We start from the raw sequence: 54,281 nt of genomic DNA, 5'->3' as shown, positions 1-54,281 counted from the left end.
AATCATCTCCTGAGAGTGCAGAGTCCATGTGTGAGAGCAGACAGCTCCAGGGCCAGTCCCTCCTGAAAACACTGAAACCACAGGAACAGCCCTAAAATGAATGCTTCCCTCAGGCATAACTCCTTAAAACTCTTGTTTTCTGTAATTTTCAGTGAGTCCTATTCTGACAGGGGAAGCTGGAGCACAAACTGAACCTTTAGTTCTAGTGAAGCAGGGAATATATGGAAATTACATGAGAATAAGAATTATATAATGAGAGTATATTATTCATTTTGTGAAATACTATGACAAAAATCCAATCCTCAAGCCCTGCCCCTCCTTTCACCTGCAGCCCCTGGCAATGCACCCAGATCTTCCCAAGGACTTTATGGGTGCTTTCAAGCCAATGATTTTGTCCCCAGAAGCTGCATGCTTGGAGGCCCTGTAGCAGATATATCCCAAAGTCCTTTCCCTTTGTGGTAGGTCTGAGTCAGACTGGGGGAAGAAAGAGAGGGTCTCTAGTCATGTTGCTACCATTCCAGGGAGGTTTTCTGGCTTGTAACCATTCGGTCCCAGGACGTGGAGCAGTACCTCCTCTGGCTCTTGGGGCTTTACCTTCCCCTGGGCAGATCACAAGAGATGCAGCTCACCTCTGCCAGGAGATTTGCAAAGGTGACACAAGCAAGCCATGCCCCATAAGTGATTTATGCTGTCTGATTTCTCTCTGATTTGGGTTCCTTGGGATGGAGCAGTTGTGAGACTCAGCCTGGCTCTCTGGAAAGGCCCACATGCCCTGCAGCAAGATGGAAGGAGAACTGAAAGTGGGGTGTCATCATCTTTGCAGTTGCTGGCCTGTAGCATTTCTGCCCCCCCAGTGTTGTGCAGCAGGGGCTGGGATTGCTTCTGCTGTGCTGCTGCTTTGTGACGGGCGGGAGGTCAGTGCCACCCAGGAGGCCAATGTGCCAGCAGGGATTTGTGAGGGACCATCTCTCCCTCAAGAAAACTCTGGGAGTTGGCACTAGAGAGCAATGAGCGGGGAGGGAGGGGAGTGCTTTTAGTGGAAAGAGCAGACTGCTCCCAGAGCAGTGGGCCATGGGAAATCAGAGGCCAGCCCACATGCAGGTCACTAGGAAATTCAGCTTGGTTATCACTAAAGTCTCAGAGCTGTGGTCTCCGCTGTGCCTGCCAGAAGCCCTGCTGTCTCCTGCCCTTCCAGGAGCTGTGCCTGGCTGCTGCCAGAGCTGCTCACTGTGAGGACACCAGCAAAACTGCCCAGGGGATTTCTAGCAAACATGAATTAAGCAGCCTCAGGCAAGGTGTTTGTAAAAATTCTTGCTGGGCTTAAAAGCCTGCAGCTTAAAAGCTGCACATCCCAGCCCCTGAGAAAATGCTTAGTCACGAGATGGGAGATGAATGGTTAAAAACAACAGAAAGTTATTGAGGGGTCAGTGTTTCCATGCGGAACAGGGAAGTGAGGAATTTTCTCCTCTTTGCACATTAACAGCCTGTTTTGCCAGTAGATTTATGGCCAGAGATGTCTAGTTACACAGGCAGTCACGGGATGCCGAGTCAGCTCTCGAGTCCTTCGTGGGCAGCACTGTTCCGTGCTGGGCTCTGGCAGCGGCTCCCAGCGGCTCAGCTCGGCTTCCCTGGGGACAAACCGGCCCTGGCCAGCTCCGAGGGGCTCACGGGCTCTCTCACACCGTGACACAGCAAAACGCAGCTGCCTCGGAATGCTGAGTGCAAACCAGGCAGCTGAATCAGCACTCCGGACCAGGATTTGCTGCGTAATGCTAGGGGGAAAAGGAGTTACAGTAACTGCTTAAAATGGCTTGCTGGAGAAAGGAGTCTCTGCTGGAGTGTGCAGGGATATCCTGTGTGTTAGTCTGTGTTTATCAAAGGAAGATTTCCTCTCCCAGCCCCACCTTGGCAGAACTGACTGTGCTCCCTGCTCTCTCAGCATCTAAAAATCCCAGTCTAGATCAAAGATACAGGTGGAGAAAAAGGAGGTCGAGAGTCCAGTGCACTGGAAATCCCTATGGAGAGCCCAGGCACTGCAGCTGTCCATGGGGCTGGCACTGCTGGTACCTTTGGAGGTTGTATAGACAGGCATGGCTGTGCTAGGCAACCACCCACACAGGAACCCTGGAAAACAGTGGGGTGGGAGATGGAGGCACAGGCAAATTTCCCAGGATTAATGAACCAGCATGACAAAAATGGGACATGCAGAATACAATAAATATTTTCATAGATGTATGGGGATATGTGTGCTGCAGGACACTGGTGTTTCCAGCACATAGCTGTGAGCAAGGAGAGAGCCTGGGCTGTCTGGAAATAGAGCAGGGAGAAGGAGGGAGAACAGAGCAAGTGCCCTGCAAGGCATGGGCCTGGCCAGAGTCAGGCAGTGACCTTAAGCACACAGCAGGTGATGGGTTGAAATTTTGGGAGAGGGTGCATAGAGCCCAACATGCTTCCTGGAGTCTTGGTGGTCATGGGAATCAATCCTGTGTCCAGCTAGGAGCTGCTTTGGCAGCCAAAGGGAGGTGTGGAAGGGAATGGGGCAGAGTTTGCAAATAAAAATCCCATTTGTGCAAATGTTTCGGTAGGTGCTGCTCCCTCCTTTGTTTCAGTGCCACAACCGTGGAAAACAAAGTGTGCCCTGACTGTGAGACGGAACAAACCGTGAAACTTTGGATTTGAAAAATCACACATATGCAACAAAGAGGACCTTGTACCACACTGCTCACACCCTTTTCTCATGAGGAGGAGGAGGAGGAACGGGAAGCCAAGTTTCGCACAGAAAGTGAGACCCAAGTCCTCCCTCCCCACAAGGTTTCCAAAACACCTCTGCGTGGTTCCCTAGCCCAGGGTCCAGGGAAGCGCTGGCCCGCAGGAAGGGGCTGTTTCTGGAGATTTCTCCGGCGTTCCGGACGCTGGAGCGGGGCCAGGAGCAGCAGCTGCAATCTCAGCGCAGGGAGGCGCCGCCCGGCACGAACAGCCCGAGCGCAGCGCTCCGTGACTCAGCAGAGCCCCTCGCTCAGCTGACTCAGCACCCGCCCGGCCTGACCGTGACTCAGCAGCACGCCCAGCTGGGAAAAGGTGACTCAGCACCGGCGGGAGCCGGGTTTGGGGGCTCATGCCCCGGCGGAACGTGCGGCATCGCTTGCAGCCACCGAGAGTTCCCCTTTCAGCTGTCCTTCCCAGAGGCGCCCCGGGCGAGGCAGGAGGGCAGGAAAAGCTGCTGTTCCAGGCTGGGAAAGCTGCTGTTCCAGGCTGGGAAAGCTGCTGTTCCAGGCTGGGAAAGCTGCAGCCCTCTCTGACCTGGGGATGCATGGGATTGCCGTGTCCGTCTGCTGTGGGACCGGGACAGTCTCTGCTCCGTACGGGGGAATCAAGGCATGGGAACTCCGGAGTGCCGCATGGGCACCCGGCTTTCACCTGTGCTGGTGCAAAACAGCAAACCCAGGAACCATGTATGGGAATGAATCCATTCTAGAGACTGGCATTCGGGATGTGCCAAATTTAAGTGACTCAAGACACACACAGAGTGTCTGTGGCACAGACTGTGCTCCCTCCTTCACTCATTACCAAATATCGCTCCAGGACAGGCAGGCAGGACCTTATTTACTCCACCGAGCTGCTCTCTGTCTTGGGAGGGTGACAGATACATGCTGACGAAGAGAAATATGCCAAAGAAGGGTTAGAAAGGGCAGATATGACTTCAAAGACCTTAGTTTAGGGCAGACTGGGCTCAGCATTGGAGAGCCCTGTGCACTATGGAGCTTACAGACTGCAGCTGGTACAGCAAAAGAGGCAGAACACCCTTTGGGGGTTCTGAACCATCCTTTTGGGGGGATGCATTCCCCAGCATGCCAGGCACCGAGGAATCAGGGCTTTGGGCTCAGCCCTTCCCCTGAGCAGTGCTGGGCACAGCAGAACCTCGGGGCGGTGGCGGCAGCGGCAGCTCTTTAGCTAAATAATCATTAACAAGGCGACGTGGGATTTGAATTGAAGTGTTCGATTGCCGGGTGTGGTCTGGCAGAGGCCGAGAGGAACCAAAGGTACTCGGCAAGTTGTGAGACTGAAGGTGCCTGGTGTGGGGTGAGCCACCCCCTGATTGCCCGGCTGCAGCTGGTTGTTCATGGTGTGCATGCCAGCACTAAACGTGTCCCTGCCCAGGGGCAGCGGGGCACTGCTGGCAGATCACCCACACCTCGACTTTTTAAATTTTCTTTTTTTTTTTTTCTTTTTTTTTTTTCTTCTTATTTGGACTATGACTGCTAAAGTGCTGAGAGAAATTGCCACCTCCTTCTCACTGAGACTGATCTGGCATTTAAGCTTTTTTTTTTTTTTTTTTTTTTTTTTTTTTTTTTTTTTTTTTGGTCAAGCAGCTAAAAATACCAGTGAAGTGCCTCGCAGCAACCTTTCTAAACACAGATTTTCCTACCACTCTGTGCTGGTGAAAGAAACTCTCAACTCTCCCCATAAGCCACAGGAAAGCCGTGTCCTTGCCTCACCCTGCTGTCAAATGTGCTGCGTGCCTGATCCACGCTTTTCTGCCGAGATTGGCCAGGAAAACAAGCGCCTGGATACAGGCACACGCAGCTTTTCTGTGCTGCGAGGGAATTCCTGATCCCCCAAGAAAATCCCTGCTGCAGAGCCCCCAGGACTCTCCCTGGCAGGGCTGAGCCCCCAGCCTCTCTGCTGCACAGTGTAACAACCCCTGCAGCCCCATCCAAGACTGCCTGGCAAGAGCCATGTCCAGCCTTGCAGGAATGCTGCTGGAGACAGCCCTGCAGCGCGCTTGGACTCATGGGGAGTGATCCTGTCAGTGGCCATCACTCTTCCCTTGCTCCTGAGCACTGCAGCACCTACTTTTCCTCTCATTTGTTTGTATCGTCTTCATTCACCCTTAGCAGCACCAACAGTAATCTAAAGGAAAGGGGAAGTGGCTTTATTCTCATTTTGTGAAGGGAGGGAGATTTTGTTATTCAGAATAAGCTTTGAGGAAGTTTTGACACGGCAAAGCAACATGAAAGTCCTGTGAAATGGAGAACAGCCTTCCCAGTAAACTGGCTTGGGACACTTCTATGCTGACTTTGTGAGACAATGCTGTGGGAAATCAGGACATATTTTTGTTATCCCCCTTTAAATAAAATTCATGTACTATTTGGAGGGGTAAAAGAGAAACATGTAATTTTTTGCCTGTATGAATGTGATGCTGGCATGCCCAATATCATGCTACCCAAACATCATGGAAATTCTCATTAACTTTTAGTGTATATTTAGTTTTTAGAGATGTCAAGCAACTCTGACCCAGTACAAGGAAGTTATGTCTTTCTTCTTCTGGCATAGCAACAGCTGTTCTGGGTCATGCAAAATATCTGTCCAGGTCAGGATCCTGTTCCCAGAGTGGTTATTAATGGATGCCTAGGCAGAGCACAAACACCCCCTCCCGTCCTCCGTGCAGTCACAACGTGTGGATGAATCCATGTTCTGGAGTGGTCGCTGTGCGGGGCCGCACAGGGCTGATGGCTGCAGCATGGTATTAGACTACGGAAAAACTTTGTTTTGTTTCTGTCCCCGGAGGTGGCAGAGCCTTAAGCAGGTCACTGCCAAGGGAGGGGCTGTTCTCTGTAATCGGGAAGCCCGGGCTGGGTGTGCGAGGGACCACAGCCATCTGGTGGTCAGAGCGAGCAGCGCTGTTCTTTCTAAAACAACATCAGAAAACTTAAAAAGGGAAAGGCATTTAAAAGAATTCCTTAGAGTGCTGTCATTTTTTTTTCTTTTTCGCAATCATGAAGCAGTTTTTGCCAATGAGAAGTGCCCAGCCTCTAATTAAAATGACCCCTTGCAGAACTAGCAGGTTTTTGGGTTTTTCCCCCAAGTTCCTTCTCAAAAGAAACCTTGCAAAATTATTCAAGCTATTACTGGTATAATCTATAACAAGTATGACAGTACTAATTTGGAATCTTTCCATGCCTTCATCCTTGAAAAAGAGCTACCTTGTCACTGTTGGGTAAATCTCAGTGGAAAGCACTGTGACCATGGCTGGCTGCACAGTCGAGAGGGGACAGGCTCACCCCAGGAGCCACAAGCAGCACTCTGAATTTTCACCTGTTGGCCATCGCTTCTAACTGACCTTACTTGGCAGACACCAAAAATGCTTTCCGTCTGTTTGTCCCTTGACAAAAATAGCAGCTACCCCTTTCTGCTGCACTCAAGTCTTCCTTGGGGACAGCTCCCTCTTGCCTTTGCCAGGTCCTGTGCTGGCTGCTTGGGGAATTAAAAACAAGGTGAGGGTGAAGATGGGGTCTTTGTCTTGACCTGGGCTCAGGGCCTCCCAGAGGCAGTAAGGAGGAGTTGGGACTCCCCATACTCAGGATATTCATTCACTCAGGATGTCTTTGTTTCTCCTTTCAGGGAATTTGCAGGGAGTGCTCTGAGGGAGCTGGAGGCACTGAGAGGCACAAACCAGTGTTAAAGCATCACCAGTGGAACAGGCTGGTATGGTGCACAAATGCTGATGGGGCACCAGGAGTCCTTCCTTCCCAGCTGAGGCAGCCAGCCCAAGGCCAGGAACTGGCCAGAGGGCTGGGCCTTGCTTCTTCTGGAGGCCTTTCTGGCCCCACAGTTACAGAACCAGCCTGTGTTCCATCATGACCCTCCTCTTGCTTCCTCTCCTGCACGTGCTCCAGCAGGGGAAGCTCAGCCCTTTTGCCTTTTTTCAGATGACATTTTCAAATCTACTCAGCTTCCTTTAAAGGATCCCTCCCACAGCTCCCACTCAGCTGGACACTGGAGAGGTGGTATAGGAACAACTGAGGATGACACTGGAGAGATGGTATAGGGACAACTAAGGATGTCCTGTGGATACCAGAGGGCCCTTTAGTAGCAAATGTATTTCTTGCATGTCTTTATAAGTGACTTATGGGCTCCAAGGTGGGTATTCAGATGTGGTCACATGACACAGAGGGAAAGGAGAGGACGTAGCTCACCCTCTTGCTATTTTGAGACAGCCTGTAATCACCTCTCCACAAGACTGTAGTAAAAAGCAGGGAGCACTCTCAGCCCCCATGCTGTTCTCCTCTCAGCACCAGTGCCCTTGCCTTTTCATGGAAAGCAAATGTGGCTGCATGGTTTCATCCCTCTTCTCCCCACAGCAGCACTGACAGTACACACCATGCCTTCAAGGGAGGCTCAAGTCTTTGCTCCTTTAATGTGCAGTAAAAAAAGACAACTCTCCCACGCTCAACAAGAAATCCCACGAGCAGGAGCCCTGAGCTTGGCACCCTCCTCCCTGCCTTTCATTTACAAGGGGGCAGCATGTGCAGTTTGCTCTGAAGGGTTTTTCTCCCCGTGTGCAGATGAACTTCTGGCTGCTGCAGGGCTGTTTTACTGACATGAGATGACTGATGTCACTAGCTGAACAAGCTTCTGCAGCAACAGCACGTTCCCACTGGTGTAACAGTGCTGATGGAAGGGCCTCCTGCTTTAGGGGGACGCAGCTCTGTGACCCTGGCACACACAGCCATCCCAAGGGAGTTGGTAGCATTGGCCTGCCTCAGAGGGACTCTCCACACCAAAGCACAATGTGGTGGAAGGCATCAGTGAAAGGGAGAGAGGGAGGTAGGTGGGATAAAAGTAGGATAATGGAGAATTAAATTAACTGCAAATAGTTTGCTGAAGGCACATCCTGCCCCATGGGAGAGAGCCCCTTCAGCCTAGGGTACCGCTTGCAGTCCTGTGTGCTGCCAAGGGCTTGGACGACTGGCTGCTGTGCAATGGAAACATCTGGGCTGTGGGCAGGATTCTGGATAAACTGATGGGGAAAGGGAGGCGAGGAAGAGGAAGAGAAGGGGTTGTGAGTGGGAAGGTGTTGCATACCACAAGCACTTGTGCAAGAGAGGTTAGAGCAACAGGGTCCCTCTACCATTATTAGTGTTCCTCCTCGGCCACCAGTAATGCTTCACATCCCCTTGCTTTCCAGTCTAACACTGGCAGGCAGAGGGCTGGAGATACATTCTAGGGGAGGGGTGAGGAAAGAGGCAGGCAGGAATGATTTCAGCAGCAGACTGCAGCCTCTCCTGTTTCTTGGGCAAGATCTCTTAACTACCTCACTGGAGAGTAGGATGGGGGAGCTTCTTCCGGAGCTTCTTCTGCTTTGCCCACTCTGTACCATAAAAAGAAAAGCCCACTGAACTCCCACATTCTCTAGCAGCTTTGAAACCCCCTTTACAAGTCTACTGTATGATATCCCTAAACACAACAAAGATTATCTGAAGTCTGAAAGCAGCTTAAAAATAAAAACAACTCAAAGGTAAAACAGGAAGAGAATGGAGGAAGGGGACAGAGTCCTTCCTCTGCTGGCCCCTGGTTGGAAGCAAGCAAAACAGCACACACAGCCTCTTGCTCCACAGCACACCAGTCCTTAGCATTCACAAGGCAAACATAGCATCATCTTCCTTTGCTTGCTTCTGATGATGGCTGGCAGCAGGAGGGGAGAGGGATGTCCCTGCTGAGGAGCTGGACAAAGTGGGGAGGCGGTCTGCAACCTTCGCTCGCTCTTCCAGAAATTTGTCAAACTCTGAGGGCAAGAGAAGAGCAGAGCATTAGCAAAGAGGGAGGTTTGTGGAAAAGCCAATGTGCTGCCAGGAACAATTAAGACAAGGGCTGGCTGGCACATCTCACCTTCACTGGTGACACCTTTTGGATCCTCTGATTCTCCCTAGCAGAGAAGGAGAAGGGCACGGTTAGAAAGAAGGTAGGTAAAGGCATTTCACAGATGTGATTCTTTGCTCACAGAGAGACAGGACAGCGTTTCCCCCACTTCCACAGTACAGACATGTTGGAGGGGCCCTCAGTTCATTAGCTGTGGCTCCCAGAAGGCTGATGATGCTGTTGTGGTATCCCAAAGCCTGTGTCCCTGGCTTTTCTTTCCCTGGTCCCTCCCAGCAGTCTGTGCCACACATTCAGGGATGACAGTGCTGTTATACACTGCCTGAAGTCCAGCCCCACAGGAAACTCCAGCAGGACTGCTGGCTCCAAGAAGGCAGCCCCTTACTTACCACGTCAGTGGAGAGCCACTTTTCTATGTCTTCCATGAAATTGGCTTGAGGAACTGGTACCTGGGACAGAAAGAAAAAGGGCAGTGAGGCCAAGAAAATAGAGGATGTTCCAGTAAATCCACTGGAATGGATTTGCAATGCAAAAAGAAAGCCCAACTCAGAAGCTCAGCCTCTCACTCCACTGTTCAGTCAGGTCAGGCCCATCCAAATCCAGCTGGTGCCAGCTATCAGTGCCATTGCTTACCTGCTTCCTCTGTGCCATCCATGCCCAGACACGCAGTTTCCAGGATACATGCCATTAAAAGCATCTGTGGTTTGGTGGATGGCTTTGGGATTCTAGGACTGGACCAGACTTTGCTTTTTGGTGAGGACCCACTAGGTGGAAGCTGTCTGCTTGTGTAGGCAGCCAGAGAACAAGAGACATGCATTCCTCTACACCTTCTCCCTCTAGAAACCAGTGACAGTCTGATGTCAAAGTCTGCAATGCTGAAGATATTGGAGGTGCCAGATCTGAGAGCACACAAAGGGGGAAAGACACCTGCCAAGAACTGATTCCCTGGTGTGATCATGGAGCACAGCAGGATTTGATATCACACCAAACTACTGAAAAGGACCCATCAAAGAGGAAGTCATCTACAATTAAATTTTACTTCCAGTAGGGATGAGGCTAGCTCAGAAGAATTCATAGCCCTGGTCAATTTAAACAGCAAAGAGACATATTCCTAGTGGACAGAGGTAACCTTGAAAGAAACAAAGTCTGATTCAAAACCCCAGATCCTTTTCTCCAGCCATGAGCTCCTGAACAAAACTGAGCAAGAAGCAGTCCTTGCTAGAGGCTCCTCAAGCAGAAGAATGAGAGAGTATTTGTGGGAACTTATTTATTAGTTTTCTAATATATATAGCTCCCTTGCCCTCAGGAAACACCAAGACCAAGAAAAAGAGCAACACCTTCGTACCAAAGACAGATTTCCTCAAACCAGGGAACAAGCACAGATAGTTATCACAGCTGCCAGATGGATGAATGGGAACGGAAGAGGATGTGTGAGATTAGGGAAGTTTCAAAGCAAACTGGCTTTGCCTGCCCAGAGAGGATCTCTTTGGGGTACAAGTGCATTCAAGCCAACTGTACAGCATGTGGGGAAACTTCCTAGAGCAGACATCAGCCTGGGCTGTGCCCATTACAGGAAGACAGGCTAACAAGCTTCAGAACCAGGAGCTGTCAAAGCCTCTGCGTGCCTGAGGAAATGTAATTGCAGGAATTCCTGCTGCCAAAAGACCAAATTCAAATGCCTGAAAGCTCAATCATTAATTACAGGAGGAGGCCTTCAACAGGGTTAAAGTCAGAATGTGTTTTCCTTCAAACAAGGCACCTTGTGTTAAGAAGGAGAGGCTGTAAGGAGAATGAATGGTAGCAGCCACCCTGGTGATGCCACCAGCTATTGCCTCTGCCTCAGACACCCACCCCAAAACAGGCCATCCTCTAGCTCAAAGTGGCACATGCTCTCTTGGCCACAGAGCTCCTAGCATTTTTTCCTATGCATATGTTTACTTGAGGAAGGACTGGCACACTGCCTGCTTCCTTCCCAAGCCTAGTCTCCACTACTGGCCCAGCCCAGGGTTGCTCCATTTCAGTTAGCAGTATCTGCTGATGTCTGCTGTGCATCCTCATGTGCTGTGCCAGTGATGCTTCTGTTTCAGCAGCCCCAGCCTCCTCCCTCCCTGCTGGCCCTCCACCACCTCAGATCTCACCATTCCTTGACGCATCATCCACTTTGTCAGCTGGGCTCCATCACTAGAGGCACCAGACTCCCCCTGGATGACAGAGAGTCTGCATTGCAGTGTGAGGGAGAGGGGAGGCAATGGGGTTAAGGTGGGGGAAAGAATTTACTAATTCTCTGATTGCGGAGAGAAGGTGACTGGACATAGAAATCTACTGAAGAGGAATAAAATATGCATTTCCAGGTGGAAGTTTCCCTGAGGAGGGACATCCTTCAATTGCCTGAGGCAACCCCAGACTTTTCACAGTTCCTCACCTCAGGGCTTTAAAGAATGAGGTATGCAGCCCAGCTAGGAAATGCAGGTTGGTGGAGACTGGGAGTCATCATCACTTGACTTTTTCCCAACAGACAGCACCCTTACTTCCTTGGTGAGCCAGGAGGTTACTCCCATTCCTGGTGATGCAGTAAAAGCTGTGGCCACTTACCGCTCCCGTGTTCTGCTGCCGGGCATCCAGGGCACCAGCAAGGCCTTTGGTGGCTTGGGGGTCTTCATACTTTACCCTGGAATCAGAGAGGGAGACAACAGGCTGATGAGATGCCTGAGAGTGAAGAGGAGGAACTCCTAAATTGACCGCACAACTTTTCATGCCTTGTCATTCTGCTACCAAGAGCTTCTAGAAAGGTATGCAAAGCCCTGGTTATAGGTGTAGCCCACCACAAAACAGACCAATCTACTCCCTGGAACATTGTGGGATACAACAGCACAGCCCTGGCACAGTGACAGAAGGATGACAAGGACTTGTATGAAAATCAAGACACAGACTTACAGAGCTAGGTGCATTACCCACAACACTCACCTTCTTTGGGGTGGAATATAAAGAGAAAAAACTAACACAGACTGAACAGAATATTACAGATATTTCAGAAAGGATTTGAGCAACAGGCCCTCACCTACATACTCACCTATCTTCACAGACATAAACAGCTCAAAACCAGCTCTTTAACTAATACCATGTAAGAAGTGGTGGTGGCAGAGGTTCACTGGCTATTCTGGCCATAAGTGAGACTGGATGATCAGAAGAGCTTAGTGCTGCTTCCAAGTCTCCAAACGCACCACTACAGAAACCTCTTTCCACACACAGACATGTCTCACCCATAATTTCCCTCATCCCAATCCTGTGTCCCCTCTAGGCTGCTACTGCACATGACAATGCCACACGTCACCGTTTGATCCATGCCGAGTGGGGAAAACTCTCCATGCTAGGAAAATGAAGCCTTTCACAGAAACTCTCCACAAGTTTCCCCTCCAGCTGCTCCCAGGCCCCATCCCACAGATCCAGCAGACCATCAAGTGGAGCTGTTTTTGTTGGGGGCCAGGGGCTTGGGCCACCGCCGCTCAAACTTCTCAAAGAAGTGCTCATCGGTGAAGGGGCCGCTGTGGACAATGGCATCCAGGATGAAGTACAGCGCTGCTATCATGCCACTGATGAGGAAGAATGGCAGGAAAGGCTTGAAGTGCCTTAAGCACTCCCTCACTGAGACACACATGAAGCATGGGGGGTCAAGAACAAACCCCAGAGGCTCTGCCAGCACGTCCTGTTTGGGAGCTGTAGAGCAATGGGTCTGTTCAAGTGGAGGGAGACACTGAGAGCAGAGGCTCTCAGTGAAATGTGAAGCCAGAGCCACTAGAGGTTACCTGGCAGGAGTGCAAGTGCAGGCAGGAATAAATAGAAGATGTCTTGTTACTTGTGCAGAGATCATAAGCCTCGGACTGTGCTACAGCAGAGAGGATACAATTCCACCTCTGTCCAGAACTCCAGCACTGAGCACATACCAGTGGCTCTGGTTTCAGCCCCAGACTGGGTGCTGTGTTGTTTTTGTGCTGGACTGCCTCTGTCCTCAGGCAGCACAACCCACAGTAAAAGCAGTGGGGAAACCCAGGGACAAAACACATGAAGTCATGTGTGGGCCTTGGGTTTCCCCACCACATTTACCAGAAGCAGTCTGAGGCAGAGGAATGGAAGCAAACATCATTAGCAGACCTTAACTTGCCACGTGTAAGAGACCTTAACTTGCTACTGGCCAGCTGCAGAACAAGGCACTCCAGTGGCTGCAGGAGTGCAGGAGCACAGGCCTTGGAGGGCTGGAGGCAGTGATGGGCCTGTGAGCTCTGCTGCTTGGTACTCTATGGAGAGCAGTGAATGGCTCTGCCAGGCAAAGCAGCGTGAGATCAGCCAGTCTATAAACCCAGCGGATCTGGTCAGCACAGCTCTTGCCAGCTCCTCCAGAACAAGGATTCAGGAATCCACTCTGCAGTGGAGAAGGCCTCTTTAGTTCAGCCAGCACTATGGAGAGTAAAGCACCAGCTCTTAGTGCTTTACACCAGGAGCTCTCAAATCCACCATGGAAGAAGAATCATCAGTCCCCACTTGCCAACAGGGAAGCCGAGGCACAGAACAGTGCCCTCTTGCAAGCCACAACTGACTGCACTCTTCCTGCACTCCAGCTCAATACTCTATTAGGTTGAATCAGTACTCAGCAATTCCCAAATTCAACATCACCCCAGTCAGGACAGATGACTTCAGAGGCAAACAAGAAAACTGAGCCAGTCCCACTTCACACCTTCATTCCCAGACACTGAATCTCCCAGAACATGTGGGAGACCAATTCCTTCTCCCCATACCCAGAGGACGCCATGAAGGGGAGATGATGGAAGCAGGAAAAAGGACTGGGAGCACAGAGGTCGTGCTACAAACACTGTGTGTGTGAAGAGCATTTCTGTTTCATCCTGCTGTCTCCCAGGAGCTGCTGCTGGTCAGGGTGTAGCCCCATTTTCCCTGAGCCCTTGTCCTTTGCAAGAAGGCAGAAAGGACAGAGCAAGCTGTCCTACTCACCCTTTGCGCTGCTCAGCCAGCGAGCTGCCACGGGTCAGGGCAAACATGTCAAAGTCTTCCTCCAGCTTGCCAGAAGTGTCGAGGGAGTGCAGCCCTGCACTCACACTGCTTGAGCCCAGGTCTGTGGGAGACAGAGCAGGGTGAGCAGGCAGTGCAGGACAGTAAAGGGAGGACTGTGGGCTTGGAGAGTGTTGGATGGAAAACTGTCATCAGAATGGGCTAAACTACTCTAGGCCCACTCCTCCATCCTGCTCCTTAGCTGCAGCACAGTCTATGCATGTGTGCAGTCGTGGGTGAAGTAACAGAAGCTATTTCTTTGCCCACTCAGTAGATATTTTTGGCTCAGTTTCAGACAGAAGCAGCAGCATCAATTTACCGATGCTGGAGGCTAGATGTTCCTGACCATCTTAGAAAACTCTGGAGGGAATTGCTCCATAACCTCTGGAAGAAAATAACCTGTGCTTCTGGGCAAGCACCTCTGAGACAGATGAGTGGATTTTCATGACTCAGGCATCATCTGAAAAACACTTGACTTGAAAAATATCTCAGCTGGCTTGTCTGTAAAAACAGTCTGGTGCCAATTTTCTGCAACTGCATCCAGGCAGTGCTATGTAGGCTGTTGGTAGGTCTTGAAGAACCCCCAGGACCCCTCAGGTTTTTTGAGTAAACAACCTGTCAAATCCTGGGTCCTGGGCCCAATATGCTCATGGCTGCCTTTGCAGCATAGCTTCAGCTGCTCTGCTTCTCCCAGACCTCAGTGGTGAACCTGACACCACACAGCAAGAGAGGCAAGTAGGCAACGCTGCCAGGCATTGCAGAAGGAGCAACTTTATCCCCAGTCTTGCCAAAGGCCGGATCCTTAGCCAGACTAATGCTGACATCCTTCTTAAGTCATGGCCACCTCCTGCACTATGTGAGGTGAGGATGCCAAGACAAATGCTTGAGCGCCTTGGGGCATATATAAGTTTCTTCATGAGTTTGTTAGTTGAAAACACACGGCATTTCTCTAGGTTACACTAGGAATCTGACTAAATAATTTTGGGAGATGATTCAAGGGCAGGAAAGGATTTTCAAAGCAGCACAGGATAAAGACTGAGGGAAAAACCGCATAGCAACACACTCATTCCAGCCAGCTGAGAGGAAAGGTTGCTGGTGACTTCAGGCTGTTTCAGTGCTGAAGGAGTATTGGGTCCCAGGTCAATCAAGCTGTTCTCTGCCTCATTTGGTGCCTTTGGAAGAAGAAAAAAGAAGATGGTGGAGAGTTTCTGAAGCTTGGATACCCTGACTCTACAATCCTAGCTCATTGATACTGGAGAGGAAAGCCCTTCTGCACCCATTGAAACATATCAGCTGTGAAGAGGGAGAAGAGGGACAGTGATCAGAGAACTGGCTAGGAATAGTGTCCCAGGGCAGCATATGCCTGGGTAGCCAGCCTCCCAGCTCTGCTGGATGCCAGTAAGTAGGGTGAATGCTGGTTCAGAGGACAGGGTAGTGCTCAGAGTAGGCTCATAGGGGAATTGGAATCTCATTATTCAATAACTATATAACTATAACTGCTACTGCTCCGCTCTTGCTCTTTGGGCAGGGCAGGAGAGGTTTGCAGTGGGAAATGAAGTGTCCCATGTACCAGGTGCTTTGGTGCAGCTTGGCTGGGAAAGCAAAGCCCACCATTTCTAAATGGGGCAGACTGAACCTCCCTGCAAGTCAGCAGGGCACTGCTGGACCTGCAGGATGCAAACCAAGCTGCAGAGAGGGACAGTTGCTCTGAGTTACCTTAACAGGCTGTCCTGTCCGAAGTCGCTCGAACCTGCAGGAAGGGTGACAGCATGCATTTCAGTAGTGTGGGCTCATTCACCCACAGCCCAAGAGATTTTTTGTAAGACTTGGCACAGTCTGCCCTTTCCTACCCACTAGGAAAGGGGAACTATGGCTCAGTGCCCAATTTCCCCTCAAGATACCATAGCAAGACCCATAGAATTGATGTCTCCTGAGAGGTGGTGTGAGAAAGCTTCTTAGGATCTTCCACAGTTACTTGTAAGTAACAGCTCTCCTTTACAGTTCATCTGGGGATGAATTAGCAAAGATGTGTTTGTTGAAATGGAAGAAAAAAAAAAGCAGTGCTGATCCCATCTGGGCAATTTCTTTCTGTCTCCACCTGTCTCAGAGCTAGAAAACCAGCTCTTTCCATGCAGTTGCCTCCTTCTTTTGGGTTATGCCACAGGGACATCTTTATACCCCATCAAGAACTTACACAGCAGTTTTGAAGGGGCAGGACTCAGTCAGCAAAAATTGAGGACATTTGGCTTTGTTCTCAAAGATGGACGATACAGACTGATACATCTCAAGTACTACACTCTTGGGCAGATCAAAAGGGTGGGATAGGCAGCCTTCAAGGGCAGTAAAGTCTTGTGGGAGAGCAGGGAAGAGAGGGGAGGAGAGAGGTACCTTTCATGGCGCAGAAACACGTTATTGAGGTTGTCATTGATGAGGAGCAGCTCCTCAGTGAGTTGCTCATGGAGGACACGGGGAATCAGCTCCAGGACTCGCTGCTGCATGGCTCTGCATGTCCGATTCAGCTCCTGTTCAAAGCAGGGCAAGTCACCACCCACAAAGGTCACACTACGGCTAAGCACTCACAAATTTGGAATTCTGACTGGAACACAGATTCCAGAGGCTACTGGGATCTATCAGGAACTGCTGATGGGCAACAAATATTTGGTGTGAGAGGTAAATTGAGTCTAAGCTTTACATGGAATAATTGTATGCTTTTTGTATTACACATCACCCAGAAAGAAAGGCCCTTGGGGACTACAAACTCCCTTGTGAAATAATTCCAGCCTTGGCAATGCAATTTTCATCCACCATTGAAACTCTACTGTCCTTGTGTCTTCTTTATCCCTTCACTTCCTGATAAGCCCCACAGTTAACTGTCCAGTTGTTCCCCACACCTGGCATGCATTGTGCCTCAGTCCATCAAGTCACTGCTAAACTGTGCTGCAGGTGCCAGCCCTCCACCCTGCCCAGGGTTTCTTACTTGCAGCAGCTCCAAGTCAGAAGGCTCGGCCTGGGATGGCACCAGCTCTGTTAACATCTCCGACATCACCTTTGTGTTCCCATTCACCACTTCCAGCTCACTGCGCAGCTTCCCGATCTGCAAAGGCAAAGTGGAGTGACAGCTCTGCCAGGGGAGGCTCGGGACACGGCTGAGGTAGCCCTGAAGGCAGGGAATGGCACCACGTGTGCATGCCTGTTCACAGCCACGGGGGAGTTCATTTGTCACCACTCATTTTAGCTCTCAGGAGCTCCCAGCAGGAAACCCCTCCATGACTTACCATCAAATTCATTTGCTGGTAGCAGATGCCAGGCCCTCACCTGGGATCTCGGCCACCAGTCTAGCCTTGATTTTTAATAGCCAGCACAGGCTGCTGGTATGATTCAAATCTCTCCTCAGCTAACAGCTCCCATGTGATAGCCATTTAAATGGTTTAACTTCCAAAGTGGTGTAAGACAGGGGAAAACAATTAATTCCTATTCAACAGGAGAGCCTCAGCTAAGTGTGCAGTTGAAGCTTTAGTCCTCTGGTTTACAAGCTGCTGATGAGCCTCTTTAGAACAGTTTCTACCCTCTGTTCTGCAAGGGAAATGCAAAGTACTGACAGCTAGGGGTTTGGTGCTGAACATGGTGTTGTATGAAGTCAGGGTGAGGAAGGAGAAAAGAGGATGGGGAAACAAGTGAGGAAGCCCAAGCCTTTGGAAACCACATAGCCAGATAGGGTTGATTCATATAAAGTAAGCAGTGAGGCAAGATAAACAAAGATGATAAGGAGGCATCATGTCTCAGCACCCCACTTCCCTCTACCTGCAAGTAGCCCTGTCTTAGGCAAATGTTGGTTGCAGTATCCCAGTTCATCACTGTGACCACAATGGAGCTCTGGGGAGCTCTCAAAGGACTGTGCCTTAGAGGAACAGCTCCTTGAAGACAGAGGCTGGGGCAGGACCAGTACTGCAGTCCCAGAGCAGCGTCTGTGAAATAGCTTCAAACACAGGAAGGGTCAGCAACATCCTGGGACTTGTGTCCAACTCACCTGCTCGGGTGTGGGTGTGATGGGCGCGTCGCTGGATGTGCCTCTCCCAGGGGGCAGGGTGACAGGGTGGAGGATGGACTCCATCTGCTGAGGGGAGTTGACTGCAGGTGAGGTCTGTCCAGATTGAGAGTTGGAGCTATACACAGTCTACAAAGGTGGGGAAAGTGACAGAGAGAAGGAAATGTTAGACACACACACTTGGCAGGACAGTGCAACTAGAGGAGAAATATTGATGGCAGCTCCCCAACTGGTCCCAACAGCTCTTGGCTATCCTGGAGCTTCTCACATCTCACCACCCAAACACCCTCTAAATTCAAGACAGAGTTCCTAAAATCCCCCCATCACTCCAGAATGGCAGCTGCCCGACATTCTTCTCTTCAGCAATGCTCCCATACCCTCTGTGGTGTGTGGATAGGTGACAGCATGTCCAGATCAGTCATGGGGAACTCCAAACCCTTCCGTCTCAGGTCTTCATAGACGGCAACAACACCAGTCAAGTCTGGAGAGCTGCGGAAGGCGTCCGCCCAGGACTGGGGAAGAAGAGACAGTACAGCCCATCAGCATATACAACAGCCTTCTGTACAAACACCTAAAGACACATACTGTCTGCATGGTGCAGATGCTCACACTTCTTGGCTCACCTGGATGAGGGTCAGCACCTTGTCATGCACTATAGCAGGTGGATTGTTCTTTGGCAGGATTGTTCTCACCAGGACACCTTCTACAAAGTCTTGGCTGGACACAAGGACGTGGAAACGATGGCCACAGTTCTTGACGCAGGTCTCTAGGACCTTCAAAGGCAATGAAGCATTAGCTGTAGCCTTCTCTGTCCTCATGTGTTTGCCTTACTGGCTTTAGGTACATGAGTCTGTTCAGCATGTATGCTTAAACCTGTGTTCAGCACTCAGCTTTACAGCAGGGTATTACAGAGCACTGCTCACCGTCAAAGCCAGCATAACTTCATGGAAGTTCTTATTCCCTACAATTCTCTTCTTAATGGCTCGGAATGCATCTTTGGGCCTGAAGGAGAAATGAGATGAAGAAAGATCATCAAAAGGTTGAGGCAAAGCAAAACAGCCATAGGTTCTGGATGCCTTATACTCAGCGGGTGTCCCTCTTCACCATGTTTTCAGCATGGCTTGAAGCAGTGATTGGTAAAGCAGCTTTTGCTTGTGGCTCTGCAAGAGGAGCGAGGTTGGTTGATCATAGAATCGCTTAGGTTGGAAAAGACCTTTTAGGGTCATCAAGTCCAACCATAAACCTAACACTGCAAAATCCACCATTAAGCCCTGTCCCTGAGTGCTATTACTGAAATTAGAGGTCTCTGTGCTGATGTCTGCAACAGGGCAAGGTGTTCAGGACACAAGAGAGAACAGAGTAAAAACAATGCTAGAAACACACTCCTGGGGGGTAGAGCAAAATCCCATGGCAGAGAGACTGAAGAGGAGGAGATCACAGAAAAGCTCGGCAAGGCTTACAAACAGGAAGGAGAGACCAATCTGCAGCAATTCCTGTGTTACTCAAAGAGGAGCTGTTTAACATTTCCCTGGAGAGAAGGAGGCTGCAGGAGAGACACACTGGCAAAATCTTGCTTGTATGGGGCAGGTGGGTAAGAGAGCAACAGTATAGCAGGCCCTCATTAACCATCCTCAGAGGGGAGAAACACCATGGTCTCAGTCCACTGTAGTCTTAAGAGGGCACAAATGAACCAGATTCAGAGCACAGGAAGAGAAGCTGAGTTGGAAGAGCAGCGGTGCTGGAGGAGAAAAGTGGGGTGGAGACACTGACTCAGTGAGGAGGCAGAAGTGTATTGGCCTGTGGGGCAGCCTGGTGTCAGAGGATGGGCCTTAGCAGGACAATGGGAGAGCCTGTCCAGCTGTGTATCAGGTGCCCAGACCTGAAAGCAGCCACAGCTCAGGCCTGAGAACTGTGGACAGAGACAGATGCATTTGCACCGTGGAGACAGTGGAAAAGGAGTGGTGACAGATCTGTAAGTAGAGGTGTTTGACTTTGTTTCCATACATGTGAAGCTGAAAACTGGGCTTGCTAATCCTCTGTCAACATCACTGTGGGGTAGGACAGCAGGAGTGAAACCTACACGTTTTATTCCATGTAGCACCTTCTTTTTTACATGCTGCTCCTGACATCTCCACTGTGAGAAGGAGCACTCTCCCTTGAATTCAGTGACAAATCCCCAGCTCCTGAGTTAACAAGTCTGGCAGATTGATGAACATCTCCCTGTAGGGAGAGGGAGACAAGAGCTCCCCCACCCACTTTGTGTGTTTTTGAGTGACTGTACGTGAAAATACCTGAGAAGAAACCCAAGAAAGACTGGCACAGTAAGAGAACTGAATAGCAGCCTGAGATTTCCCCTTCTTCTCTCAGTCACCAGCCTTTAGATTTTTACATTCCCAGAGGAGAGAAAGAGAAGGGTATGAAGGGGGAATAAATCAAAGTGGAAGAAATGCAAATATGCCTTCAGGAGATGGGAGGCAGCCTGGCTTGAACAGAGGGTTGTCTGGGGACCTTGAAGGCCTGTTTGAATGGCTCCTAGCACTCACCAAGATTATAGAAAAGCATCTAATAAATGCTCTGACAGCTTTGCTACGTCTCTAGGTCTCCTAGCAGAGTCCTGTCTCAGGGATTGCTGGGAAGCCTAGCTTATTACCTCCAGCAGTGCATGCTACTACTGCAGCCTAGGGATGTGGTGTTCCAGGGAATTCAGGGACTTGCCACTGCATATGGGCCCTTGCAGGCTCCCTTACCCTTCTTCAGTCTCGTTAATGATGTCACAGATCTCCATGTTGAGAGCCCAGTCCTCACTCCGCAGGGAGCCATCGGTCGCTCTCTCTGGAAAACAGAAACCAAGGTGAAGAGCAGCCTTGGCACTCTTAAGCTCTCACAAGGCCCCAGACCCCAGCCTGCTTCTCCCTCGCTGCCACTACAAAATATAAGGAGGCAAATTCATATGCAAAATGTGGGTCACCAAGTGCTCCCCACTAGGTGTCACCATGGCAGAGCACACTGCTGGGATGGTGGGTGCCCAGCTTTGCCCACCAATGCTACTGACACTACAAACAGACTCTGTGTGACCTCTGGTATCCTGTGCATGAAGGGAAGGGGCTCAGCATAACTTCAGCTCCACAGCTAAGGAAAAGGGGGCTTATTTGCTTTGTTCCTGCAAGGCCAGAAACTGTTGAGTTCAGCTCACTTACCCTGATACAGATCTAATGCCAATAGCTCAAATTCTTGGTTTATACCACATAAGGAGACAAAAGAATCCGTCCCCCTTTTTTTTTTGTACACCAGCTCTATAAAAACAAACAAGCAAATGTAGAAAACCAAAGCAGGGTTTCTCTTGTTTAATATTTACACCTTTCCCCTGAACTTCTGGCCTCTAGGGAGTGTGGGCAGAAGCAAACTGCAGGCTGAAGTCAAAGTAATATTGTTCCAGCTTTGATTGTGTCCCCTTTAATTAGGAATTCCTCAGTCAGCCTTGATGTTATTTATTCAAGGCAGAGATTTGGGAAATGAGCAGCTATTACTGGGAGCACCAATGCCTCACCCTGTAATCATCCATGTCTCAGTCCTAGCCATGCCTTTGACTGATGCCTTCAGGAACACCACCAGTATGTGTGCACCCAGAGAATGGCCAGTGGGGCCAGAAGGACCCAGGCACTCCCAAGACCACAGGGAAACACAGACACAGCTAATGGCAAGCAGATGACAAGAACCATCCTTTCCAGCTCTCTCATCCTACAAAACCCTTGACTTAGCACTGGGGCAAGAGAATTAAAACTGGCCAGACCTGTTCAGCACTTACCAGGTGCTCTTCAGGAGAGCTCAGTCCTAGTGAGGTACTTACAGAAATGCCTGCATTTTCAAAACTGCTGTCCCTGCAAAATCTGCGGCTCTCCCTCACTGCTGTGGGTCCTCTACCCCTTTAGAGAGGTCCTTCCTCTGCAGAGCTGCCTTTTTCTGCTTTTGACCCAGCAGCTAATGATCCCTGTGTAGGAATGAAATTAAATGCCCATTCACACAGTAATGAGATAAGGCCCTAGCACAGGAAGAAGATTTTTTAACTCTTGTCTGGGTAAGCACATCCATCATGTCCTGTTTAGGGTCAGGCACAGAGCTGTTCACAGCACTGTGCAATGCAGCCTCTTATACACGTGTCCCTCCCACAGATTGCACACCACACTGTGAAGCTATCTGCATCTTATCACAATCCAGCCACCACCTTTTCTGTTGGCTACAGAATGCATTGATTACACAGTGATTATGGTGATGACATTGTGGCCACAGCCAGATAGAAGAGGGCAGACAGGGAAGGAGAGTGGCAGACTGTTATTGATGCTCTTCCACCTTTCCAAAGATCTGGCTATTACTGGAATAAACTTAAGGTTCCTTGACTCAGGTAAACTTTTGTCACTTTGAGTATTAACTTTACATAGGGATCCTTATCTCTGGCAGATCCAAGCTTCCTCAGTGAGGCACAGGAGGAAGGATTGCACCGGGTGATCTGGTGGAGAATACATCCAGGGCAATAGGCATGTCTGGTGCACCAGGGCATGTACCAGCCAATGGGGGAAACTGTGGTAACACATGAAGGAAAATATTTTCCACTGGTGTTCCTTTGGGATCAGGACACAGTACAGAGCTCCAGGGTTCCTCCTGCCCTGGGACAGCAGCTGTGCTGGTAGGCCGGTTCTAGCTCAGGTCAGTCTGACGGGTTTGGATCATGTGGTCACAAAGCCCCCCTCACTTGCACTCTCCTCCAGGATCCCCTGCTCATGACACATCATGGTTTGAACAAGTCACAAGTTTCCCTGCACTGTTTGCTGCACTGGCAATGAATCACAGAAATCCACTACACAGGGGTTGCTCTGCCAAAAGTGAAGTCTACATCCACTCTTCTCATTTCACATGGAAGGAAAAACCCACAACTTGGGAACAGGGCTGAGCCTGCTTGGAAGCTCTGAGCTACAGAAAAAACAAAGGACAAAATAAAACCTGCATTTAACCATCAATCCTTGCTGTTCAAATCTCCCCAACCTTCCTTCACATTGTACACAAACATGAATTTAATCTGCAAACTCCCTTTCCTCACTTCCCAATGTTTGGTGGCACGCTGTAACCTGCTCCCCCACCACCCTTTCCCTCCAAATGCACCAATCCTGCCAAGGTCAAGCAGCAGGTTTACTTTTCAGAAAGGAATGTAAATAAACCATGTGTGTTCCTTCACCTGCCTGGCCATTTAGGGGAAAACTGGGCTTCCTCGGAAGTGACACACCCTGCCCGTTACCCCACAATATCGTGGCCATCCTGCTGCCATCACCCCTCATCAACATCATACACTCATCAAGGAAGAGTTGCAGGAAACCTGCCATAAACACAACACAGGGTCACAAAATGCAAAGCTGGAAGAACAGTATTAGAGCATATGGAAAACAGGAATGTGACCCTGAGGCAATTCCAAGGACAAAAGGCTTGAATTTACCCAGTACAAATTAAGGCCTGGCCTAGCTGGCATTGGGAAAACTGGAGCTAATGCCCTTCTAATCCTCCTTGCTCTCTTCCAAGCTGTAAGGGGCTGTCCAAGCCTAGTAAGATATGGAGTTCATATCCAAAATCCTGAACTTTGCCCTTCTGTAAAGCCTGCAGAAGGGAAGGAAACAAAGTTTAATTAGTCACATGAAGGATCAGGGTGGCTGGCCCCATTTCATGAGCTGTAATTAGCACATGAGCTGTCTGCTCCGCACGAAATCTGAGCCTGGGATGGCTGGGGACAGCGACAAGTCCCTAAAAAGAGCGAGCACAGGAGGCAGGGCACTGCCACACACCCAGCACTCTGCCTGGTGGTCATCAGGCAGCATCTACTTGTGTGTGTTACCAGCTGAGCCTGACCTGCAGCAGAGAATTCCCCTGGCAGAGGTTATCATGAGCCTGTGAATGCCATTCCCCCTCCAAGCCCCAAAGCATTGGCTGCTGAATGTACAGGAGGCCCTTCACGGGGCTGCTCCAAAGCCACATTGTTCTGGCAGCCAGTCCGGCTCCCCGGGTGTGACAGCATTGGGGTTTGTCTGATTCCAGTCTGCTGCCTCACAAATTGCTCAGATGGACCCAGAACCACACAGGACTGTGGTAGGGGTTGAACCAGAGCATGGACTCTTTTCCTGCATGGCACTGGATGTGCTCCTGCTGACTGCAGCTAGTTGATAAAAGTTATTTGGAACCAGCAGATAACAAAGAACTCCAAACACTTGGCATAACTGGCGCAAAGGATCTGTACACTGCTTTGTGCTATGAGTACATTTCACAAGTTTGCTTCTTTTCAAGGTTGTTGTGTGTGCTCTGGTGGCAGGGGAGAGCGCACTGTGCAGCTGGGGATCCCACTCAGCTGTCCCTGCAGCAGCACACTGGCACTGCAGAAGTGTGGGGAAGTACAGGAGCCAGGGACAGAAGGTATTGTGCAGGCTCCTGTCCCCTTTGCTCCCCACCCCACACCTGAAGCACCCATAACCAGCCAGATGCTGCTCAGAAATCCTTTGCCTGTGATATGCTCTGCCCCTCCTCCAAGTGAAGCCTTCAAACAGTGCTCCCTGCAGTGTTCTTGCTGGCTCTAAGTTCCTCAGCAAAGCATCAAACACCTTCTCACCCATTTCAACAGGTGTTTGAGGACACCAGCAGTTCATGGCATAAGACAGCTTAGGCTCAGCAGAAAGCAATGCAAGATGTTCCTTCTTCCAACTTCATTTCAGGTCACAAACTCACAGGCCCAAATCAGCATCCTGTACAAGCCTCATGCTTTTACTTCCCTTGAGGGAACTTCAGCACCAGCTCTGTCAGGACTTCACCATTTAGCTGTATCCTTCCCCCAAAGCCTGAGAGCACAGCGTGCATTCCAGAGACACCAGAGATACAGCTCCAAACCTAATTCAAGGATGGTGATGGACACAGACTGCGCTGACACTGTGCTGTGGGTATGTGTGTCTCTGAACTCCTGCTCCTGTCCTGTGAATCAGCTCAAATTCTCAGGGATCAAGTGACTCTTCAGCTGCTGTGTTTGCCCCTTTTCCTCCAGACAGAGGAGGCACAGAAGACAAGGCAATGCCTTTTTGAGAAGCACAACCTTGCAGGGACCCACAGAGCCCACAGAGGGGTGCAGCAACACCTGCAAGGTGGGATCCGAAAGGTTGTGGTGATTTTTCTGGTACGCTGTTTTGCATCTGCCTCTCTTCCTCACCCAGGAGCCTTACTTACTTGCTCCCTCTTTGCAGCCTCGACTTTTCCTGGTCCTCATGCTTAAAATAACCCCCATCCATAAAAAACATCTGTGTCATCTCTGTGCTACACCGTTACTTCTATCCCTTGCCTGCCCTCACTCACTGAAATAACCTGCCTGTGTCCCTTTTGGTATTGCTATAATTACTAGTTATTTTAGACTTCCAGGGTGAGGAGAGAGCTCACTTGGTGGTTTCTTCTCCATTCTCTCACTTAGAGACAATTCACTTCCTTGGAATTAGATTTTTTCCATTTTGAAAATGGATAAAAGCTTCTCTTAGCTCCTAGATGGAGGCATAGTGGATTTCCCTTTCCAGAGGGGAATCTGAACTATGATGCTTTATCACTCTTTGGAAATTTTCCCACTTTAAAAAAGCCCACCACACAACAGAAGCAAATACAAAAAACCCCAAACAAGTGAGTCTGTATTCCTCCTGGGAAGAGACATCACAGTGCAAAAGCAGGAGAGGCAACTTTTGTGACTAAATCTCAGAACTGTGAGTAAGAAACTAGAAAACCTACTCCTCTGCAACTGACTCATTCTGTGACAGATCACTGAGATTATCTGAGCATTGCTTTCCTAGTCAGCAAAATAAATGGGTCTTACTAGATTAACATTAATGAAGGAATTTGAGAACATTGCTGCAGTGGCCACAGAGGACTTTTTTTTTCCCCTTAGCCTTCATCTAAAGCTATTTTAGACTTTATAAGCTCTATCAAGTGTACGTGACTTTGCCCAAATGATTTGCAAGGACGCAGCATTATCTTTCTGCAGACAGCCCAGGGCAGCAGCACTGTGCAGGTTTGGTGCTCAGGGGCTGGACACGCAGCTGACACAGACCTACCAAACGAGTTTGGGGAAGTCATGTTTGCGTCCCAAATTAAGCAGGGGAGATAGCATTAATCCACATCCTCAGGATGTTGATAGGCAATGTTCATATTCATATTTTCAATCACCACCCCTTTCAAGTCCTCCAGAGAGCTCCTTTCTCATATGCTGTAATTCCTCCACTTCTTTCGACTTACATAACCCCAGTAAACCCCCAGTCAGTAAGAACTCCCTAGAATCACACCTCTGCTTCTCACATCCTCTCAGACACTTTTGAAATATCTTTTCTTTTTTCCTCTTCTTTGCTGTTGGTTTGATGCTTGGGAATCCCTTATTTAATGAAACAAAGCCTAGAGGTATAACCCACTTACAATCTGGTTACTAGACTGACCAGAAGATCTGTGAGGCAACTTTCAGATTGCCTCTACCCAAACACAAGGACATATCTGATACACTCACTGAGGGAACAAAGAGCATTCATTCAGGAAAGGGCAGGAGACGGCTTCTCCTAGAACATGGGATTAAACATGTGATGTTCTGGGGGTATGCTGAAGATCATCTGGAGGATTTTGATAACACAAAGTCTTCCCTGATGATCCTTCCACCACCTGGCTGTAATAGATCTCACCTATCTGTCCCAACACCAGAGTGGCACATCACAATGCCCCGGACACACTTTGGGACAGTTGTAGGGTAGCCTCTAAAATCATTATAATAAAAGCATTAATTAAAGCAGCTGCTTGCTCTGTTCCCACCCCAGGCACAGCCTCCTATTCACCCATGCAAGGACACCAATGAATGTGGGACCGGATGTTCACAGCAAACAGCAAAGGTCTGACAAGCAGCGAACAGCAAGAATGAGCAAGTGCATAAACTCACAAATGGAGTTTAAATAGGCATCAGCCTTCAAGCACAACTTCAAGGCTCTTAGGCAATACAACACAGGAACAGAGAGTCTTCATCCTAAGCATTTTAAGAACTGCATCCCTGCTCTGACACCAGTGCGGCTGTTGACGGTCTTCTTCTCTCTAACTGTGGCATCTCTGCTCCACTTTCTCAGGCCACATCCTTCTCCCATGTTCCCCATCTGCCCTGAGCACAGGGACTGCAGGACACCCACCATGTGCCCGTGGGCCTGCCAGGGCACAGGGTGGGTGCTGTGTTCATTGCTGGAGCTGGTGCTCCATGCTGTGATCCACAGCCAGATGGAAGAGCTCGTGCTGCAGGAGCCAGGGCATGGCCCTGCCAGGCTCCACTTGTCCCACAGCTCAGTGCGGGGAGGCTCAGGGCAGGCAAACACCCCCAGCTGCCAAGCGCTTGAGTCCTTCGGGTAGGGGACACTGGTCCCACTGGGCAAGCCCAGCGTGAGGCTGCTGTCCCCGCAGCCCTGGCTGACCCCATCCCACAGCCCCGCTCTCCCCACCGCACTGCTGTCCCTGCAGGCCTGGCTGGCCCTATCCCACAGCCCTGCTGTCCCCACAGCCTTCACTGACCCCATCCCACAGCCCCACTGTCCCCACAGCCCCGCTGTCCCCGCAGCCCTCACTGACCCCGTCCCACAGCCCCGCTGTCCCCGCAGCCCTCACTGACTCCGTCCCACAGCCCCGCTGTCTCCAAAGCCCTCACTGACCCCGTCTCACGGCCCCGCTGTCCCCACAGCCCCGCTGTCCCCGCAGCCCTCACGGACCCCGTCCCACACCCCGGGGTCTCGCGGCCGCCCCTCGTGCCGCCGCGGCTCACGCGCCCCGTTCCCGCCCGGCCGCGATAGGCTGCCCAGGCTGGAGCCCAGCCAATCAGCAGCTCCCCGAAGCCCCCGAAGAGGCGCGGGCGGGAATGGCCCCAAGCCAATCACGGGGCTCGGCGATGCAGGGGGGCGTGGCGCGGACCACCGGCCTGCGGCCCCTTTAAGTGAGCAAACTTCACCTCGCCACCCCGAGACCCCCTCGCACCCGGATTGGCTGGCGGGGCCCCCGGCGGAGCCGCCTCGGGCTGCGCGCCCGCTATTGGTCCGCAGCACCCGTCAGTCAGAGCACAACTCTCTTCTGATTGGCCAGCGCGCTGCTGGTCCCGCCGCGGAGGCGGGGGCCAGCGCTTCCCCGAGGAAGGGTCCGGCGGACGCCCCCGGGGGCGCGGGGCCGGACGGGCGAGCGGGGGCGCGGGGAGGGTCGGGGGGCGCGGATGCGGCTCTCACCGATGCGCTGCCCCACGGGGGAGCTGAAGGGGTTCCCCAGCAGAAAGTCCATCGCCGCCGCCGCGCCGCGATCAGCTGACGCTGCCGCCGCCGCCGCTCACGTGACCGCGCGCCGGCCGGGGCGGGCCCCGCCGGGCCCCGCTGTGACGCCACCGGCCGCCGCCCGGAGCGGCCCCGCCGTGCCACGGGCTGAGGGAGGCGCGGGGCGGCTGCGGTGCCGGGGTAGGGCCGTGTGCAAGCCGACCGCTCCCTGGTCCCGCTGGCCCTTAGCCCCGGGCGCAGGAACCGAGGGGCTCCCGCCGAGAGCCGCCGCCGCTTTCTGCAAGCACTCCGAGCTCGGGCAGGACACCCGCGAGCCTAAGCGATGCCCAAAGCCCGGAGAGCCTGTGGCGATGGGCTTTTAGCGTTCCATAGCCCGGTGTGAGTAGGAAGGACTTCCGATACTCCCGGTAGGAGTTAGGAAGAAATTCTTCACTGTGAGGGCGGTGAGGCACTGGGACAGGTTGCCGAATTGTGGATGTCCATCCTTGTAAGTCTTCCAGGCCAGGTTGGATGGGGCTTTGAGCAATTGTTTTGTGGAAGGTGTCTCTGTGGCAGGGGTGTTGGAAATGATCTAAGGTCCCTTCCAACCCAAACCATCCTGTGACTCTACCCAGGTGGTTGGCACATTCTGGGATGTGCTCCTGGCCTAAGCAACTGCCCTGCCCAAGCTGAGCCTGCAATCAACCAACACCCATACGTGGAAAATGGGGACGTGTTAATAACCAGCACAAATCCTGCTCTAACGCTGCCACACCTGATTTCCTGCATCACACACCTGAGTCCCGTGTCACCTGAACGCCAGGAAGCTGAGCTGAGTTGAGGCAGCAGGGAAGACAAATGCCCTGGTGTTACCTGCAGTGCTCCATGCTACATCTCCCTTCCCTCCCCAAGCAGTCAGGAACCTGAGTGATAATTTGGTTGACTGGTGTTGCTGGAAACAGTACAGCTTGCCTGCCAAGTGAGTGAGTTTAGGTGGGTTAGGATTGGATATGTTTTGCTGAGAAACAGTAGTAACAACAGCTGGAGAAAACAGCACATGCCAGAAATAAATGACAATACTCCAGTAGTTTTAAAAAAAAATTATATTGTAAGTACAGTACAAAAAAGTCTGTGTATAATTGTAATGTAATCTGGACCAAACAGCAAAGAAATAACAAAAATATAAAAACTGCTAAGTCTTGACAAAGTTTCCCTATAGTACCAAATACCACAAGATACAGATTATACAAAGTGTACAAATTTTAATAAAAATACAATACACCAGGGTGTGTGTTTATCACTCTTCAAGAGTTTTCAGTTGTACAGAGGACAAAGCTAAGGTTGATCCCCTTCTGTTTCTTCAAAAGCAGACTTACCCCTTCACCACACTGCTCTCAACTGTGAAGGGCTGGAATGAACCAGTTATTTTGTGCTGCTCACAACAGCAGATGCTTTAGTATGGGCCAGGATCTGAAGCAGGATTGGACTGCCTCCCTACTGGCCCTTCCTATTTCCAGGCTCACTGGGATTTGTTCTAAGCTGTTAAAACATATGTTCTGGCCTGGTGGACTGAGAACCTTCTGTGCCTCCTCTGCTGAGAAAACCCCTGACAGCACTGAGAAAAGTTCTGTAAGAGACAGACTACCTTGTACAGGCACATCTGAGGAATACGTGGCAAAGAGGCATGGGGAGAAAAATCCTCCACACCCCAGGATTTAATTTACTTCTGATTTGGGACTCAGCCACAATGAAGGACAGCTCACTTTCAACTGTCCTAAAAAACAAGCTAGACTTACTTGGAAGTAAAAAATGCCTTGTCTCTAATTTTAAAACTTTCCTGTTACAGAGCTGATAAGGCCTGAGTCAAATGATATTTCAGTTGTTCTGCCCACCTTCACAAGATAGCCTGTTTCTACAAATGCTTAGAATCTTCCTGGTGTTTCTTTACACAATGCCCATGCTTACTACTATACATAGAGTTGACTCCTGCAGGAAGTGAGCTGAGACAAACTTGATTCACATTTTTCACACACTGTTGGCTGAGGGAGGGATTTTTGCTTTTAAATTATGTATATATATATAAATATATACACACACACAGAGAAATATACAGGATAAATTAAAATCTGTTACAGATATTGGTAAACGTTAAATACATGTGATATGAACACCACATACACATACACACACACAGACAAAAGCCTAAACAGGAATCAAGTGTTCTCCTGCTGCTCCTCTGGAAGAGGAGCAGAAAACCAAACTCCAAGTATGTGGCTGGAAGGAAGGGAAAGCAGTCCAATCAACCCACATGTGCCTTACTTGGCCATAATTGTCTCAAACTGGCCACTGGTCGCTGCCTTGCAGCTGCACCACAGCTCCTGCAATAGTGCTGGTGAGAGAGATGGTGGATGAGCCATTTCACAAACAGGTGCCAGATGGGCAGAAGCAATCCAAGTTTTTCCCATCTGCTTCTCTACTCCTTTCCATCAAAGCAGGGTGACCATGCCGTGGAAAAATCAGCAGGAGGTTCATTCTCTCAAGCCAATGCAATGGGTTGATACATTGTGCTAATAATGATTGGAGTCCACAAGGAAAAAATAAACTTGTTGTCATCTACTTCACTTCAAATACCAGCTAGCAGACCAGCCAGCCAACACTGACAAGTTTCAGTTAGTACTGACTGAGGCATGGGGGTTGGAGAAAGTGACCAAGAGGCAAAAAGCTATCCAGCTTTTCCCTCAAGTGTGTTTTAAACAGAAACAGTTACAAATAGGGCTGGTGAAGAATTCAGTTCTATTCCCTGGTCCAAAATGTATCATCTCTACCTGCCCACAGAATATCAGAATACTTTAGTTTAGGCAGGGACCAGGAGATCATCTGGTCTATCTCCCAGCTTAAAGCAAGTCCAACTAGAGCAGGCTGCTCATTCAGTTTTTGAATATCACCAAGGAAGGAGAGTCAGGAACCTCTCCAGGCCACCTGTTTCAAAGACTCCTCTCACGGTGACAGCTTTCTTGTTTATATTGAAAAGTTCAATCTCTGTTTGCTTCCCCCACTGAATCTGAATTTAAGGCAAATATGTCAAAAGCTTTCTGAATTCTTCATACAAAATACTTTCAGACTGGAGGACATTTCACCCACCAACACAAAAGGGTTTTTGCAGCTTAAGTTCACAACGTTTCATAAAATAGAACTCAAGTAGTTACAATCCTATGTATATACTATACACATATAAAACTTTAAAAGCCGCCACATGGAGCCCCTCAGGAACGTTGGCATAGTGCACGTGCACAAGTCAGTTACACAGAGGCTAAGTACATCCCAGGATCCTTTCCCATCAAAGTCCAGGCATGATGTAGGCAATGTTGTCTAATGTGTTTGACTGGGAAAAGAAATTTGGTGGTTTTAGTGTCAGGTAATAACTCAACATCTCTGAAAAATGGCACAGGTGAGGGTACTAAGCACAATTACTTGAGGTACAAGTTATCATAGGATGAGACAACCAAAACTGCCCATTGATCACCTCTAACAGGGTGTCAGATGGCAAAAAGAAGTGTCCTTCAGTTTTTCTTGGAAACCATAACAGAATTCTGAGAGCAGGAATCCTTCTCATGCCCATCAGAAAAAAAGACCCAGCTGTATGTTTTTCAGATGCAGTGTTTCAGTAAGCTCAAGCCTGTGGCTGGACAGCTGAAGGAGGCCTTAGAAACAGCATCTTTAACTGAGAGATGGAGGAGCTGGATCTGCACCAGTTGTGATTCTAGAATTTAGCAATGCCATCTACTGTCTCAAATATAAATTGCAACACAACTGCTGGGGTTTATCTGTGTCTCAGAACACCACTGTCGTTATGTACCTGACTGTGAAAATCAGATTTATTACCAGCTCCTGAACTGGGCTTTCCAGAAGTGAAGCATAGCTGCCATAATTCACCTAAAGCTCCATTGCTCCTTGTAACAGTAAGTTGATCAAGTTTCTAATAAACGCACCACTGCTCATGTGGCGTCACTGCTCTGAATAAACTTGGCAAGCAGGAAGGAAAAAAAGCATCAGGTTTTCCATGGCTTATGATGGGAACACCCCACTGACTCAGCTTTTGTGCATAGAGCCAGTTTGTGGGTGTTCACACACTAAATTTTCAACTTTGCTCCTGTTGTTGACAGTCCATTCTTGTAATGAATAAACGTTTGGGCTGCTCTATTATGACATGTCAATTCATATCCCATTTTCATTAGCCCCTCTGCCAGATTTGTTTTTAATTTTTTCAGTTTTGCAGACTGTCGTTTTTTATTTTTGCTCCTCTCCTTTGCTGCTTTATTCATGTCTCCTGTAGGAAGTATGAGTCCTGGTGGCTGCTGCCATCCTAATCTATGTCCACACCAGGCTACACAGATGCCACGAGCTGTTGCTAAGTCAGAGCTCAATATTAAGAGTAGCTTAAAGCAGCAAAGAAACTGTAGTTATGCAGCTCCTTAAGAGAGAGACTATTTTTCCTGTCTCAGAGAAGGTTTCAGCCACTTGTAAAAGGTCCTACACCATCACATTAGGAATCCTGAGATCACAAATTGGTTTTTATGCTACTGAAGGAAAAACAGCTGGTGTGATAAAGAGCAGCTTGAAGGTGATTTTATTTTTATGGAAAATTAGAACTTTCAAAAATACTGGTTTACTTTTATTTGTTTTAGATTGATTGACTCCATCATGAACTAAAACAGGACCTACCCACACTGCAATCCATGCTACAAATATTAGGTCAGTTGCCAGTGGGAGAAAAAAAGGCTGCACAATGTTGTACAACGGTAATATCTGTAAGAATTTCAATACATATTCCCCTATAAAAGCTCATGACCAAGACAAATTTTCTTACTGCATTGGAATTATAGTTATATTACACTGATTAATCAAAAAAGCTCTATTTGTAATCTACTGAAATTAACAGTGCTAGAAAGAAAATAACCACAAAGAACTCACCAAAACATGTTTTGGGCAGCCATTCAACTCAGGCAGTTGTGTGGTCAGACATGCCAACGGGCCCAAAGCACAGATGATTGAGTCTAGGAGTACTGACAAACTTCCAGAAACAGCCACCATTCCCTGGTAATGAGGAAGAAAAAGATTGGATAGGGATGAGTAGTGGAAATTGCACTTCTTTCTCAACTGTATCCACTGTCATGTAGATACTGTATCTTCAGCTCCTCCAGTCCACTTCCGATATTTACACAGTAACAAAACTGTGCCTTGTGCTTTAGAGAAACTGCTGGCTCAAAAACTTTAGATTTCAGTAGGCAACAAACTGGTGCAAGATAAAGGCAGGAATCAACAGAAAACACCACAAAGTTGTCAGTTGCATAAAACACTGATTCCACAAATTTTTGTAATACATCTTCTGTGCCGTTTTGTACCATCTATTTTGTTAACTACATGAGTCCTAATGACAGTAGTTGTTTTATTTTTGAAGGTAGAGAAATGCTAAGCCTGCAACAAATGCTTTAGTCATTGATATACTTTCAGGAAAGTATATCAATGTGTGCTTTTCTGGGCTCTGGTTGTTCCTCCCATGATCTCAAATCAGTCATACCAAAACCAAAATGCAAGAACATCTATTTCACCGTTGATAAAATAAGCAAGCATAGTGGGGTGAGATTATCATGCTACTCATAAAACTCAGTGATATTATTTGAGACAAAAATATTTTCTCCTTAGAGGCTGGGCTGAGTTCTCTGTGAATGTGCATTCACAGAGTCACTGTTATTTAACAGCAGGAAAACATTAAAATGTGACATTATGTTACCAGGTAAGTTGAAATAATTGTAGCCCCTATCCAAAGCACTGGCAATCGGATACCGCCAGAAAAGGAGAGGACATGCAAGAAACTTCTTGGGAAAGGGTGACAGTTCTGTAAAAAGTAGAACAGTAACAGAATCTGACCACAGACTGACTAAATAGTGAGGAAGTACCAAATCCAGGGTGAATATACAGCAAGAAAAGACTGAAGAGTTTGCTGAACTACAAACTGGTTTCAAAGACTAGAGCTGCAAAGCACCTGTCTTTCATTGATGCCTACTGTTTACTGAGGCCTTTTATTTCACTGAAAATAAAGAGTGATGCATCAAAGAAACAGGGCATGTCACCTCTAGTTTCTCTTCCTAACAGAAAGCCACTGGTTAAACTCTTAAGAAAATAAAACAATCATCCCCTTGAATGTATTGTGTAGATTACAGGACATCACTGTGACATTGCTGGTTACAGGCTCACCTCTGTTTCCTGCAGTCTGTGTCCAATGAGGCTCAGAGATTCACCCAGTAACTGTAAATGTGCAGCTACATCAATGGGATCCGTCTCAGGGGCTTTGGCTGGTGAGGAAGGCACCATCACGGTGCTGGTGGGGGATTTTTTGTGAGGAGAAACCACTCCTGTTGGAGAAGCTGCAAAACATACTAATTAAAATTCCATATTCCTTGCTTTCACTCTTTTACTCACAAGCCTATTTAGTTGCTGAAGTTCAAATCTCATAGGCATGAGGTGCTTGAATATTTCTGTTACCCCAGTCTCATAGTCTCTGGACTCTTGAAATTTTTTTTACATGTACAGAACCTATCTACCTCAGCTGAATGCAGCTGGGGAGATTTGGTATCAGAGATGCTAAACCACGAACAACCCACCTTATATCTAGCACCAAACTAATCCCACTAGAACCTCATTTCTGCCTCTTCTTCTTTTACATTTCAATCCTTAAACTGCCAAAACCAATACCATTCTATGAATCAGACAAGGAAATCTTTACGAAAAATGCTGGCATCACTCTCACTTTCACAGAAAAGTTGATCTGACTAGTGATTTAAATGTCATGCTTTAAACATGATTTAAATGTCATGTGAGAAAGCAGGTAAGGAGGTGAAGCAAGTAAGGACCTTTGTTTTTTATTCTACAGGCAAAACTACCTTCCCCAAGGTAAAGAATTTGTCTTAAAAAATTTGTCTCGTCCAAGAAAAGAGATGAGACAAATAAAGTGCAACAATTACCTTTCATTTTTGGAGCACCATCTGAAGATGATGCCTTTCTCTTCACAGTGGTGGCCTCTGCTTTATTCTGCTTGTGTTGGAGATACTGAGCTTTCTGTTTCCAGATCTGTAGTTACCATGGTAAGAAAAGAAAGATTCATAACATTAGGTAATTCTGTTACCTGATGCCAGGACCTGGAGGCAGAATGATGTTACATAGCTAGGAGGTGAAGCAATCCCATGAGAACAAAATGAACGCTTTTATGTTTGCAAGGGCAAGATTTCCATACTTTCCATCTTTACGTGCTTTAAGGATATAGGTAACATATTTCAAGGCATTGTGGCAATGCTGCCACCACATTCTTTATCTAAGCACCTAGTTCACAGAAATAATTTTACAAAAACATCTCACACAAACACTCACCAACTTATCCTTCTCAGGTAGCTGCTTCCACACTTCTGCCAGTTTTTTACTTAGCTCTCCAAAATCTGGCAGAAAGAAAGAGAGAAAGAGAGAAATGTTTAAAACAAATTTGATCATAAAATCATGGAGAGAACATAGGAAATTTACCAGCCCCTCCACACACATTTAGGAAGCAAGCCATTCTACAACTGCAACTCTCCACACTGTCCTGAAAATGTGCATTCCTGTTACTCTTTAAAATAAATAAATAAAAAAAAGCTGATAGCAGGAAGATGAAGTCACAGTGTATTTAGGGGAAAGTGACAACAATGAAGGTAATTTTTTAAGTAAAGAAAAAGTTAGCAAGTTCTTTACCTAGATTCACAACTTGGTTAAAATAAAATTATAATACAACCACGAAATCCACTCCTAGCCCCTTTGCCATCTCTTATTCTAAAAAACATTGGCAGATTCTTTGCATTATGTCAAAATTAAGAAGTTGGTCTCAAACAGAGACAATATGTTCTCCTAATTAATCAGACTGGTGTAAAATCAAGAGAAGAGAAGGCTGGATTATTCCCTTACCTATTCCAGGATGCTCAGACACGATATTTGTACGATATTCCTTACAGAACACTTGATAAGCAGACATGTTTTTCTTCTTTGGCTAGTCAGAAGAAGAAAGGAAACAAAGATTTTTAATTATGATGAGGCCTTCTCCAATTTAATAAGAATTTGGCATTTATTAAAGACTTAAAGAAAGATATGGTACTTAGGTCAGGAAACTTAAAATGCAGTCCTTTACATCTCCTGGCTGAATTTAGGAATCACAGGAATCACCCAGAAATAGTCTTAGTACAAAGCTTATCTTGCAAAACTCAACAAGCTACTATTCTAAATTCAGGATCAACATACAACTTTGTTAATGTCTTTCAGCTTTAAAACCTATAATAAAACCCAGTATCTGTTATTCTATTCATAGTACCTATTATAGATCTGTCAAAAGGATTAAGTCCTCATAATAATGTTTTGTTCCATTCCTTGCATCCTTACAAAGTACTTCCATTTGGCAGGAAAAGAGACTGTGCAGTACATTGACAGCAAAGATATTTCAATTGCTGAGCTATGATCAGGGAAAAATTCCAAAACAGAATAGGATAATGGCTGAAGAGATTTGGGCTCTGTCTGTCCATCTCCTCATACAAAGCATTATTTCTCTAGCTGAACATGCACAAGCTGTTTTTCCCCTTTTACTTACACAGCTACAGTTATCTCATTTGTAAACTCATTCACATGCTAGCTACCACTTCTGCTACTCATATCTTTATGCAGTAACCATCGAAAACTGAATGCATAGGACACGACAAAACTGGGAACATGGCAGTCTATTAGAATTAGAATTTCATTTGAATACAGGAGTAAATGGGTAAATATCTTCAATTTTCAAGTAACAGCTTGATTCCTTTTTACAGGAACTTTGATCACTAGTCCAAAAGTGTGCCTGGGAACAGCTAGAGCCAGTCACATTAGAAAAAGATGCAGATGTGCTTGGTACATGACCCACACCAAGCAAAATTAAGTATAACTTTCCCAGAGAACCTCTACTGGCTAAAGATGGTCTGTACCACAAAGCCAGAAGAGCCAGAAGAACATATATTCCTTCTGCTACAAACAGAAATCACAGTGGCTGACACATTTTTCCAAATATGCTTCAGTTAAACCATTGATAATTGGTATCAGTTATCCTTTGTTTCAATTTAACATGCCTATGTAATGGAGTGCCTGATTCAACATTACCCACCACCCAATTTCTATTTTCTGAAAAGAAATTCAAATTTTCCTTACTTTGTCTCTTTCCTTTTCTCTCTCCTTTTCTTTTTCTCTTTCTCTTTCTTTTTCCTTTTCTCGTTCTTTTTCTTTTTCTCTTTCCTTTTCTTTTTCTCTTTCCTTCTCCTTCTCTCTTTCCTTTTCTTTTTCTCTTTCCTTCTCCTTTTCTCTTTCTCTTTCCTTCTCTCTTTCCTTTTCTCTTTCCTTTTCCTTTTCCCATTTCTCAGACTTGTCCTTCTCCCTGTCTTCCTTTTTCCTCCTCTTCTCGCCTTGACCATCTGAGTGAAAAACAGCAGGAGCAGGTGGAGGGACACCATAGGGGGTGGTACTGGCAGGTGGTGGTGACACTCTTACTTCTGCTACTGCCACAGGAGAGTGCCCAGAACTCTTTTTAGACTTGGAGTGCTTCTTCTCTCTGTGTTTCTCCTTGTCCTTTTTTTTCTTACTTTTTTTGGACTTCTTCTTCTTCTTGATTTCCCGGTAGGAGTCATCTATCACCAGCTCTCCAGCCTCCAACTCTCCACCAGAGGAAGAACCAGATTCTGGTGGTGCCTCCATGCCTGAAACCTCGTACTCGCTTCCATGGCCCTCTGAATGAAGGGAGGTGTCAGCACCAAAGCTCTCAGAAGGTGGATGGGAGTCCGGAGGTGGTTTGTGCTTCTTCCGGGATGACTTCAGGAAGCTCTGCAGATCATGCCCCAGCAGGAATGAGCCTTGCTCATCTCGAGCTGATTTCTTTGAAGATTTCTTTGCAGCTGCTGGTGCTGAAGAGTAGGATAAAGAATCATCATCTGCTGCACTACTTTTTTCTTTTGGTGAAAGGATGAGCTTCATCTTCAAGCCGTCAGGTTCACGAAGAGTAAGTGTCTCTGTGTTCACATAAAGAGGTTTCATTTTTTTAGATTTGTGGGAGCTGCTGTCATCCACTGAGTGCTCCCCACTGCTCCCACTCAGCTTCTTCTTGGGATGGTCCTTTCTGCTTTCAGAATGGCCAGAGGAAGAATGAGATGATTTTTCAGAGGTCCTCTTTGAAGACTTTGAGCTTGTGGCCAAAGGTGAGTTGATAGTCTTAAGTAAATCCATGGTTGTATCAGTTGAGGATGGACTAGAAGCTGCTTTTTTCTTCTTTTTTGATGGTAGATCCAAAGGCGAGACACCTGAAAAAGATCAAAAGAAATGTACATTGAAATGATTCTCTTAAAGCTGGCAAAGAAGGGAAGTGAGAATCCTGTGGGCTTTCCAATTACAGGTGACAGATTTACATCCTGGCTTAAAAAGAACCACAGCCATCTCAGCACAGCCTTACTGATACAATTCAGAGGCTGTGACATCTGAGCTGGTCAAATAATTTAAGGAAGGGAGAGACTGCAGGGAAGTTCTTGAAGTTTCGTGAAACTACATTTGTGACTTATGAAATAAAATATTTAGATGAAAATACATCTAACTGAAATTATACCTCAAGTGCAAGGTTTTTGTGACATTTTTAGCCAAGGTGAAACCAATGAGTTGAAAATGTGAGCTTTTTCATTCTGGTGAAAATTTTGATGAAAGATGAAATTTCAGCTTGGCTTTCTCCTTCTACTGGACCAAAAATAAATCCTAAATGTGTTAAGCTTCTATGAGCTGAATTGTCATTTTCTGGCCAACTTATTAATTGTGAGAGTACCTGAACCGAGAAGCATTTCTTTTTCAACCTCAGACATTCTATTTTTTTTAAATCCAGAGGAAGTTACATTACCCGTAAGTATAATTAGTTTTCAATGCAATCAGTAAACAAGAAAAACAAATGTCAAATGTGAAGGCATGAGTTAGCAAACTACAACTTGTCAATGAAAAGGGGATGGAAGATCTCTACCCCCTAACATGGCAACTTGTTAAGCCAGACTCTGAAAATATAATTCCCTAATCTTCTGCTGTCTGGTGCTGATCAGTGTCAGGTTTCTGATTAGCTGTTCCAATGCAGGTTGATGTGTTCTCCATCTTTAAAATGCTAACCACAAAGCTTGATGACACTGGTTTAAGACATTCCTTTCCTTAAAGGCATGATCTATCAGCCCCTTCTCCTGCTTGATTACTTCCTTACCTCTGTAGCAGAACTCATCGGAGGAATGCTTTCTCTTCTTTTTGTGAGCTTCTGTCCCTGGAAAAAACTCACTGTCCTGGAATAAGAAGAAATAAATTGCTGTCAAAAAGGAGGGAAATAATATGAGAGTCACATGGACTATTAACAGATAAAAATTTATAGGAAGTATCAAGGGTTATTTGTACTGCTGCAACATCAAGGATCTGTAGGTACGAACCAGCATCTTCTTTCTAGGTGCTAAAAGAAAACCTACTCTGTACCCCAGAGCACACAGTGTAGGTTTAAAGTAAGATGTTACAGATAGGTGGGAGAATACAAAAATATCATTAGTCAGGATTGGTTTCAGCACAATGGTCACCTAATTGACACAGAGTTTTCTGTAGGCATGGCAGCACAACAGGGCTCCAAGGAAACTGAAAGACAGATCTCTGCAGGGAGACCCCCAAGAGAGAGGAGCAACATAAAAGAAAAAGCACATTTGCAAAGTGTTGAGATATGGGCAATGCAAGCCATCACTTGAAGATCAGCTGATAAATTGATAAAAGACTGACATCTACCCTTTAATAAAGCTAAGAAATAACTTCAGATACATAGACTGTCAAGCCTTGAAAACAAAGGAGAGCAGTTTATGCTTACCACGCTGAAAAAGAAGTAACAGGAGGTACAAAGAGGCGACAACTAGAATGATGGGACAAAAATATGTCCTTAATATGCCACATCACCTAATTATTATCTGTGGTTTGATCAATTTATGAAATAGAAATTGAAACTCCTCTAAAGAATTCCAACCGCAGGGTAGAAGATTTTAATTTTAAACAAAAATTTGCTTTTGAGATGAAAAAAAAAACCCCAAATCACTAGATAGCCACCTCTGAGCTAACAGCAGAAATTGTAGCTCAAAGAGGAAAGAAGTTTTTGAAAAAACTTAAGTTGCCACTATGTGATTTCAAGAGTTAAGGCCCCAAAGAGGTAAATAGGACAAGTTCATTCTTCTCAAGAGCTATCGTTTCAGGCTCTGCAGAATCAGGAAGACAACAGTGCATCAGTTAATATTCTGTCCATCCTTTGCTGACTATTCCCACAACCACATATTTAAAAATGTGTGTAAGAAGTTATTAAGAGCATTTTCTTACTTGCAAGGTATGTCCCATCAACACAGGGACAACACTCCTACTATCTCATTTTCTGAGGCCAAAAAAATTGGAATCAGGGATTGATTCCCTCCTTTTCCCCAGCAAAGTTACTGAACAATACAGGACATGATTAGCTGCTCCTGTTGTCTTCTACATGCATTTCTAAATAAAAAACAAATTAAAAAAAGGAAAAGAAACCCATCCCATCCCATCACTACCTTTATGCATATCCATACAGCCTGAACCTTTTCTCTGAGGGTTTCTACCTGAGTTGCTGTCTCGTCCTCCTCTTGCAGAAGATCCTTGTACGAGCGCTTCTTCTCTCGCTGTATCCTGCCAGGTGCCAGCCCGTCGTCAGCACTTCGGTGACTCTCTAGGGACTCTGATTTATGGGAAATGGGAAAAAAGGAAGAAATGAAATACCACATTAAGGAACGACAGACAAGGGGACCAGTCATAAAATAAGCTAACAGAGGATACTGGTACAGAGTGATGCACAAAACCCAACAAGCACAGAGGCCTGGAAGGTAACAAACAGTCTGTACTGTCTGACCAGAGGGATGGGGCCTGGTGCTGTAACACAATCATTCCAGATTCAATCTCTAATGCCTGTATGTTCCTTCCTAAAGACAAGTGGATCTAGAAATGTTGCCATGACTAAATGTACCATTATCCCCTGTCCCAATGACTTGAAAGGCTGCAGTGGCAGAGTTCCCCAATCAGGGTGTCTGCAGTAGGAAATACCACCCATTTCTCTCAAGTTCTAATCCCAGTACTTTACCTGAAAGTCAAGGGCTTGGGATCCTCCGGTAACCTGGCCAGGTTAAATTTAAGGGCTCCACAGCACCCTAACTTCTTTCCCACTCTGACTGCATGGCCTGGCAAGGGTTGTAAAGGGCACCCTTTAAAAAATTATTTGTTGATTCTTTTTGCAAATCCCTCTGAGATTATGAAGCAATCCTACCTTCTTTCTTCTTGGTGCCATCATAAGCCATGGTGGTCCTGCAGGAGCCTGTGAATGAGCTGCCACGTCTGGGCTCCTTCCCCCGTTCCCATCTATAGGAAAAGGTCTGAGAAACAGAGAATGAAAATAACCCTCCCACAAAGAAGCACTATGTAAATGGGGAAACTTTCTCTGAACCAAATAAGGATTCTTTGGGAGACTGTGGGAAAGGAAATGAGTGGTCACTCTTCAGGCTTGATTGATTTGGGTGTTTTAATCAAAATGGATATTTCTGAATATAGAAAATGCCACCCTTTCTTATAAAATATCTGAATCACTGAACTAATTTATTTACAAAAATAGAAAGACAGTGAGAAGACAACTGAGTTTGATTTTCATGACACACAAAACTACACCCTGTGTCAAAGCCATTCTTTGTCAGGAGCCACTGTAGCAAAGAATGGGATGTTTAAAGAGATTTCAAACCCTTGAGTCTCAGATGAAGTGAAGGAAAAGAAGGGACAAGGCAGAAGGAATTAAATTACAAAAGAATTATTACTGGGTTGTTTTTTTTTTTTTTTTTTTTTTTTTTTTTTACTAGAGGATCTACACATTTTGTATTGGAGGTGTGTATCCTCCTGATGTGCTTCCCAATGCTACCACTGCAGCCATTCTGAATGCCAGCCTGGGAAAGGGGATGAGCACTCCTTTTAGCAAGGCCTGCAGTAACCCAACCTCTACCCCTCAGGTTTCAGGCCTCCTCTAAGTGAGCCACTGTGCCAGCTAGGGGCATGCAGCAGGACAGTGCTGCTGTGGAATGGCCACACTCTGGTTCTCTCAGAGCAAACAGCTTTTGTTCCTCAGCCAGTGACCAGCTCAGCAAGATCAACGTTCTGCTCCTACGGGATTAATCCAATGGCTGCCAGCTGCCTTTGTGTGTCCGTGCACATGTGTAAACACCCAGGCACAAACACCAGGCAGCCTGCTCATCCCAGCTGCCATGGTCATTTCGCCACACCGAAGCTACATGGGAATACTCTGGGAACAGGGAACTGGTGATCGTACATCCCCCACACAACTCGATTTTATAAACAACTGGCTGAGGCTGACAATGTACAACTCATTCATCCTACAGTGGTTACTTAAGTGATGCAACAAAGTCTCAACAAAATCAGGCTTGTGGGTACACACGAGATGTTTCTGTTTAATTTCATAGGAATACATGCTATTTCTTCAGGTTTTGGGAAAACACCCACTGCTGAATGTCAAGACAGTGTTCTGACCATTATATATTGCTGGTAGCAAACACAAGGATTCCACCTAAAAACAAGAGCACTGCCTATGTACATGCAGAGAACACTGCACTCAGCAATAAATAAGAGCATCTTGCCACTTGAGGGCTAGTGATCTTAAACCAGACGTTTTCAACATTTTGTGCTGTTTGTTTGTCAGACAAACTTCAGTGAGAGGACACACAACACCAGAGTATTATACTCAAGACAGAAAGGGTCTAATACAGATACTGCTCTGCAAAACAAAGCTGAAGACATTCATTCATGAATGGATGACATGGAGAGCCTAAGAGTTCTTTGTGCCTACATGCATACCTTTAAGTCTCTTTTTAAATCTTATCTGCTTGGCAAGGACAAAGCTCGGTAGATACTGCCCAAAGGTGCTCACAGCCCAGACCTCCAATCCGGCAAATACAAAACAGACCCTTAACCACTCTCGTTTTGTAAACCTCAGTTAGGTTCCCCTGCTTTAAATTCCCGGCTTTCAGCACCGACGGCACGGGCTCAGCGGGGAAGCTCTCCCTGCACGTCTCCCGCTCCTTAGCGCACATGCCCGCGGGTTCAAGGCCCAGCGAGGCTCTCCGGCAGCCCCGGGGCTCCGCACGGAGCCCCGCTCCTCGGTCCCGGTGCCGGCTGGCTGTGGAGGCGGCTCCCTCACCCCCGTGCCACCGGCGCTCCGGGCCGGGGCCGTCAGGGCAGGCGGCACCGCCGGCAGCTCCGCGCGCAGCCGAGGCGCCAACCCCGGCACCGGCCCCTCCGCGGGCACGGACCGGCGCCCGGCCCGTCCTGCGCATGCGCCCCGACACCCCTCGGAGCCCGGGCCCCGCCACCGCCGCCTCCGTTCAAAGCGGGCTCGTCCGCCCCGCTCCCGCCCGCGCGTCCTCTCACCCGAGCGGGCTCCAGCCTCACGCCAGCCCGCGGCTCCGCCCCTGCAGCAGGCCCGGGCGTGCCCCGACTGCGGGGCCGCCCAGCGGCGACAACGCCCGCCGGCGCCAAGCCGCGGCCGCAGGGTGGGGACGAACCGTGGCCGCCTCACTCGGCCCCGCCGCTTCCCGCCGCGCCGCCGCACGCGGCCGCCATCTTGGACAGGGAGACCAGGGACCCGCGCCAGCGCCGGCCAGCCGAGCGCCGAACGTCTCCAACGCGGCACCCGCGGGGCGGGGCGCCGGCTTGCCGAGCTCATCGATGAGCGGCGCGTCCCCGCGGGGCCGAGCGACACACGGGGACACACAGGGACACACGGGGGACATCTGTGCCCGGCTCCGACCCCACCACCACCTGTGCAGGGGTGCCCACGTTCGCCGTAGCTTGGCACAGCCTCCTCTTGGTGTGTGCGGGCGCTGCGCGGTCCCGGCACAGCTTCCCCTCGCGTGTCCGTGCCCGTGGGAGGCTGAGGTGGCCGGGCTCGCAGCCCGGGCTGGCTGTTGGCCGCTTGTCGCTGCCGCGGTGGGTCAGCGGGAAAGGGTGAAATCCTGTTATTAAACATTAAAAAGCCTGCACTTTCGTGAGGTTAGTCACACACACATGATGGGGCACATCTCCCTTCAGATTGATTCCCCGAGGAGCTGCGTGGATGCTGTGCACAGCTGGGGCAGCGATAAGCGCGACTGCACAGCCCACTCGGGACTGCAGCCCGCGAAGGCATCGCCCAACCCTCGCACCCGTTCTTATCCATTGCCCAAAGGTGGCAGCCAAGAGAAAGGCAAATTGCCCCCAGAATCTTCTAAAGGGCTCATTCATTATTGCAAAGGCGTCAAGACAGAGATTAAAAGAAGCTCAGGAAACAGCCAGGTCAGGAAAGAATCCTTTTCCCCACTCGGTTAGCCCTTCTTCACTCTGACCTGATGGGAGGTTTAACAAACCTCATTTCACCGTCACCTTAAATCTCATCATCTCCCCTGATGCAAGAGGTGCTGTTTTATTGAGGTGCCGGCTGACCCCCCGTGGCTCTGGCAGAGGCTGCTCACGGTCACATGCTGTCTGTCTGTCTGCAGACCGCTGCTCCCAGTGCTGGGTCAGGCCTGACCCATCGCACACAGGCCGTTCCCCGTCCCCACAGACCCGCCTTCTGCTCCTGCTGATGCTTCTGTGTCCTAACCAGTACAGAACGATGACAGTAATTATTTGCACTCCAGTAGGGCCTAGAGGAATTTGAAGAGAAGAGAGGCCTATGCATGTTATGCTGTGTGAAAGTGTAGTTTGATCCAAAGTCAGAGGTACAGCCTGCACACACAGCTCAGTGTCTGCAAGTGCAGCAGCTGTAACACAACAGGGCCAGCCCCCAGGCTGAGCACAAAGCCTGTGCTGATGTTCTCAGGCATGTACACATGTGCTACTGGCAAAACCAAAATCACTCCTTGCCCTCCAGACCATAACTGAAGAAGGAATCACCACGGTGGACAAGTGCCTCTGCACATTTATGACCAGGATCTTGCCAGATCTGAACCTGACATGACCTACTCCTTTATGTTTGCTTATTGGTGATGTTTCTAGGGGTCCCAGTAATGTGTTCATACACCATTTGACAGTGCACAGGACAACAAAATCACAGTTCCCATGTTTTTATAGTCTGCAGCTTTCTTGCTTGTGCTACAGGCTGCACAAAAACATCTATGGACATAACAGAATCATCAGTCAACTCCTGGGAGCTCCTGGCCTATGGGTCAGGTGGAGGCAGAATGGGAGCAAGTCAGAAGAAGCTGTGAGCATGGTTGGGAGAGGCTACATGCAGCCCAAAGAAACAGGGATTCAAATTGCTTGGAAAATTGAGAGCTTAAATTATCCTGGTATTTGATGATAGCAAGCATTTGGTAATGATAGCTAGTAAATGGGTGGGGATGGTATGCTTAATATTCTGCACCCTAGAAAGAGAAAGCATTTGAGCTCCCCTGCAGTTTAATGTTTTTAGTGCTGGATGGTTCATACATATTATATTGTGTCAGGACTGTGTGTATATGAGAGAGAATGAATTTGCCGGTGAATTTGCAAAAATGAACATCTAGCAGGATACTTGCACATAAAGCTACTGAAGTACCAATCATTCAGACTTCCCTTGCTGAGATCCAGCCAAGTTTCTTTCCTCCCACAGAACAAACATAATAGTAATAATAATAGGAATTGTAATGGTAACAACAATAACATACAGTCCCTTCTACTGCACTTTTCATCAGCGAAGAAATGCTCAGAAAAATTCATTTCAATCATTCCCATTCTTCAGAGCTCCTAAAGGGAACCAGCCAGCACAAAATATTGGCATTTATTGGGTGCTTTCAGACAGCTTAGCCTTTTGCTGTTCTAGAAAATCCAGGAATCTCTTTAGAGTATACACCTAGATTAAACAGGTCAGGTGGGGAAAATGTCAGAATGCTGATAGCAAATTTAAGAGAGTCACAATCCCTTCAAATTCTTAACACTTGACAGAACTGTTTCTTTGTACTCTGGAGTATAAGAGGTCATGGCAAGGGAATCAGAAAATCAAACAGTCCCTATAGCTTTTAAGACCTGAAGTGCAACTTCAGGCAGTCTCAGACTGAAGTCTGACTGTTGTGAAAATATTGCTTATTCCTTTTGCTCAGAGCATCTTGCATTCTTTTGCCTACATCCCTGGGAAAGAAAGAGCAAAAGGGTACATGGTATGTTCCCTCAGGTGTCCTCTTGGCTGTGAGTTAACTATTGTATAAAATGCTCTTGGCAGTGCAGAACATTTTAGGATGTGTGTATAGTTCCCTATGCTTAATACAAGATTAGCTATGTGCTAAGGACTTACTGCCCATGAAGCCACCCAATCTGACCTTGCTTTCCCCTCTTCAATTCCACCATGCATCCTTGTCTGCTTATTTTCTCCTGAATAAATAACAGTCCAAGCTTCTAGATTTAGTAGCCCTCTTTTGTTTCATTGGGTTTTAGTACTTAGTTTTGTGGTTTGTCAAGTGCAGTGAGTGTAAGAGGAATGAGTAATGAGCACGAGCTTACAACCAAGTTATGTACTGAATTAAATTCAGCACTCATCTGTGTGAACAATTATCAATGTTACCTGTCATAGTTTTGCAACTCATAAATCTCTCTTCGCTCCTTTCAGTTTCTCATATTTTTCCCTAGATTCTGAGATGATTTGGCATTAACTGGAACAGGACCTGGTTTAAAACCTCTGCTCTCCACCTATGGAAGAGAAGCAGCACACAGGCAGTGCTACTTTTGTAGCCCTCGTTAGTCCTGTTGCTTGTTTTGCAGGGGCTGTGTTGCTCTTCTCTGTGCACATTACAGCACTTGTGTGTTGTGGCTGTTACCAGCCACCAAGCTGCCCTTAAACAGGAAAGGTGGAGGAAGTGACCACGAGGTCACAGTGACTTTTGGCGTAATGAATCTTGCTTGCCTGCTTGCCAATTGCCTCACCCATATAATTTCCTTAGTCTTATGTATAAGCAATGCTGGTGACTCCTCTTTGGATACAAGGACTTGCTTCCTTAGAGAATCAAAACTTCAATTTGTTATGTGCATTGTTTTGGTGTTGGGGCTTTATTTAAATTACTTCCCATTTGTCTTTGCTTTTTTTGCAGGACGCATTCATTTTCATGCCTCTTCATCTCTCAGTAGAGTCATTAATGAAACCACAAAGGTGTGTGCATTCATTTGTAATGTCAATACAGCAGCCTGAATGTTCCCTGGAGCCACAACATCTGTCACAGTGTGGACACACCTTCTCCCCCTGCTCCTCGTGCTGCACCTTCTGTATTCATGCTGAGAGGGCTAAGGTGAGATGGAAGGCCAGTGTCCGTCTGGAAGGGAAATAGCATGGTAAACTACAGTAGGATTTGGGGGGTCTGGAGAGGAAGAGCCTGTTCCTGGAAGTGGTTAAGCGAAGGGGAAAGGACTATACTGGGCTGATACACAAAAAGGAAAGGCTAAATGCAGGCAATCTGTCAGCATTGAATTTGCCTCTTTTCACTGACTTTGCTGTCTCCCTTCTCACCAGCTGCCAGGGAGGTAGAATTGGTTTCATCTGAGTTTCATGGAGCCATGCAAGGCCTATTGCATTGCTTTCAGCACTCTGGTTGTCCTCCATGCCTGTACCCTGGACACCTTGCTGGTGTCTGCTCACAGCCCTGGTCCCATAAAACAGCAGGCATTCAGCTCTGTATTCTTGGTTTGCCTTTTTTTTTTTTTCCCTTGAATCTGTTAATGTATTTAAATTCCTCCTCTCATACCTTGATTCATTATAGTCATCTTCTGTACAGGTCAGACTGACCTGCTCTTCTCTTTTGAGACATTGTAGCATGATCCTTCACCTTTAGGAAAAAAAGCCTGTAATTCTGGGGTGCTTCATTTCTGCAGCTTCCGTTGTGACAGATCCAGAGCGTTGACATCTGTCCTGTACTGGGTAGCAGAAATTACATTTTTACTAATATTTCTCTCCAGATAATGTAGATGGCTCATGGCTATTTCTGTGGACCAAGCCTGCATATTGCCTCTGCTTCTGGCTACAGAAGCCATTGATGGAGATCAGAACTTTTGGGAAAAGCAGGAGATTTCACTGTTACCTGAACAGCTCGAAAGTGGCAGTGGAGTTTGCAGAGTGTTGCCTGCAAAATTCTTGAGATGCCAGCTGAGGTAATGCCAAGCTTGTGACTGTAGTGTGCCATGGTCTGTGGAGCTGCTGCAAAAATATGGGCAAGAGACAACATATGGAAAGGGCTCCAGACTCACCGAGGGTGGAGTCACAGTAAAGGCAAGGGAATGTACTGATGTGATGAGAGCTGAGGAATAACAAAAAGTTATGAATTGCAGAGTGGTACGTGTTGGGAGAAGCTGGGGGTGTTGCAGGACAATTTATGTGTTTTACATAACAGGTAATTTTCAGTGCTTTCAGGGTCACTGGATAAGACAACATGATCTGGGTCATCAAGTGCTGTTCTCTGCTATTGTAGGCCCACTGTCATTCAATCCCTTATTGTAAGCTGATCAATCTTTATCCTCAAAGTAATCAAGTCTCATTCCCCCACAATGCTCATTGGGAGACAGAGTCTCTTTTGTCTGATGGTTAGGAACCATCTCCTAATTACCAGCTTAAATGTATACCTGGTTAGTTTGCATTCATTTGTTCTTGTGCCAACATCTTATTTTAGCTAATATAATTATTAAAATTATAATTATTGTCTTTTGCTGCTGTTTTTGCTCAGAAGTATTTATAGAGAGTTGTTATACCTGCACTCATTCTCATTTTGCAAATAGAATATGTCACTCAAAGAAAAGAAAATCTGTACTGTCTGGAAACATCAACCCCTCTTTCCCCAAATATATAAAAGCAGTTAGCCCTTGGTATGGAGTTAAAGATAGCTGGTCAGAGATACAGTGACTGTTTTTTGTGACTGCACTACTGTTTGTTTGCAAACTTGCTTAAAGAAGTCTCACCTCTCACTGTGCCATAATCTGAAATAAAATTAAGTCAAGCTCACTCTTCTGGGTTACAGGAGAACCTAAAAATAATGACCTGTGGCATGGCAATCTGGTACAAGAGAGCTATCTGATTGGCAATTCTGCAGTCTAGGCTGTGGCTGAGCTCATGCTGAGAAACATGGAGAAATGAAAGGCCTCTATAAAATGAATTTTATCTTCCAATTTTGCACCAACCAGACAGAAGAGTCATAAAGCTGAGCTTAAAATTTTTGTGTGAAGACAGTAATGGTCTGAAATGTAAGTACAAACGTGGGATAAACTTGAAATGAGAACATTTTCTTTGTAATACACATCAGAAACCTTCAAAAGAAGTTAAGGTACTTCAAGATGAATCAGAGTGGAAGCTCCTTCAGCTCGTTGCTCACTGTAACATGCAACAACATTTTGAAATTTCTTCTTTCATCAATTGCTCTCCAGATGGAAGCTGAGGATCTTCCATATTGTCTGGGGCTGCTGAAGCTGTGACAGTCTGAGAAGCAGTTTAGACCAGGCTCCCAGTGGTTCTCAAATCCTTATCATGTGTCTGGGCTGTGTAGTGATCACTTGTACACAAGGGGGATAAATTGTCCTCCCAAGAAGTACTGGTCCTAAATAAGGCACATGGGTCTGTGTGCCCCTCATTTATTTTGATGAGAGGTCTAGGGAAGAGTTTGGTGGGTTTCAGTCATGATTTCAGAATGGGGGAATATAAAAAAAAAAACCAAACAAACAACACAAAACCTGTTTGTTCCTATTCAGCATGTAACAGTGTACTTACATAGAGAGAAGTAGAGAGATTATATCAGATTATATCCCAGCCATAACTCATTTCTTTTCTTAACAGTACCAGCCAGGGAAGGCTATTAAGTGTTGGTGCTGCACTTGGAGCACAGAAAGATTGGGATGTTTGACAGTCCTGGATTCAATTCACGGTTAAATGTCTCGGGTAATGGAAGCGTTTACCACATCACTTGAGAGCATTCTATTGTCTGCTAGATTTCATAAGCAAGGAGTTTTTTATTTAGTTGAGCCGCTTGCTTTTTCTGAAGAAATAAATGACCAAATAAAAACCAAATCTGAAAACCCTCCCCACTGAGTCTATTTCAGTTGTTGCTGTTTTCTTCACATTTTCCTCCTTGAAATGCATTAGTTTCCAGTTGAAGGAATCTGAAGAAAAGATGATTATTACCAAGAAATTTGCAAATTAGCAGAGCTCAAAACACCCCCACAGCAGTGTTCTAGTAAAATAAGTGAGGCTGGGCCAAAACCTCTATATATTTATTTGGATCTTCTATATTTGGATTTAGCAATCCTATTACTGAGCTAAAATTTAGGACTCTTTAGACACATTTGTTCTGGAAACAGCACAGGTAAATTACAAGCTCTGATAGGTGGGAGGATGAGGACAGTGTCTAAGATCTAACAAGGAGAAAAGTAACAGACATTCTTCCATTTCTATTAAGTGCATTTGCATATTTCCAGCACATTCGACAAATGAATAGTTATGTGCTTGGACAAAATTAGTGGCTAAAGAGAAGCAAAATGCACCAAGTCTGGTGTGTGGGATATTGCAGTGCTATTATGCAAATTAGTGCTATGTCTTTAGCAGGAGTTTTCAGTTCAATTTAGATCTACTCCAAAGGAGGAGAAGAGTGTGCTTTAGTCAGACCACTGGGATGAGACTATGCATGAAAAAACTCCCATATAAACAAAGATTGAAACATCAGTTAAAAGATGGAGAAGGGATGAAAAATGTACACCATGTAAGGTAGAGTGCAGAAGATGTGACCACTAATCACTGAGGATATTTTGTGAAACAAGGAGAAAGGAGAGCTGAGTGGAGAGGGAAAAGACTGGTAAAATGAAGCTTTGTGCTAGGACAAAAGGAGGCAGTGGAAATCCCTGCTTTCAGGTTTCTTGGAGTACAGAAGCACAATTTTAAATAAGGCTGGAAATTTCTGTGTTAATTCTAGTGTAATTACTGTAGTTGAAAATACACTTTTTATTTAAACTCTTCCATTCTGGAAAGCAGACCCCTGCCATATTCCAGAACAGAAGGCAAATTTGAATTCTGAGAACCTGTCAAGAAATGCTTATGAGAGACAAATGATCACATAAATGTCAAATGCATCATTTCTTAAATGTTCCTGCTCTGGTCATTGCTAGCAGTCATGTCTCAGCACTATCTTTTTGGCTGAACGTGGATCTACACAAGCTTATGTTCATTATGTGCTGAAGACATCCAGCACTGTCTTTTTCACCATGTTCCCCTCTTTAGCACAGGTAAATCCACAGTTTATGTCTGTATTATTCTGCACTGCTAAGCTAGTGCGGCCTGCCAAGATTTACAGCATCTCCCCTTAAGCTCAAACAGTTATAAAAATCACTAGATGGCAGCAGTGCCATTTCTGGGCTGCTGTTGCCCTGAGCTCCTGGTCTCAGCTTGTGCTCTAGGGTGCTCCTTGCTGCCAGTTCCCAGCTTTTCAGGGGATGCAAGGGCAGCCATATCTACCGAGAAAATACTTGCCTCTTCCTCAGCAAGAGATTTGTGTTCTCCATTTGGTGCCTTCACAAAGGCTGGGTTTTAATGGGTGGTTCCCTATTTTTTCTTTAGATTTCTTGTTTTTCCCTGAAATGGCCCCAGTTTGTAGCTTGCAGACACTGGTATATACCATGCTAATGGCTGTGTTGTTATGATATGTTGTATGCTTCCAAGGTAGTGCAGGGTAACTAACTTAGCTTTGGCTGAGAGCAGAGAATATCCGTGGAACCAGCAGAGGTTCACTCCATGGCTCAGGTATGAAACTGGATAACAGGAATTTGTTAATGGCACTGTTTGTTGCTGCTGCACTGTTGCAGTTGGCTTTCCTCAACAAGATGCTAAAAGCAAAGTGCTAAGAGGAGAGAAATACACTGGAGAATTTAAAATCAGAATCATTTTGGTCCTGAACAATCCTCAAGTTTCCCAATTCAGGAATTTCCTGGGAAAAGGGATAATTCCAGTCAGTTCCCCAGCTACAGCCATTAGACCCTGAGGCTCCATAGCAGTGTGATGAATGGGTGCACAGCCTGGCTGGTGATGTCAGTGTTGTTTTGCTTTTCAAATAAATCTCACCAAATTTAAGCAGTCTCCAGGATCCCTTCAGATGTCAGTGTCAAAACCAGGAGAAAGTTTCCTCTGATGGTCACAATCTGGTGTTTGTGGGTTCAGTAGCTCCTTCCCTGTCTGCTTCAATGACAAGCTGAACTCTGGGGCAGGGGCAAGAAGGAAAGGTTATTGTGATTCTTCTGGCTTGCTTTTTTTTAAACAGATCCTCCCCCACACTCCCCTCCCCCAACCAAAAACCAGCCCACACTTTTATTCTTCATTAAAAAAAAGCTCTTTTCAATGGAGTTTTAGGTCTGGAAATGGACCAAGGCAACTGTGTGCAAATGTACTGGGGAGGACATGGCTCTTGGCTCTTGTCACAGATTTTAAGATCACCTTCACCAAATTCTCACAAAATAAAAAACTGCTGCTGTGCTCTGCAAAAAGGCAGATGGGAGTTTCAAAAGTGAGGGTCATCAAACATAATTCTGGATAGAGATTCTTCCAAGGTCACCTCCTCTGTAATTTATGAAAGTACTGATTTATTTTTTAAAATTGATACTGGGGGTTGGAGCATCTGGAAACTCTCACAATGTTAAGGGCTTAATTCTGATTCCCACAAGTTCCTATTACAATTTGCTGGTGGAAAGAATCTTCCAAACTGGTGTTAATCCATGCATTTTTGAGGCTGTCTTTACACAGCCAGAGTTGTGGAAAGGTAAGTAGAAAAGGAGACAATTTTATGTGTTTGCACACCCAAATACACATTTTAGGCTACAACTTTTCACTTTCTCATTCTCCCTCCTACTTCACTTGCTCCATGCTGTCCTTCAGCAGGGGTTGGAATTTTGAAATGGATTTAAAACAAAAATACTTGCTCTGTTTTATTATGAGCATATTTCAAGGGGAAAATGGATTGTATTTTTATTGGACTGAATGCATTCAATTGCAGCAACTTTTATTATTTTGAAGCAAAGTTTTGTTATTCAAACAAAAGCCTAAGTGGTACCTACTATGCCAACTCTAAGCATTTTTCTACAGCTCATTTTTAAATTAGCCTTTAGGATTTGCTTGACTAAATCAAGCCTCAGGAAAGAGAAGCTTGCAGGGGGGAAATCACTGCATTAGAGGTGATAAAATGAGAAATGAGAGAGACGAACATCAGTGCGAACTCATCAGCATTAGAATAAATTCAGAAATAGACATTCTACATTTCCATAATGCTGTCAGCTGCCACTACAGAGACAGAGATCTATTACTTCTGTTTATACTGCTGCTAACTTAATTTATAGCAATTTATTGTATAAAAGTAGACAGTAACTTGACTGGCTGGGAAAAAAAATCCCCTTTGTGCTGAAAATAAAAATGATAATGCACATAATAGATTTCTGAAAGTAATTTGAATGGCTGGTTGAAACAGAAGGTGAGTGAGACATATTTTTAGTAAATCTCAGCACGAATTCCCTACTTTCATATGCACATTTGCAGATGGATCGATAAAGGGCAGACATGGGACATTTACTTTGTAAGATTGGATGGGCCCAGGTTATTCACCACTTGCAGGCTTCTTTATTTTGCTGTGGCTGCATGGAGGGATGAAGCAAGAGCAGGAATGGGTACAGTGGCCCCAGGGCTGAAATCAGGTGCTTATTCATGATTGGTTTTGTGAGAAAAGAATCTGACACAGCCTTGTCCCAGAAAAAAATGGGCAGTTCATGTAATTTCTGTCCAGATGGTGGAGAGGATAAGAAACACCAAGCTTTCCACAGCTTTCAATCTAAGGGAGTATCTATAAGATATTTTTCAGGCAGACCTGATTTTGCTCCAGACAAGCTGACACAAGCTCCAGACTGGAGGCTTTTGTTAATGCCTGTGCCTCATCTCAGTGTCTCAGCTTGGACTCAGCCCTGTGCTCACCACCAGTGCTCCATGTTGGGTCTGGAGCTGATGGCATTCCTGTCAGATTGGCTCCAGAGCAAGCTGACATTGGTTTGCAAGATCCCATGAAGAC

The 54,281-nt window shown here is 47.0% G+C and overlaps 2 protein-coding genes across 6 annotated transcripts; both read right to left on the bottom strand.

Moving 5' to 3' along the window:
• Positions 1-7,179: 7,179 nt before the first annotated feature.
• TOM1 (target of myb1 membrane trafficking protein) lies at positions 7,180-28,135 on the bottom strand. Of its 2 annotated transcripts, none has more exons than XM_058023098.1 (15): positions 28,048-28,135; positions 20,509-20,593; positions 18,685-18,763; positions 18,385-18,534; positions 18,139-18,273; positions 17,744-17,890; positions 16,694-16,810; positions 16,105-16,238; positions 15,433-15,466; positions 14,780-14,888; positions 13,660-13,780; positions 11,251-11,326; positions 9,048-9,107; positions 8,671-8,707; positions 7,180-8,566 (listed from the first exon to the last, which is right to left on the bottom strand). In XM_058023098.1, exons 1-15 carry the CDS (start codon positions 28,097-28,099, stop codon positions 8,418-8,420), a joined length of 1,485 nt encoding a protein of 494 aa, XP_057879081.1. In that variant the 5' UTR covers positions 28,100-28,135; the 3' UTR covers positions 7,180-8,417. The 2 variants fall into 2 exon arrangements, with proteins under 2 accessions (XP_057879081.1, XP_057879082.1); XM_058023099.1 differs by lacking the exon at positions 28,048-28,135 and adding an exon at positions 21,609-21,678.
• A 1,045-nt stretch (positions 28,136-29,180) lies between these two features.
• HMGXB4 (HMG-box containing 4) lies at positions 29,181-43,722 on the bottom strand. 4 transcript variants are annotated; one of them, XM_058022693.1, is made up of 11 exons: positions 43,639-43,720; positions 41,480-41,585; positions 40,782-40,897; positions 39,383-39,458; positions 37,318-38,456; positions 36,058-36,139; positions 35,494-35,558; positions 35,091-35,196; positions 34,324-34,493; positions 33,040-33,162; positions 29,181-31,450 (listed from the first exon to the last, which is right to left on the bottom strand). In XM_058022693.1, exons 2-11 carry the CDS (start codon positions 41,508-41,510, stop codon positions 31,406-31,408), a joined length of 1,953 nt encoding a protein of 650 aa, XP_057878676.1. In that variant the 5' UTR covers positions 41,511-41,585; positions 43,639-43,720; the 3' UTR covers positions 29,181-31,405. The 4 variants fall into 4 exon arrangements, with proteins under 4 accessions (XP_057878676.1, XP_057878677.1, XP_057878679.1 ...); XM_058022694.1 differs by lacking the exon at positions 43,639-43,720 and adding an exon at positions 43,066-43,373; XM_058022696.1 differs by lacking the exon at positions 41,480-41,585 and having other exon boundaries at positions 43,639-43,722.
• Between the last annotated feature and the right edge of the window lie 10,559 nt (positions 43,723-54,281).

The sequence above is a fragment of the Melospiza georgiana genome, chromosome 4, assembly GCF_028018845.1.
Source record: "Melospiza georgiana isolate bMelGeo1 chromosome 4, bMelGeo1.pri, whole genome shotgun sequence".
NCBI lineage: Eukaryota > Metazoa > Chordata > Aves > Passeriformes > Passerellidae > Melospiza > Melospiza georgiana.
Note: the sequence above shows the minus strand (reverse complement) of the source record. Positions and strands in the feature narration are given on the sequence as shown.

Coding starts and splice junctions, on each gene's coding strand:
- TOM1 (XM_058023098.1), bottom strand. CDS start 28,099: ATGGACTTTCTGCTGGGGAACCCCTTCAGCTCCCCCGTGGGGCAGCGC. Junction 16,811..17,743: donor TCACACCCACACCCGAGCAG/GTGAGTTGGACA, acceptor TTGCCTTTGCAG/ATCGGGAAGCTGCGCAGTGA. Junction 14,889..15,432: donor GGACAGGACAGCCTGTTAAG/GTAACTCAGAGC, acceptor CTTCTTCCAAAG/GCACCAAATGAGGCAGAGAA.
- HMGXB4 (XM_058022693.1), bottom strand. CDS start 41,510: ATGGCTTATGATGGCACCAAGAAGAAAGAAG. Junction 36,140..37,317: donor GAGAAAAGGAAAGAGACAAA/GTAAGGAAAATT, acceptor TCTTCTGACTAG/CCAAAGAAGAAAAACATGTC. Junction 31,451..33,039: donor GCTGCCCAAAACATGTTTTG/GTGAGTTCTTTG, acceptor TTCTTTTCCCAG/TCAAACACATTAGACAACAT.